Source organism: Erinaceus europaeus, chromosome 3, assembly GCF_950295315.1.
Source record: "Erinaceus europaeus chromosome 3, mEriEur2.1, whole genome shotgun sequence".
In the NCBI taxonomy this organism is placed as follows: domain Eukaryota; kingdom Metazoa; phylum Chordata; class Mammalia; order Eulipotyphla; family Erinaceidae; genus Erinaceus; species Erinaceus europaeus.
In genome coordinates this window covers 55,757,497-55,829,585 of record NC_080164.1, presented here as the reverse complement: position 1 = coordinate 55,829,585, position 72,089 = coordinate 55,757,497, and the positions used below count along the sequence as shown (strand labels likewise).

Genomic DNA, 72,089 nt, shown 5'->3' with positions numbered 1-72,089 from the left:
ATAAATTTTCTATTACAATGTATTAGACTTGAGGGAAATGTCTTTGATAAGAAACCTCTTTGCGAGAGAATCATCAAGGTCTAGTTTGTTTATGCACACACCAGGAAATACAAACTGAAGAAAACCTACAATAGAATGGAATTTGTTTTCCTCAATTCAGACAACAAAATTAGAATTTGGTGTAGAACAATCCCAACTTCTAAAGAATTTACTCCAGTGGCCTAAGGAGGTAGCTCAGCAAATTAAGCTGTTCTTTGAATGTATGAGGGCCTGATTTAGCAACTTGACACCACATGTGATAGAGTAGTGCTCTAGTCTGTCTCTCTCCCATTAAATAAGTCTTTTCTTTCCTTCCTTCTTTCTTTCTTTTCTTCTTTCTTTCTAAAGATTTTTTAATATTTATTTATCTCCTTTTTGTTGCCCTTGTTTTTTATTCTTGTAGCTATTATTGTTGTCATCGTTGTTGGATAGGACAGAGAGAAATGGAGAGAGGAGGGGAAGACAGAGAGGGAGAGAAAAAGATAGACACCTGCAGAACTACTTCACCACCTGTGAAGTGACTCTCCTGCAGGTGGGGAGTCAGGGGTTTGAACCCGGATCCTCACGCTGGTCCTTGCGCTTTGCGCTTAACCCGCTGCTACTGCCTGACTCCCTCTTTCTTTCTTTTTTAAGAAAGAAAGATAGGAGAAGAGAAAGAAAGAAAGAATCAGACATCACTCTGGTATACATGCTGCCGGGGATTGAACTCAGTACCTCATGCTTGAGAGTCAGTGCTTTATCCACTGTGCCAACTCCTGGGCCACATAAGTTTTCCTTTTTTTTTTTTTTAATGTACTTGAAATTCAGAATTTTAGAAAACACTTAGGAATTTTTTTTTTATTTTTTAACCAAGACACTGCTGAGCTTTGCTTTATAGTGGTTAGGGGATTGAACCTGGGACTTTGGAGCCTCAGGCATGGATCTTTTTTCATAATCATTATGCTATCTCTCCCACCCTAAATTCAGAACTTTTAGTATCCCAACAAATACAGGGCTAATTTGATTCCCTAACAATATGTGGGTCTTTGTAGTGCTTTGCAAAAATATACTGGAACTATCTCTGATTTATTTTTTTATTATTTTTTAAATTTTTTATTTATTTTCCCTTTTGTTGCCCTTGTTGACTTTTTATTGTGGTTGTAGTTGTTGTTGCTATTGATGTCGTCGTCGTTGTTGTTAGATAGGACAGAGAGAAATGGAGAGAGGAGGGGAAGACAGAAAGGGGGGAGAAACTCTTAACACCTTTGTGGGACTTAGGAGAATTTTTAAAAATATATTTTATTTAATAAAGTCTTTTTGAATTATCTTTATTTATTGGATAGAAACAGCCAGAAACTGAGCTGGAAGGGGGAGATAGAGAGGGAGAGAGAGACAGAGAAACACCTGCAGACCTGCTTCACCACCTGTGAAAAAACTCCCCTGCAGGTGGGGAGCCAGGAGCTGGAACTGGGATCCTTAAGCCAGTCCTTGCGTTTTGCGCCACATGGGCTTAACCTGCTGCGCTACCGCCCGACTCCCTCTGATTTCTTTTTTTAAAAAAGACAGGAATACAGTCAGCAGCAAAATTCTCCTATGGGGCCGGGGAGTCAGCATAATCGTTATGCAAAAGACTTTCAAGCCTGAGGCTCCAATGTCCCCGGTTCAGTCCCCAGCACCACTATAACCCATAGCTGAGCAGTGCTCTGGTAGCTCTCTGTAGCTCTCTGTAGCTCTTTCATTAAAAAATAAAGGGGCCGGGTGGTGGAGCACCTGGTTGAGTATGCACATTACAGTGCACAGGACCATGGTTGGAGCCCCCAGTCCCCACCTGCAGGGGAAAAGCTTTGTGAGTGGTGAAGCAGTGAGGCAGGTGTTTCTCTGTGTCTCTCTCTCTCTCCCTCTCCCTCTCTATCTTCCCCTTCCCGCTCAATTTCTGGCTGTTTCTATCCAATAAGTAAAGATATTTCAAAAAAACTTCATTAAATAAAATATATTTTTAAAAATTCTCCTATGAAAAGTCCCACCAAGGTGTCCAAGTATTTTCACAATAGCCTTTCATGGAATCCACAGTGGCAACAACAAATCCTGTCTTTTCCTGCACCATAAGCGATCTTGGACAAAGAAACTGTAAACCTGACTGATTCAGGAAATTAAAGCAATAAGACTGCCAGCAACAGTACAGCAATGTGATTAGAAGAAGGCAGGCTGAAAATCTGAACACCCTTTTTACTTATTAATCTCCAACAGCTAAAGACAAACAAAAAGCAAAATTAACATGATTGTAAACTAAGCACTTGTGTCCTATGGCTACCGTGCTGGCCTGCTGAGAGGGAATGAGTTGATCAAAGTCAGTGAGTCTGCTGAGAACTGTGGGATTAGTTCTGCTTGAGGGATGCACAGTCAGGATCCATTACCTACCCTGTTTCAGAACAAGTGACTACCATAATTAATCTTGACTTTGATTTAAAGGATAGGGGGAACACACCTGCTTTGTCCACTGAATCTATACATTAATCCGCCAAGCTCTGGGGAAAGGTTTTTAAATTGACCTAAATATTTTTTCTGCCATTGTGAATGTGTAGAGAAAAAATAGTTGTAAATGGTTGCAGTTTCTCTAACTTGAGGCAGGAAAGCGGTTGATTGCTACTTTTACCTGTTTTGGTGTATCTAAGCACACATAACAAAGGTTCTTCCAATGAAGCTAGCAGCTTTTTTAATGCAAGAAATAGTCGGAGACATAGGGAACCTCACCTCAAAAATACAAATCAGAAAAATTCAGATAATTGGAGGTGTTCCTAGAGGCAAAGTGTTCTAGTCAATGGGGTTCTGAATTGTTCCAGGATTTTACATAAATTATTCCAGATACAGAAAAACAAATAGGCACCTATTTTCCTTGCCCTCTTTTGCACCAAGTGCACACTAAAAAAAAAAAGAAAAAGCAAAGAAAAAGCAGTAAGCTAAACAAAATAAAATATTAGCAACAGCAACGGAAATTTTATACTATAGTGGTCTAGGAAATGGTGCACTAAATGGAGCATTGAACTCTCAAGGTCCTGAGTTCAGTCCCCGACAGTACATATGCCAGAGTGATGTCTGGTTCTCGTTCTCCATCTGTCTATCTATCTATCTATCTATCTATCTCTCCTCCTATCCTCATTAGTAAATAAAATATTTTTAAAAAGAGAAATTTTATACTAGAAACACTGAGAATATATACAAAAAATTAATGTGAATGTGCTGGTAGCAAGATAAAAACTAAACCACAGAAGGCAGTCCTTCAAAGAGTCAAAAAATTCAGGACTTTTTTTTTCCCTTTTTTACTAGATCACTACTAAATTCTGACTTATGGTGGTGCTGTGGAAAGAATCTGGGGCCTTTGGTGCCTCAGATATGAAAGACATTGTGCATAACCACTATGCTATCACATCAGTCTACAAATTGAGTCTTTTTTTTTCTTTTTTATTATCTTTATGTTTTTATTGGATAGAGACAGAAATTGAGAGGGAAGGGGTGTGATAGAGAGACAGAGAGACACCTGCAGCCCTGCTTCACCACTTGCAAAGCTTTTCCCCTGCAGGTGGGGACGGGAGGCTTGAACCTAGGTCCTTGTACATTGTAGCATGTGCGCTCAACCAGGTGCGCCATCACCTGGCCCCCAAATTGAGTATTTAAGCAGGAAATGTTCAAAGATGCTCTGACTCCCCTTAGATGGAGTAGTAGAGGTCACTGTTGCAGAGAACAAAAACAAAAGCAGGTTGGGGTCCAGGTTGCGGGAAATAGTGCAAAACTCATTCTGTCTATGCCTTAAAACAAAGACTGAGACACTGAGAGTCATGAGCAAGGCAAAAGTTTTACATATATATATATATGTTACAGTGTGCAAAGACCTGGATTCAAGTCCCTGGACCCCACCTACAAGGGGAAGATTCATAAGTGGAAGAGCTGTGCTGCAGGTGTCACCCTTTCTCATTCTCTTCCCTCTCACTTTTCTCTGTAAATTTCAGTCTTTATACAATAAATAAATAAATAAATAAATAAATAAATAAACAAAACATTTAAAATTATTAAAAGGAAGAAATAAAAGCAGATTGGGAGGACTCTTAGGAATTGTAACTTTTTTTTTAATTAGTGATTTAATGATTAACAACACTGTAGGATAAAAGGAGTACAATTCCACACACAAGAAATTGTAACTTTTAGATTTTTTTCTCCCCCCAGAAAACTGCTCAGCTCTGGTTTATGGTGGTGTAGGGAGATTGAACCTGGGACTTTGGAGCCTCAGGCACGAGAGTCTGTTTGCACAATCATTATGTTATCTACCCCCTTAACTTTTAGATTAACATTAGAGATACTGGTCTCAGTGAGAGACAAGCAAAGAAACAAACCTACTCCTCTACGTCTTGAGTTATGAGTTCAATCCTTTTCTCTGAGACTCTCACTGATAGAAATGTGAGTTTCTCTATGACCACCTCTGGGTAGTATATTCATTTTAATGATGTTAATTCTTCCAACCCATGAACATAGAATATCTTTCCAATTCTTTGTATCTTTTTCTATTTCCTTGATTATTGACTCATAATTTTCAGTATACAAGACTTCCACTTCTTTGGTTAGGTATATTCCTAGATATTTTATTGTTTTTGTTGCTATAGTAAAAGGAGTTGATTTCTGGATTTCATCTTCTTCTAACTTAGTTTTTGCATAGAGGAATGCCACTGACTTTCACATGTTAATTTTGTAGCCTGACACATTACTGAATTGCCTGATGATTTCCAAAAGCTTCTTGCTGGATTCTTCAGGTTTTTGTATGGATGCTATCATGTCATCTGCAAACAGGGAGACTTTGACTTCTTGTCTTCCAATCTGTATCCCTTTAATTCCTTGCTCCTGCCTGATTGCTATAGCAAGAACTTCCAACACTATGTTGAATAGTAATGGTGATAGTGGGCAGCCCTGTCTAGTACCTGATCTGAGGGGAAATGCTTCCAGTTTTTCACCATTGAGTATGATGATGGGTGTAGGCTTGCTATATATAGACTCCACTATCTTCAGGAATTTTCCATCTATTCCCATTTTTTGTAGTGTTTTGATCATAAAGGGATGTTGTGTTTTGTCAAAGGCTTTCTCTGCTTCTATTGATATGACCATGTATTTTTGGTCTTGCTTTTATTGATGTGGTGGATTATGTTGACTGATTTACTTATATTAAACCAACCTTGCGGGAGCCAGGCAGTAGCGAAGAGGGTTCAGCGCATGTGGTGCAAAGCACAAGGACCAGTGGAAAGATCCAGATTCCAGTCCCCAGCTCCCCACCTGCAGGGGAGTCGCTTCACAAGCGGTGAAGCAGGTCTACAGGTGTCTATCTTTCTCTCCCCCTCTCTGTCTTCCCCTCCTCTCTCCATTTCTCTCTGTCCTGTCCAACAAAAACAACAATAATAACTACAACAATAAAAAACAACAAGGGCAACAAAAGGGAATAAATAAATAAATAAATATTTTTTTAAATTTAAAAAACCAACCTTGCATTCCTGGGATAAACCCCACCTGGTCATGATAAATAATCTTTTTAATATACTGCTATATCCATCCAGTTGGCTAGAATTTTGTTCAATATTTTAGCATCTATGTTCATCAAAGATATTGGTCTGTAGTTTTCTTTTTTGGTTGTGTCCCAGTATGCTTTTGGTATCAAAGTGATGTTAACTTCATAGAAGCTGGAAGGAAGTATTCCTGTGTCTTCAATCTTTTGGAAGACTTTTTTTTTATATACTTATTTATTTTCCCTTTTGTTGCCTTTGTTGTTTTATTGTTGTAGTTATTATTGTTGTTGTTATTGATGTCATTGTTGTTGGATAGGACAGAGAGAAATGGAGAGAGGAGGAGAAGACAGAGAGGGGGAGAGAAAGAGAGACACCTGCAGACCTGCTTCACCACCTGTGAAGCGACTCCTCTGCATGTGGGGACCCGGGGGCTCAACTGGGATCCTTACACCAGTACTTTCACTTTGCACCACCTGCACTTAAGCCACTGCACTACCGCCCAACTCCCTCTGGAAAACTTTTAAAAGTAGAGGTATTAGTTCTTCTGAAGGTTTTATAGAATTCATTTGTAAAACCATCTGGTCCACAACTTTTACTCTTGAGAAGGTTTTTGATAACTATTTCAATTTCGTTGGCTCTGATGGGCCTGTTCATATTATCTAGTTCCTCTTTATTTAATTTTGAAAGTTCATAGGTATCTAGGAAATTGTCCATTTCTTCCAGGTTCTCTAGCTTGGTGGCATATAGTTGTTTATAGAAGCCTCACATGATACAATGTACTTCTGCGGTGTCTGTTGTGATATCTTCTCTTTCATTCACGTTCCAATTTATTTGGGTCTTGTCCCTTTTTTGTTTTGTGAGTCTGGCTAAAAGTTTGTTGATTTTGTTCACTCTTTTGAAGAACCAACATTACTTTCGTTGATCTTTTGTATGGTTTTCTTATTTTCAATGTCATTGATTTCTGCCCTAACTTTAGTGATTTCTGTTCTTCTGGTTGCTTTAGGGTTCCTTTGTTCTTCTTCTTCTAGGTCTTTAAGGTGTGCAGTCAGGTTGTTTATTTGTGCTTTTTCTTATTTCCTAATGTGTGCTTGTATGGCTTTGAACTTCCCTCTCAGTACTGCCTTATCTGTCTCCCAAATATTTTGATAGCTTGTGTCATCATTTTCATTGAACTCTCAAAACATTTTGATTTCTTCCTTTATTTCCTCTTTGATCCAGTATTTATTAAGTAGTGTACTGCTGAGCTTCCACATTTTGGGACTATTAGTAATCTTTTGTTGATTGTTAAGTGTTAGTTTAATTCCACTGTGGTCTGAGAAGATGCTCGGGATGATTTCACTGCTCTTGAATTTGCTGATGCTGTTTTTGTGGCCTAACATATGGTTTATTCTTGAGAATGACCCATGTGAACTTGAGTAGAACTTGTATTCCAGTTTCTTGGGGTGAATTATTCTGAAAATGTTCAATAGTTCTAGTTTATCTATCTCCTCATTTAGCTCCTTCATTTCTTTATTTGCAGGGCTAGCGTCATGGGAGAGAGAGAGACCAGGAACTTGTGATGGAGCAAGAACGAAATGCAATGCCTTTATTGATCAGAAATAATTCCTTTATATCTTTAGAAATGGAAGTGGCAAGTGTGAAAAGGAAATGTCTAGGAGAGGGGGTGGAGAAAAAGAGTGCCATTGGCTTGTATGATAGTTTTCCATCCTTTCACTTTAAGTCTGTGTTTGTCTTGTTGAGTTAGGTGAGTTTCCTGTAGACAGCATATTGTTGGCTTGTATTTTCTGATCCATCTTCCTACTCTGTGTCTTTTAATAGGTGAATTCAGGCCATTGACATTTGTTGATATCAAAGATCCAAGATATTTTAATGCCATTCTTGTAGCGTTTTAGAGTGTTTTGATATATGTCCTATTTATGGTGGTCTGACTCTTTATAGGAGACCTTTCAGAACTTCTTTCAGGGAATGCTTGGTGATAGTTGATTCCTTCAACTGTTGCTTATCTGAGAAGGTTTTGATGCCTCCATCTAGTCTGAATGACAGTCTAGCAGGATATAGTATTCTTGGTTGAAAGCCTTTCTCATTGAGCACTCGATAGATATCTTGTCATTCTCTTCTGGCCTGTAGTGTTTTGTGGAGAAGTCAGCTGCTAATCTTATGGGTTTTCCTCTCTAGGTGACTTTTTGTTTTTCTCTTGAAGCCTTCAGGATCCTTTCTTTATCCTTATTCCTTTCCATTCTAAATAGGATGTGTCTTGGTGTCTTTAAGTCTGGGTTAATTCTGTTTGGGACCTTCTGGGTTTCTTGAATCTTTATGTCTTTGATGTTGTCTAGACTAGAGAAATTTTCAGCTATTATGGCCTGAAGAATGCTTTCTTCCTCTCCTTCTCTTTCTTCCTCTGGTAAGCCAATAATGCGTGCATTGTTTCTTTTGAAGTCATCCCATAGGTCTCTGTTGTTTTTAGTGTCTCTTAATCTCTTTTTGAGGTCTCTTACTTCTTTTTTAGTTGTCTCTAATTTGTCCTTGATCTTGCTAACTCTGTCTTTGGCCTCATTTATTCTATTCTCTCTCCCCTCTACTATTTTCTGTAGTTTGTCTGTTTTGTTACCCTGTTTTGATACTGTTTTAGCTTGTTCAGCTAGTTGTGTTCTTAGCTAAGCTATTTAAGCTTTCAGCTCTCTAATAACCTTGAGATAATTAGTGTTTTCTTCCAGAGTCTCATTTGTTTTTTCTGCATTTCTTTTTTTTAATTGTTTTATTTTTTTTAATTGGGGGATTAATGTTTTACATTCAACAGTAAGTATAATAGTTTGTACATGCGTAACATTCCCCAGTTTCCCATATAACAATACAACCTCCTCTAGGTCCTCTGAATCCTTCCTGAACCTGTATTCTCCCCACCCACCCAACCCAGAGTCTTTTACTTTGGTGTGATATGCCAATTCCACTTCAGGTTCTACTTCTGTTTTCTTTTCTGTTTCTGCATTTCTGATGACAATTCTTTCAAACTCTTTACTCACTCCTATGATTATTTCCTTAACTAGTGTTTGGATGTCGACCTCATTATTTTATGCTTCAACCTCTGGGGGGCTTTTAGCTGGACTCTTGTCCTGGTTCATTTCTCCAATATTTCTTCTTGTTGGTTTAACCATTCTATATAGTATGTTATGAAGTCCCTCTCTCAGCACTTTTCAAATTACTGATCAATCTTACCTGGATTGACTTGTGTGTAAGGTACTTAAAGAGTTCACAGTTGTGGAAATTAACAGTTGTTTCAATATTATTTCAATCCCTGATTTGGAGCACAGAGGCTGTTAAAAACCTCCTTTGTTCTTTTTCTTCCTCATAGGCTATGGGAGCCTCAGGGCTTTTAAACTATAACTAGGCTTCTTAGCTTAATCACTCACTCCTGACCAAGAGATAAAGCAGGGTGAGGGAGAGACATGACAGTGGTTATGCAAAGAGACTCTCACACCCCAAGGATCCAAATCTCCAGGCTCAATTCAGCTTCTCTGCAAAGCTAGGCAGCACTGCTGGGCCCTGTGAGTTTCTAAACAAGTCCCGTTTATAGTCTGTAGCTTCTGAGGCAATTATTCACCGTGTTCTCATCAGGAGAACAATGTGGAAAGGCTCCCACTATACAGCCCCACTGCTAGGCCACCAAGGTGTAGCTCTTCTCCTGAGTTTCTTCGTCAGTTCTCTGTCCCCTATGTCAGCACAGGGCCTCCCCCCTGCTGCACCAGCCTCTGAGGGCAGTAGCAATGGAGACTCACAATTGCATTTTGTGAGTCTTAGGAGAGTCCTCTCCTCCCTTCAGCTGTCTTTTTGTTGATAAAACAGACTGGAGTTGGTGCCTCAACTGGAAAACTGCCAGACAGTTATCAGCTGCTCAATCTCTCCTTAAGCTTCTCTCTGTCCATTCACCGGTGGTTTGGTGGGTTCCTGATGTTGTTCTAGTCCTGCCTTATTGTAGTCCCAGGTGGTCTCCTTTGGTATTCCTAGGACTCCATTCTTGAGAGTCAACTGTTGTTGTTTTTCTTGGCTAGTTCAGAGAGAAATTGAGAGAGGAGAATGAGGCAGAGAAGGAGAAAGATAGATGCTGGCAGACTTGCTTCCTCACTTGTGAAGCATCCCATGTGCAGGTGGGGACGGGGCTTGAACCTGAGTCCTTCTGCATGTTAATGTGCACTTAACCAGGTGCACCACCACCTGGCCCCCAAGAGTCCAGTGCTTCATCCATTGTGTTATTCTCCAGGACACTTTATTTATTTAATCTATTTATTACCATCAGGCTCATTGCTGGGGCTCAGTGCCTGCCCAACATCCACTTCTGGTGGCCACCCACACCCCCCCATTTATTTGATAGACAGAGAGAAATTGAGGTCAGAGGGGCAGGGAGGGAGGGAAGAAGAGGGAAAGAGAAAGAAATCTGCAGTACTGTTACACTGCTCCTGAAGTTACCCCTTTGCAAGTGAGGACTGGGGGCTTGTACTGGCATTGTTGTGCATGGTAATGTGTATGTTCTATTGGATGCACTTTGAGATTGGTTTGTTTGCTTATTTATACCAGAGCACTACTCAGCTCTCATCTATGGTGCTGCAGGGGTTTGAATCTTGGACTTTGGAGCCTCAGGCATGAGAATCTCTTTTCATAATCATTACGGTATCTAGCCCCATTAAGATTGGTTAGTTTATTTATTTATTTATTTTAAATGTCTTTAATCAAGACGGAAGAGAAACAGAGAAGAAAGAGAGACACCTGCAGCATTGCTTTATCACTCGCAAATCCTTCCCCCTGCAGGTAGGAACTGGGGGCTCAAACTCTGGTCCTTGCACATTGTAACGTGTGTGCTCAACCAGGTGTGCCACAACCCAGCCCCAAGACTGGTTAGTTTAAATCACAGAAATGCATTTCTTAGAATTCTTGAGGTTGGGAAAGTCAAGATCAGGGTACTGATCAGACTGACTATCTAGTGAAGTCCTTCTTCCTGATTTGCAAAATGGCAATCTTCTCTTATCCTAACATGTTGTAGATAAAAGAAGAAAGCCTATTCTTAGAAGGACCTAGTCCCATCATAAAGAGTCTATATTTGGGGCTGGGCAGTGACATACCTGGTTGAGGGTACTTATCACCATGTGTAAGGATCCAAGTTCAAACCCCTGGTCTCCAGCTATAGGAGGTAAGCTTCAAGAGCAGTTAAACAGTGTTATAGGTGTCTCTCTTTCTCTCTCTCTCTCTCTTTTTTTTTTTTACCAGAGCACTGATCAGCTCTAGTTTATGGTGGTATGGGGGATTGAACCTGGGACTTTGGAGTCTCAAGTATGAAAGTCTCTTTGTATAACCATTATGTTATCTACCCCTGACCCTTTTCTGTCCTTCTCTATCTTCCCTTTCCCTCTCAACTTCTATCTGTCCTATCAATCAATCAATCAATTAATTTTTGTTTACCAGAGCACTGCTCAGCCCTGGTTTATAGTGCTATGGGGTTGTCAAACCTGAGACTTTGGAGCCTCAGGCATAAGATTCTATGCATAACCGTTATGTTATCTATCCCTGCAATTAGTAATTTTTTAGAGTTCATATTCATAACCCAACTAGTTTTTAAAATATATACATATATTTTGGGCTTTTCAATATGTATTTATTTATTCCCTTTTGTTGTCCTTGTTGTAGTTATTGTTGTTATTGATGTTGTTGTTATTGGATAGGACAGAAAGAAATGGAGAGATGAGGGGAAGACAGAGATGAGGAGAGAAAGATAGACAACTGCAGACCTGCTTCACTGCCTGTGAAACGACTACCCCGCAGGTGGGGAGCCAGGGGCTCAAACCGGGATCCTTACACCGGTCCTTGAGCTTTGTGCCACCTGCGCTTAACCCGCTGCACTACCGCCTGACTCCCTAAAAAATATTTTTTAAAGATTTTATATTTTCATTCATGAGAAAGAGGAATAGATAGAGAAAGAACCAAATACCACTCTGGTACATGTGCTGCTGGGGATTGAACTCGGGACCTCACGCTGAGAGTCCATTGCTTTAGTCACTGCGGCACTCCCAGACTACTTTTTTAAATATTTTATTTTGGATAGAGACAGAGATAGAGCCAAAGAAAAAGTGGGAGGGAAGGGGAAGATAGAGAGGGAGAGAGAAAGAGACACCAGCAGCATTGCTTCACTCTTTTGAACCCCCTAACCCCCACCTTGCAAGTGAGGACTGAGGACTTGAACCCAGCTGGGTCTTTGTAGATGGTAATGCATGTGTGTTCAAATGGATGTGCCACTGTCTGGCCCCTCTAACTCTATTTCATAAACAAACAAAGAAATTCTGCTACATCTTACAAAAATAAATAAAATAAAAATAATAACAATGGTACCAGTCCCTGTACAGGATGCCATTATGCCAGGCTAGCTTCGTGGGCGGGCGAGAGAGCCAACCAGGGACTCATGGCTGAGTGGTACGCAGTTCAGTCTTTATTCATGTGGAACGCAGCACAATCTAAACTATCTCTAATCACAATCCTGTCCTTATATATCCTGAGGCGGAAGAGTCAGGTCCAAAGAGGATGTATGTAGGATAGAAGGAAAAAGCATGCAAAACAGTGAGGATTAAACCAATGCCCTGGAGGCAGGGTAGTGCTTAGTTAACAGTGGTTATGTAAATAGAATACAGTGTTAATCAGGGGGGATTAAACCAATGAAACAGAAGGGGTCTTAGAAGCAGAATTTAGAAGCATACCAAAATAATGGCGTATAAGATTACAAGGATATAGTCATGCACTGAAACCACCACCAAAGTTCAATTAATCTTTTTTTTTTAACTTTTTTAAAAAAATTATTTATTTTAATTTTGAGAGAGATGCACAGAGAGTGAAACACCAGAACACTGCTCAGCTCTGGCTTATGGTGGTGTGGGGGATTGAACCTGGGACTTAGGAGCCTCAGGCATGAGAGTGTGTTTGCATAACCATTATGCTGTCTCTCCTGCCCTTAACTAATCTTTTTAAAATCACATAGAAAATAATGTAGAATACTTATTTTGTTCTAGCCATATTTTTGGAGATCAATACAAAGATCTGTTTGGGAGGAATGTTTAGATTTTACAAATAAGAATCTCTGGGCTAGGTGGTGGTGTACCTGGTTGAGTGTACTTGTTACAATGTGCAAGGACCTGGGTTTGAGCCCTCAGTCCCCCCCTGCAGGGAGAAAGTGGTGAAGCAGGACTGCATATGTCTGTCTCACCCCCTTTCCTCTTGATTTCTGTCTTCTCCATCTAGTAAATAAACAATATTTAAAAAATTATTTTAACCCCACCTGCAAGGGGAAAGCTTTGCCAGTGGTGAAGCTGGACTGAAGGTGTCTCTGTCTCCCTCCTCCCTCTTGATTTCTGGCTGTCTCTATCCAATAAAGATAATTAAAATTTACTTTAATATTTAAAAAAAAAGAAGACCAATGTATGCAGAAGAGTCAAGACTTCTTACTTCACTGGGCAAAGAACCTCACCAATGTGTCCTGAATCTCACCTCCCCAGAGCCCTGCCCAACAAGGGAAAGACAGAAACAAGCTGGGGGTATGGATATACCTGCCAACACCCATGTTCAGTGGAGAAGCAATTACAGAAGCCAGAACTACCATCTTCTGCAACCCATAAAAAATTTTGGTCCATACTCCCAGAGGGATAAAGAATAGGGAAGCTTCCAATGGAGGGAATGGGACACAGAACTCTGGTGGTGGGAACTGTATGGAATTCTACCCCTGTGATCTTACAATCTTGTTCATCATTATTAAGTCACTAATAAAAAAAATTTTTTAAGACAAAAAATAATAATAATTTTTAAAAAAGAATCTTCCCAGTGCCTAAAATTAATCAGGTAAAACAGCATCTATCAAATTTGAAGGAAATGTTACTGTTTAGTAGAAGGGCATTTTCTTCTTTCTTTTAATCTATTTTTGGTAAAGCTCCTATTATTCTTATATGAATTAATTAATTAATTGGATAGAGACAGCCAGAAATTGAGAGAAAAGGGAGTGTCAGAGAGGAAGACAGAGAGAGACACCTGCAGGCCTGCTTCACCACTCATGAAGTTTTTCCCTGCAGGTGGGGACCGGGGGCTTGACCTGTATCTTTGAGCATGGTAACATGTGCTCAACAAAGTGTGCCATCACCTGGTCCCCAGAAGTGCATTTTCAAACATGCCAGAACTATGAAAATATACACTCCACCCCCTGAGTAAGTTCTTTCAAGATACATCCTAAGCGAGAAATGAGCAAAAGAAGAAAAAAAAAATTGAAGCATAGGAAGTAGTAGTTGAAAGGGATTGGCAGAAAGCACTGTAAACAGTTCATTTATAGGGAAAAGTCTTGATAATTGGTGTAAGTACAGTTATATCAATAGAGAAATAAAATGTCAATAGGCAATCTACAGATATGAATGCTTGGCAAATTATGAAAGATGCTCACTTTTATAACTCATCAGGGATAAGCAAGTGAAAGTCACAAATAAATGCCATTTCCAACCTACAATATAATGATTTCAAAAACATTTTAAGTAGTCAGGGAGGGGACTCAATGGTAAAGCATAGGACTTGGGGACCTTAGTTTCTGCTCTGGTTTCTGTCTTTGTCTCATAAAACAAAACAAGTAATTCTTGAAAATTTTAAGCGCTAACAGAATACCATATTGTCAGAAGGAACTCATTGACTGAAGCTGAAACATTGCAGTATCAAAGGATCAGTGCCTTTAATTGATTTAGAATATATGGATCATGGGGGGCGGGTGGTAGCGCAGCAGGTTAAGCGCAAGTGGCACAAAGCACAAGGACCAGCATAAGGATCCCTAGCTTCCCACCTGTGGGGGGGGGGGTCACTTCACAGGTGGTGAAGCAGGTCTGTAGGTGTCTTTCTTTCCCTCTCTCAATCTTCCCCTACTCCCTCAATTTTTCTCTATCCTATCTAACAATGATAAACAACAAGGACAACAAAAGGGGGAAAAAATAGCCTCCAGGAGCAGTGGATTTATAATGCAGGCACTGAACCCCAGCAATAACCCTGGAGGCAAAATATATATAACCATATAAAAATACTTTGAGGGAGTCCAGCGGTAGCACAGCAGGTTAAGTGCAGGTGGCGCAAAGCACAAGGACCAGTGTAAGGATCCCGGTTCAAGCCCCTGGCTCCCCACCTCCAGGGGAGTTGCTTCACAAGTGGTGAAGCAGGTCTGCAGGTGTCTATCTTTCTCTTCCTCTCTGTCTTCCCCTTCTCTCTCCATTTCTCTCTGTCCTATCCAACAATGACGACAACAATAATAACTACAACAATAAAAAACAAGGGCAATAAAAGGGAATAAATATAAAAGAAATACTTTGAGTAGTCTGGGAGGTGGCACAGTGGATAAAGCATTGGACTTTCAAGCATGAGGTCCTGAGTTCAATCCCCAGTAGCACATGTACCAGAGTGATGTCTGGTTCCTTTTCTCCTCTTATTTTTCTCATTAATGAATAAATAAAATATTTTTTAAATGTTTTATTTTGAGCCAAGTGGATCAAGGACTTGGATGTTAGACCAGAAACTATCAGATACTTAGAGGAAAATATTGGCAGAACTTTTTTCCGCATAAATTTTAAAGACATTTTCAATGAAACGAATCCAATTACAAAGAAGACTAAGGCAAGTATAAACCTATGGGACTACATCAAATTAAAAAGCTTCTTCACAGCAAAAGAAACCATTACCCAAATCAAGAGACCCCTCACAGAATGGGAGAAGATCTACATGCCATACATCAGATAAGAGTTTAATAACCAACATATATAAAGAGCTTGCCAGACTCAACAACAAGACAACAAATAACCCCATCCAAAAATGGGGGGAGGACTTGGACAGAATATTCACCACAGAAGAGATCCAAAAGGCCGAGAAACACATGAAAAAATGCTCCAAGTCTCTGATTGTCAGAGAAATGCAAATCAAGACAACAATGAGATATCACTTCACTCCTGTGAGAATGTCATACATCAGAAAAGGTAACAGCAGCAAATGCTGGAGAAGCTGTGGGGTCAAAGGAACCCTCCTGCACTGCTGGTGGGAATGTCAATTGGTCCAACCTCTGTGGAGAACAGTCTGGAGAACTCTCAGAAGGCTAGAAATGGACCTACCCTATGACCCTGCAATTCCCCTCCTGGGGATATATCCTAAGGAACCCAATACATCCATCCAAAAAGATCTGTGTACACAAATGTTCTTGGAAGCACAATTTGTAATAGCCAAAACTTGGAAGCAGCCCAGGTGTCCAACAACAGATGAGTGGCTGAGCAAGTTGTGGTATATATACACAATGGAATACTACTCAGCTATAAAAAATGGTGACTTCACTGTTTTCAGCCTATCTTGGATGGACCTTGAAAAAATCATGTTGAGTGAAATAAGTCAGAAACTGAAGGATGAATATGGGATGATCTCACTCTCAGGCCGACGTTGAAAAACAAGATTAGAAAAGAAAACACAAGTCGAACCTGAAATGGAATTGGAGTATTACACCAAAGTAAAAGACTCTGGGGTGGGTTGGTGGGTGGGGAGAATACAGGTCCATGAAAAATGATGAATGAAATAGTGGGGGTTGTATTGTTAAATGGGAATCTGGGGAATGTTATGCATGTACAAACTATTGTATTTACTGTTGAATGTAAAGCATTAATTCCCCAATAAAGAAAAAAAATGTTTTATTTTTAGCCTTCAGACTTGAAGTTAAGTTTTCTTATTTAAGAGCCACTTAAGATGAGGCTGTATGATATATATAAATATATATTAGTCTTCTTAATTTTTGATTATTTTTTATTTATTTATTGGATAGAGACAGCGAGAAATCGAAAGGGAAGGGGGAGATAGAAAGGGAGAGAGAACAGGGATAGAAAGCATAATGGTTATGCAAAGAGACTTTCATGCCTGAGGCTCCAAAGTACCAAGTTCAATCCCCTGCACCACCATAAACCAGAGCTGAACAGTGCCCTGGTTAAAAAAAAAAAAAGGAAAGGAAAGGAGGGAGACAGACATCTGCACACTGCTTTATCACTCGCAAAGCTTTTCTTTCTTTTTTTTTTTTAATTTCTTTATTGGGGAATTAATGTTTTACATTCAACAGTAAATACAATAGTTTGTACATGCATAACATTCCCCAGTTTTTCCATTTAACAATACAACCCCCACTATGTCATTTATCATCCTTCATGGACCTGTATTCTCCCCACCCACCCACCCCAGTCTCAAAGCTTTTCATCTACAGGTGGGGACCAAGGGCTCAAGGACCTGGATCTTTAAGCACTGTAACGTGTGCTCTACCAGGTGTGCCACCACCAGGCTCCAAATAAATAAAATCTTTAAAAAATTTTAAAAATAGTGGTCCAGGAGGTGGCACAGTGGATAAAGCATTGGACTCTCTAGCATGAGGTCCTAAGTTCGATCCCCAGCAGCACATGCACCAGAGTGGATATCTGGTTCTTTCTCTCCTCCCACCTGTCTTATGAATAAATAAATAGATAAAAAATAAGTAAAAATAAAAAAGGAACAGAATTGTTTAAAAAATTAAAAAATAAAAATAAATACTTTGAGTTCATAGAATACAGAGAGAGAGAGAGATCAGGCAAAACTGCTCATCTGCATGTTGTACCTGATTTGCCATGCCTGTGATCCAGGTTCAAGTCTCTTTCTATCTGAAAAAGTCAGCCTTGAGCAGTGAAGCCCTAGAGATTATTTTAAAAATTAAAAAATAAAATAAAATAAGAGGAGTAAGGCAAGCAGGGGAAATTGTTGTTAATGTTCGGGGCTCCAGCAGGCCGGGCTAGCTTCGCGGTGGTAGACAGAGATGACGAGAGACACATGGCTGGGCAGAGAAGCTTTATTCACGAGCAGGCAAACATGTGCTCTCCTGTCTTTCTGCTCTGGCGGCAGAGAGAGACCCTTAAACTAATCACCACACAGATCTGTCCTGCATCCCCTCACGCGGCCGCGCCAAGAACTCTAGAACTATATAGCATAGGGGGCAGGGAGAAAGTGAGGCACGAAACTAGCAAGAGCCAAACCAATTTTCCCAGAGGTGGGGGGAAGGAGACCAAACCAATATGAAACATACAACAATTCTCCCTTTTCTTTTAAACTAAATAACCATAGTATCAGGGGTGTGGGGTGAACTTCTTATATCGTACAGGCATTTCCAAAAAAGAAACTGGCACAAACATGGAGGAACATGTAAGACAAGAACCAGTGTGCTGCCAAGGGAAGGCCTGAGGGGGACCTTTTTTTTGCCTCTGGGGGGCGTTACTTGCCTCGACGGGCATTATCTAGCATGGGGGCATGGATATGGCCTAGAGTCCCAAGGCAGCTGGCTGCAGTCAGTCTTTGAGAAACCCAGCAGCAAAGTGTCCAAGAGGTGTACCAGTTGAGTCTGATAGAAATGCCAGTCCAAAGCAGATGTCCACCAAAGAATTGCCAGGGGGTGAATTTTGTTGTACATCTGTCTCGATGGGGAATGTCAGCTATCAGAATTTTGCTTTTTTGTAGAGAACTTGACAGCTGCAATTACTTACTTATGAAACAAAACTTGTAGCAGGTTAGAAGTTTACCACAATTGATAACTCTATTACAATTGAAAGTCATTTTTAGTATGATTTTAAGGTTGTTTAAAGTTTAAACAATAGAATGTGGAAAGGTAAAAAAAAGCCTCAGGCATGAGAATCAATAGCATAACCATAGTGCAATCTAATGTTTCTAATTGAGAAGGAATTTGAGAGTTTTACATATCAACAAGGCTATTTAACCTTTTGTTACACCCATTCAAGATGGAGACACACCCTAGGTGTGCACAGGATTTTTTTTTTTTGACCAACTTAGTTAAAATATATTGATTTTGAACTAATTTTTACCTCAGACTTTAAATGTAAGTTAATTTTGTCTTTATGAGAACTATGTTGAAAAACCTTTTTCATTTAACTCTGTCTGGTAAGAATATAGCCTTAAAGTTACATTTTTAACCTTAAAGTTAATGTTTACCAAACTTTAAACACACGTAAACATGGTCTATAATACACAAGGAGAGAAACGTTTGTTCCAAAGACATGTCATTTTAAACACGAATTTAGATCTGTACTGTCTTAGTTGTTGGGGGGGGTCACCATCCGGAGGTGGCCTCCCGCACAGCTCTACTTCTAGGAATTGTAGGTTGCGATCTCTAGACGAATCTCTGCATATTCTAGCTCTTCTGCCTTCAGACCCAAGCTGGAGATCTCTGCCAGGTGGCCTAGTTTCGGCAGGGAGCCCACGGTCTCCAGGTGGTCCAGGATCTTCCCAGACTTCATAGCAGGAGGACGGACGGGCCAGCCGTGCAGAAGGCGCATGCCTAGGTCCCCCGGGGTGGCGGCCATGATGGGCCTTGCCTGCCATGTCTGCTGCCCTGCTCCTGGCAGCTGAGCAGCGTGGAGGGAGCCCGCGCCCAATGTCCCGCGCCAAGCGGCGGAAAGCTGGCTCATGGGGGCTGGCGTTGGGCAGAAACCACAGAGTGGTCCAGAGATAAATGTTCCAGAAACAGCGAAACAGTCTTGTGAAGAAAGGGCAGAGACCTTTGGAGATCTCTTCACAAGCAGAAGAGAAGGCCATAGTGCATAGGTAGCCAAATTAGTTTGGGTTAGTTTATGAATCGTTGTTCATGAATAAAGAAATACAGCTTCCCTGCCCAGCCGTGTGTCTCTGGTCATCTCTGTCTACCGCCACAAAGCTAGCCCGACCTGCTGGAGCCCCCAAATTTTAACGACAAATGGCACCCACGTGGACCTGACCTGAGCATCTCTTAGATAAGTGAAGACAATTTCCCCAGTTTCCTATTTAACAATACAACTCCCACTATGTCATTTATCATCATTTCATGGACCTGTATTCTCCCCACCCACCCCAGAGGCTTTTACTTTGGTGCGATATGCCAATTTCAGGTTCTAATTGTGTTTTCTTTTCTGATCTTGTTTTTCAACTTCTGCCTGAGAGTGAGATCATCCCATATTCATCCTTCTGTTTCTGACTTATTTCACATAACATGAATTTCGAGCATGAGGTTTTGAGTTCAATTCTCAGCAGCTCAGGTACCAGAGTGATGTTCTTTCTCTCTCTCCTCCTATCTTTCTCACTAATAAATAAATAAAATCTTTTTAAAAGAGAGAGAGAGAGAGCTGAATATTCACTTGATTTGTCATCCCAAACACTACTTAGAAAGTTCTAAGTTGGGAGTTGAGCATAGTGCAGCGGGTTAAGTACAGGTGGCGCGAAGTGCAGGACCGGCTCAAGGATCCCGGTTCGAGCCCCGGCTCCCCCCCCTGCAGGGAGTCGCCTCACAGGTAATGAAGCAGGTCTGCAGGTGTCTCTCTCTCTCTCTCTCCCCCCCATCCTCCCCACCTCTCTCTGTCTTACCTAACAGTAATGACATCATCAACAGCAACAACAATAACTACAATGATAAAAAAGGGCAACAAAAGGGAAATATATATATATATATTTATTTAAAAAAAAACCATCTGGAGTAGGGCACCAAAGTAAAAACTCTGGGGTGAGGGTAAGGGTGAGGGTGGATATTCAGCTTCCTGGGGAGGCGGTGGGGTGGGGAGGGGATGGGACGCAGTCTTTTGGTGGTGGGAATGGTGTTTATGTATACTCCTATGAATTTGTAGTCATATACATCTCTATTTAATTAATATGAGAGGAGAAAATTTATTGTATGTCTCAAATTTTTTAAAGCACAGACTGAATCTTTTTAATACATAGGCTGAGTCTTTGATATGTCGACTCTCTCAAAAGCCTAGACCAGGGAGAGCAGAAGCAACTGGTGGCATAGCTATATACAAATAATGTCAAAGGACATAAATTCTGGTGATGTTGGGCATTATACAAGGGATTTTTCAAAGTTAACCCGATTACCAAACAATGTTAATATAACAATAACTATCTAACTATCTTCTTGAACCCTAAGACAGCAGGAACCTCACATTTCCACTATAGAGCCTATATTTCCCCCAGTCCTGGAACCTTAGGGTGGGGCCCACTTTCCTGCATGCTTCTTTTAATTCATACCAAATAATATTGCATCTGCCGATCCCAACCTAATCAAAGCAACGAGTACCACCTCAGCATCACTTCACTTCAGACTGTGTCCAGAGACTTCATGTGTGAAATGACAACCCTTCAGCTTCATTACTTGGGTGAGACCTTTCCTTTCATAGTATTCTCTAATTCCATTCCAGGCTGTTCAATTCCTAACATGTCCCAAAAGCTAGATATAGACCAGTCCTGTGAGATAGAGTATATGTTCACACATATCCATAAACTAGGACAAAATATATACTTGAAAGCAAAAGTATACAATAGTCTGCACTGAGTGCCCCTCAACACTTCATCGCACTATTCCAGCCTTTTAGGTCCATGATTGTTCAACAATTTGTTTGGCTTTGTATTTTAACCCTCTTTTCAGCCACCAGGTTCCAGATGCCAGCATGATGCCAACCAGACTTCCCTGAACAGAAGATCTCACCAATGTGTCCTGGAGCTCCACTTCCCCAGAGCCCCACCCTACTAGGGAAAGAGAGAGGCAGACTGGGAATATGGATCGACCAGTCAAGCCCATGTTCAGCGGGGAAGCAATTACAGAAGCCAGACCTTCTACCTTCTGCATCACACAATGACCTTGGGTCCATAATCTCAGAGGGATAAAGAATAGGAAAGCAATTAAGGGAAGGGATGGGATATGGAGATCTGGTGGTGAGAACTGTGTGGAGTTGTACCCCCCTTGTCCTATGGTTTTGTTAATGTCTCCTTTTTAAAATAAATAAATAAATAAATAAATAAGAAATAAAAAAAGAAAGTTCTAAGTTGAATGTTATCATTTATACCCAATGGTCTTTTTTTTTTTCTAACACGTATCAATCTTAATATCACCAATAATAAGATAACCAGAGTTTCATTATATGTTTCCTGGTATGATGTTGTGTTTAATTTAGTTTGAATCTAATCAAGCCCTTTATAATTATTTATTATTTGTTATATGTAGTGGCACACCTGGTTGAACACACCTGTTACCATCCACAAAAACACTGGTTCAAGCCCCTGGTTCCTACCTGCAGGAGGGGAGCTTCACATGCAATGAAGCAGCGCTACAGGTATCTCTCCTTTACTCCTCCTCTCTTTCTTCCCCTTTCCTCTCAATTTCTCTGTCTTCATTCAGATAAATACATAAAAATAAAATTATTGAGGGTGGTAAGGCAGTGGCGCACCAGGTTAAGCATACATAGTACAAAGCATAAGGACCCTCGCAGGGATCCTGTTTAAGACCCAGCTTCCCATCTGCAGGGGAGTTGCTTCACAAGTGGTAAAGCAGGTCTGCAGGTCTCTATCTTTCTCCCTCTTTATCTTCCCCTCCCCTATCTATTTCTCTCTGTCCTATCTAAAAAATAAAAAAATGACCACAGGAGCAGTGGATTCTTAGTGCAGGCACTGAGCCCGAGTGATAACCTCGGAGGCAAAAAATAATAATTAATTAAAAAATGAAAAAAATAAATTAAAAGAATTGGGGTAGGAGTAGATAGCATAATGATTATGCAAAAAAAAAAAAAGAAAAGAAAAGAAAACCTGTCATGCCTGAGGCTACAAGGGCCCAGGTTCAATCCCCTACACCACCATAAGCCAAAGCTGATCAGTGCTCTGGTAAAAAATAATAATAATAAGGGGCTGGGCGGTGGTGCACCTGGTTAAGCACACACATTACAGTGCGCAAAGACCCAAGTTCAAGCCCCTGGCCCCCACTTGGAGGGGGAAAGCTTCACAAGTGGTGGAGCAGGGCTGAAGGTGTCTCTCTGTCTCTCTCCCTCTCTATTTCTCCCTCCCCTCTCAATTTCTCTCTGTCTCTTTGCAATAATAAATAAAATATTCAAAAAAAAATAAAATTATTTAAATATTTCTTATTTATTTATGATAGAGAGTGGGAGAGAACCAGCAAAATCACTCTGGTATATGACATGCCAAGAATCAAACTTGGGACCTTATTGTTGAGGGCCCAATGCTTTATTCACTGCACCACTTCCCAGGCCACTCTATTTAAGTCTTTAGATTCAACTACCAGTAGGGGGGGAACATATACATATATATTTGGGTGTTATTATTAAATGATACAATAAGGAGGCAATTAGAAAAATCCAGAAATTGCAACATTCTGGAAATACATACACTGGTTTCTCTAAGTAAATATCATAAGAGATATAAAAAGTTTTGGGGGAGGGTAGGATATCAGAGATGGGAGGGAACAAAGAAAGTACAGGAGAGACTAAAAATATACTTCCTGAAACCAAACAGTTAAATGTAATAATGATTCTTGATTAGATTCTAATATGATCAATACAGAAGATGTCTGTAGAACAAGTGAGAACAAAACTTGGGTGTATTCATGTAATTATGTAAAAAAGAGGTGGGGTTTTGTTCATTTTGTTTTTTGCCACCTGGCTTATTACTGGGGTTATGATTTTATGAGTCCTGAAGGACTTTGTGCTTTTTTTTTTTTTTTGAGGAGTCACAAACCCAGAATCAAACCCTGAAACTCCAAAGTCCCAGGTTCAAACCAGAAACCAGATTTGAACAGTGCTCTGGTTAAAAGGAGGAGGAAGGGGGTGGGGGGACGAGGAGAAGGAGAAGGAGAAGGAGAAGAAGACACAAACCTAAACCTATACACACAGTGACACCCAGACAAAACTAGGAGGCAGTGGGGAGTCTCCAGGTTCAGATTCCAAGAGGACAGAAAAGCAGACTTAACAGAGCCAAGGATCAGATTTGCTCTGCCACCCCCAATACCATAGCACCATCTCAAATACTGGAAAAGGAAAAAATTGAAGACAGCCAAGACTATTTTTGCCAGCTCAGAAGAATGAGGGACTTAGTATCATATGTTAAGTTTTAGAAAACAAAGTACTGGGCCCAGGAATTTACCTTGATTTTGAATCCCTAGTTCCCTCCTATGGGGGTGGATGGGGGACCTTCGCAAGCTGTGAAGCAGTGCTACAACTTTCTCCAGCTCTGCAACCACTCCCTTCAATTTCTCTCTGTCCTATCAGATAAAAGAAAGAAAAAAAATGGGGGGAGAATGGACACCCAGAGAGATGGCCTCATCATGCAGACACTAAGTCTCAAAGATAACTCTGGCACAATAATAAACAAATAAATTTTTTTTTAATTTCTTTATTGTGGAATTAATGTTTTATATTTAACAGTAAATACAATAGTTTGTACATGTATAATATTCCCCAGTTTCCCATATAACAATACAACCCCCACTAGGTCCTCTGTCATCCTTCTTGGACCTGTATTCTCCTCACCCACCCACCCCAGAGTCTTTTACTTTGTTGCCAAATAAATTATTTTTAATCATCTTTCTTTACTTATTGGATTGAGACAGCCAGAAATTGAGAGGAGGGGAGAGAGAGAGGGAGAGAGACACAGAGACACCTGCAGACTTGCTTTACCACTTGCAAAGCTTTCCCCCTGCAGTTGGGGAGCCGGGGGTCCTTGTGCACAGTAAATGTGCGCTCAACTAGGTGCACTACCACCCAGCCCCAGGTATTATATCTTTTATCTCTGAATTTTTGAGCTGAAATTCATATTCACTATACATAATCTTATTTCATTACAATCCTGTTATCTTCATTTTACAAATGAGGCTTTAAAACAGAACGGAGACCCCCCCACACACACACACACACACCACTCTTCATCTGCACTACTCCAGCCTTTAGGTTCATGATTAGTGAACAATTTGTTTGGCTTTATATGTTAACTCTCTTTTCAGCCACCAGGTTCCAGATGCTAGCATGATGCCATCCAGACTTTCCTGGACAGAAGACCCCACCAATGTGTCCTGGAGCTCCGATTCCCCAGAACCCTGCCCCACTAGGGAAAGAGAGAGACAAGATGAGAGTATGGATCGACCTGTCAATGCCCATGTTTACCAGGAAAGCAATTACAGAAGCCAGACCTTCTACCTTCTACACCCCACAATGACCTTGGGTCCATACTCCCAGAAGGATAAAGAATAGAAAAGCTATTCAGGGAGGGGATGGGATATGGAGTTCTGGTGGTGGGAATTGTACCCATCTTATCCTATGGTTTTGTCAATGTTTCCTTTTTATAAATAAAAAATTTATTAAAAAGTTATTTTTAGGGCAAGGGTAGATAGCATAATGGTTATGCAAAGTGACACTCATGCCTGAGGCTCCAAAGCCCCAGGTTCAATCCTCTGCACCACCATAAACCAGAGCTGAGCAGTGCTTTGGTTTTAAAAAATTTTTTTTTTTATTTATATTTTTTTGCACGTTATCCCAGGGGTTTCACCGCTCTAGGTCAACTTTTTCAGAAAGTCTTAATTCTTTTTTTTAATTATTATTCCCTTTTGTTGCCCTTGTTGCTTTATTATTGTAATTATTATTGTTGTCTTTGTTGTTGGCTAGGACAGAGAGAAATGGAGAGAGGAGGGGAAGACTGAGAGGAGAAGAGAAAGATAGACACCTGCAGACCTACTTCACTGCTTGTGAAGGGACTCCCTGCAGGTGGGGAGTCCGGGGCTCAAACTGGATCCTGATGCCAGTCCTTGTGCTTCGCGCCACTTGCATTTAACCCGCTGCGCTACCGCCCTACTCCCTGTCTTAATTCTTTTTGCCAAAATAAATGTGTTTTCTAAGGTTATTTTTGCTACAGTCACAAAACTCAGAACTAGAACTACAATTTGAGTCTCCATTGCATGGAAGCCTACACAGATACTTTATGTTTACTGGAATAAGTTTTGTTTTCTCCTAACCACCTACACCCAACAACTGCTCTCAAATCTTGTTATGTAGACAGCATTCCTTTTTCTAGAAAGTCATTATTGGCTTGTCCTCCAAGTTTAGGTTATCCTTTCTAAGACTTCTAAATCTCCTGACCCAAGGTGTATCACAGATCATGCGAAATATATACATATGTAATCTTTCTTTCTTTCTTTCTTTCTTTCTTTCTTTCGCCTTCAGGGTTACCACTGGGGCTTGATGTCTGCACCATGAATCTACTGCTCCTAGAGGCCATTTTTTCCAATTTGTTACCCTTTTGTTATTGTTGTTACTATTGTTGCTGCTGCTGGATAGGACAGAGAGAAATCGAGAGAGGAGGGGAAGACAGAGGGGGGAGAGCAAGACACCTGCAGACCTGCTTCACCGCTTGTGAAGCAACCCCCACCACCACCCCACATGCAGGTGAGGAGCCTCAGGCTCCAACTGGGATCCTTATGCTGGTTGGTCCTTGCGTTTTTTGTGCTATGTGCACCCTTAACCCGCCATGCTACCGCGCCCCCCCATACCATATTTTTAACGATCTCTGACTAGATTTATTCTCCATAAGATTGGTAACTATTGGGAGTCAGCCGGTAGCGCAGAGGGTTAAGCTCAGGTGGAGCAAAGGTCAAGGACTGGATTAAGGATCCCAGTTCGAGCCCCTGGCTCTGCAGGGGAGTCACTTCACAAGCGGTGAAGCAGGTCTGCAAGTGTCTATATTTCTCTCCCCTTCTCTGTCTTCCCCTCCTCTCTCCATTTCTCTCTGTCCTATCCAACAATGACGACATCAATAACATCAATAACAGCAACAATAATAACTACAACAATAAAACAACAAGGGCAACAAAAAGGAATAAATAAATATTTTTAAAAAGATTGGTAACTATTGAGGACAGACATTAGTGTTTGACACACAGTAGGTACTTTAGTTCTACAGCAAACTATGACTTGCATTTCTTAATATTTTTATTTATTATTGGATAGAGACAGGGAGAAATTGAGAGGGAAGGGGCGATAAAGAAAGAGACAGAGACATACCTGCAGCGCTGCTTCACTTCACCACCACCACCTCCAGGTGGGGACCAGGGGCTTGTACTTCAGTCCTTGTGCATTGTAATGCACCACCACCTGGCCCCCTATGACTTGTATTTGATTGCTTCCTCACTAACCTCTGAAATTTATATGTTGAAAAATGCATCTGGGGCAGGCAAAATAGCTCAATTTGACAGAGTGCTGCTTTGGCATGTAGACAGGAAGTTCTAGCAAATAAAAAGAAAAAAAGTGACTTTAAAAAAGCCTGTTTTTTTTTTGGGGGGGGCGGGTGGTGGAGCACCTGGTCCAGCACACTTTACAATGTACAAGGACCTAGGTTTGAGCTCCCAGTCTCCACCTGCAGTAGGAAAGCTTCACGAGTGGTGAAGCAGTGCTGCAGGTGTCTCTCTGTCTCTCTCCTTCTCTGTCACTCGCTTCCCTCTCGATTTCTGGCAGTCTCTATTCAATAAATAAATAAATAAATAAATAAAATCCTTTAGAAAGTACTTTAAAAATAAATATTTCTGAATATATTAAAATCAATGTTTTTATTTATTTATTTAATTTATTTATTTATTAATGAGAAATGTAGGAGAGAGAAAAAGAACCAGACATCACTCTGGTACCTGTACTGATGGGGATTGAACTCTGGACCTCACGTTTGAAGAATCCAATGCTTTACCTGTTGAACCACCTCCCAGACCACTTAATTAATTTTTAATATATTTTTAAAATATTTATTTATTTATTCCCTTTTGTTACACTTATTGTTTTATTGTTGTAGTTACTGATGTCCTTATTGTTGGGTAAGACAGAGAGAAATGGAGAGAGGAGGGGACGACAGAGAAGAGGAGAGAAAGATAGACACCTGCAGACCTGCTTCACCGCTTGTAAAGTGACTCCTCTTCAGGTGGGGAGCCTGGGGCTTGAACCAGGATTCTTATGCAGGTCCTTGCGCTTCATGCCACATGCGCTTAGCCCTCTGCGCTACCGCCCGACTCCCTAATTAATTTATTTTTAATGACAGAAGACAGAAAAACTTACACAGAGAGAGCAACCAGAGCACTACTTAGCTCTGGCTTATGGCAGAATTAGGGATTGAACCTGGGACTTTGGAGCCTCAGGCATGAATATTGAAAATATATTTTTTATTTATTAATGAAAGAGATAGACATTAGAAGACTGCTCAGCTCTGGCTTACAGTATTGCTGGGGATTGAGTCTGGGACCTCAGTGCCTCAGGCCTGAAAGTCTTTTGCATAACTATTATGCTATTTCCCCAGCCACTGAATATGTCTATAATGTTTGTTGTTGTTGTTTTCCATCAGGGTTATTACTGGGGCTTTGTGCCCCCAGCACTCTTGATGGCTGTATAGAGAGACAGTCACAGAAAGAAGGAGAGATCCCACAGCATAGATCCACTACTCAATAAGCTTCCCCTGGTGCCATGTATGGTAATCCCATGTGGTACCGGGGCTCAAAACAGGGTCCTTTACCATGATAAAGTGTTCTCTCTGTTAACTGAACTAGCTCCCAGGTCCTATAATGAATCATTAATGAGGAGAATGAATCTTTTCTAATTACTATGACTCAGTCACATTCCAAGAAAAGTAGTTTCTTGACATCCTCATTTCCCCAGACAATAACTTGGATCCACTTGTATATCCGATGTCAGGCTCAGAAAACAACAACAAATTAGTATAGTCATGGGCCCTTTGGAATATAACTAAAATAGGCCTACTAGCTATCTACAAAACAGAGACTCCCAAATCTTCATCTGCACTATTCCAGCCTTTAGGTCCATGATTAGTCAGCAATTTGTATAGCTTTATATGTTAACTCTTTTTCAGCTACCAGGTTCCAGTTGCTACCATGATGCCAACTGGACTTCCCTGGACAGATGACCCCACCAATATGTCCTGGAGCTCTGCTTCCTCAGAGCCCTGTACCACTAGGAAAAGAGAGAGAGAGAGGCTGGGAGTATAGATCGACCTGTCAATGCCCATGTTCAGCGGGGAAGCAATTACAGAAGCCAGACCTTCCACTTTCTGCACCCCACAATGACCTTGGCTCCATACTCCCAGAGGGATAAAGAATAGGGAAGCTATCAGGGTAGGGGATGGGATACAGAGCTCTGGTGGTGGGAATTGCACCCCTCTTATCCTATGGTCTTGTCAGTGTTTCCATTTTGTAAATAAATAAATAAATAACTTAGTATTTGAAATTTCTTCTAGACTTTAACATTTTAAAATTTGTTTTCTTATTTTCATTGTCATGCTCACCTGGAACGTGATTTCTATTATTTGAAAGTGTGAGATTTTCTTTTTCTTTTTTCTTTTATCTTTCTTTCTTTCTTTCCACTAGAGCACCACTCAGCTCTAGATTACAATGGCACAGGGAATTAATTAAACCTGAGAGAGACTTCAGAGCCTCAGGCATGAAAGTCTTTAGCATAACCACTATGCTATGTATTCACCAATACTAGAGAAAAGATTAGCATCACTCTGGCACATGCTACACCAGTGATCAAACTCAGAGCCTCATGATTATTCTACCTGATGCACCACCTCCAGGGCCACAAGTGTGAAATTTTCATTAGACCTTGAATTTACCTTCCTCTTGCAAACTGTTTATTAATTTTATCAAACCTCTTTATCTAGAGTATCATGAATCAGAGAGTGAATCAATTAACCTTCAATTTACAATTTCAATTTACAACTTTGCTTTTCCTTGGAATAACTGTAAAGTTATAAATTCCAGGGAATGATGGTGAGTAGGTGGCACAGAGAATAAAGTGTTAGGCTCTCAAGCATGGGGCCCTGACTTCCTACAATGACATTGCACTGTCCAGAGTGATGCTCTGGTTATCTCTCGTTTTTTCATACATAGTTCAATAAATAAATCTTCTTAACATTTTTTTCTGGGTGTGACGTTGGAAGCCTAAGGTAATCTCACTTGGGATTACCTGAGAGGATTTACTACGTTACATAAATCTGAGTCTAATCCAATTGGGATAGTGAGATAGTTAAATTACTATTTGTTAGTAAAAAAAAAAAAGTATATTACAATATTTGTCAGGCAAAGTTTATTGAAATAAAAACATGATATAGGCTCTTTGTTGTTGTTAACAGAGCTCTGGCGTATGGTAGTGCAGGGGGGATTGAACCTGGACTTTGGAGCCTCAACATGAGTCTGTATGCATAACCTTTATGCTATCTGCCCTCCGCCTTATAGGCTCTTATTAGATAAACAAGGATAAAATGTTTCCAAGTTGCCTTCCAAGCCCAGAGACAAAGAGCCCAGAGACAAAAGAGGCCAAACCCTCTGACCAGCTCCAGCAGCCCAAGCCAGAGCCCCCTGGGGCGGGGCCGCGGGAAACTCCCCACCCTCCAGGGAGGAGGCGGGGCCAGGGGCGGAGCCAGGACGGGCGAGGGGCAGGCTGGGAAGTGCCGCCATATTGGCGTCGGCCGCACTGTATTGTCATAAATAGAGCCGGTTTTGTGGTGTATTCACTACTTAGTTGGATGCCCCAGCGGCAGCGAGTGAGAAAGTAAGCGAGTCAGGGAGCTACGAGCGACTGGAGGAAAAGCGGATAGGGAGTGAAAGGGAGAGCACGGACAGACTTCAGAGCGAGAGACACTCGCCTGAGGGAGACGCCGGGCGCGATGAAAGAGATGTCTGGGTAAGTGATGGGGGGGCGGCGGTTGGGCTCCCAGGGCAGAGTCGAGGGCTGGGGCTGCGGGGCCGGGACCCTGCCTCGGTTCCCTGCCCTTCGCTCCCGGGGCCGGAGCTGCTCCCGGGTGTTCTCGCTCCCCATCGCGCCGGGGCTGCAAGGGCATCTCCCCTCCCTTCAGCCGGAGGCTCACCTGGCCGCCCCTGTAGCCGAGCGTCCGGCTGCCCCGCGTCTGAGGGGCCCGCCGCCTCCCTCGGACGGCGATGTGCTGGCGGGGGCGGGGCGGGGGGGGGACGGACGCGTGTGCGGCTGAGGAGAAATTGTCGGTCACTCTCCAGCTGGCCGCCCGCACTCTCCGGAGCTTGTCTGCATTGGCGCAGACAGCCTCCCCTCCCTCACCGTCCGCCCTCCCCTGTCCTCTCTCCCCGGCCGGCTGTCTGCAGGTCGGGTGGGGGTGTGGGTGTGGGTGTGTGTGTGGGTCCCCGAACCCACCACCCCCCGGGCTCCCCGCGGACGCAGAGTGAGGAGGTCTCGAACCCACGGGCTCCCCAGACCGGACCTTCTGCTCACTCTCCCTCCTCCAAGTCAGGAAACGGTTTCTTCTGTACGTGGCAAGATTTGTAGTTACCGTGATTTGGGGGGCGTCTGTTAATGGAGTAATTTAAACAAACCGGGAAAAAAAAAACCCAGCTGAGAATTAGCAAAACATCGGTTGCGTAGTCGCTGACCATCTACCCCAAAGCACAGCCGGCGGTGTGAACACAGCTCCACTTGCAAGGAATTCAGCCTTTCAGATACCTTTCTCTAATCTCTCCTCAGGTCCCTTTCAGCACACACACACAAACACACACACACCCCCGGGCTTCCCACTTTTTCCTGAGTTTGATGTTTATCACTGCAGCATTTTTAAATGTCAACTACTACATATGGAGTGTTATTACTACATGACGTTATTACTACACATGTTGTATGGCGAGGTGACATTATTGCTACGCACGGACTGTTATTACTACAGAGGTATCCGTGCTAACTGGCATTGTTTTGTTTTTTAAGCATCATGCGACTGGTATCACTTTTGCCATTTTACGCCGCTTTCTTTTTAAGGCAACATAGTTAACTCTGAGCTTTGCCCTTGTTAATGTTTCCAAACTTACTACGTCCACTTTAACGACTGTATTGTATTTCATTGTAAGGATGCAACTCAGGTTAGTGACGTTGGTTGTTACTATTGTAATGAGCGAGGTAGAGGCAGATAGACACACACACCAGAGCACTGCTCAGCTCTGGCTTCTTGAGGTGCAGGGGATAGAACTGGTTTCAAAGGTTTTTTTTATATTTTTTTAAATTTTATTGAGGAGTTAAAAGGTTTACATCACAGCTGTTTGCACATGAACACAGTTTCCCAGCTCCGTCTTGCTTGCCCACCTAGATGAAGGTGATTCAGATCCATAAATTTGGAATTTTAGTGTTCATAGAATTCTTGATAGCTATTCCCTCCTAGGCATGCAGATAATAAACATGGAACCAGCGACCTTCGTTATTGTACGTTTACACAGTGATGGAAGGGGAAATCGGTGTTGGAATGCTCTGGAGTTTGGGAGTTTAGAAATGTTGCTTAGTCAGTTCCAGTTGGGTGGTTATACATAATCAGTTTGTTCCATCCTTTACCATACACACACATAAACAATAAATAACAAAACATCACTCTCTTAGAGGTAAAAAATTAAAGAAACTGTATCTTAAACAATTTTTATTTTTTATTTATGTGTTTATTTTTTAAATTTTTACCAGAGCACTGATTAGCTCTGGTTTATGGTGGTGCAGGGATTGAACCTGGGACTTTGGAGCCTCAGGCATGAGTTTCTTTGCCTGACCATTATGCTGTTTACCCCCACCCTTAAATACGTTTTCTACAAAGAAAAAAATAGGAAAGATGTTAGGAGTCACTGGTATTAATGTTTCTTTTGTTTGCTTGAGTCATTCTGGAAGGTACTGTATAGGCCTTTTTTTTTTTTTTCCTTCTATAAGATTTATTTCATGAGAAAGAGAAACCAGAGCATTACCCAGCACAGTGTCAGTCATCTGACCCTGATACTCAGTCGTGTAAGACCTGTATTTGTTGAGCTCTTTCCCCAGTCACCATGTAGACTATTTTGTCTTCTATTTGATCGTCCTTCCTTACTTAATGGTATTGTTAATAACGAAAGAATATCCCTTACTACATGAACTTAGTGATAAGTCAATATTTTGAATAGTTAAAATTCAGAAATACTACCATGTTTTTGTGTTATCATTTGCAGGGCTAGTTTACTCATTTAAAAATACTCTTTGCGATTCTGACTCATGATCTTTCATGAAAGAATGGTGATGACAGATAATAGCACTAGTTATTGTATGTTCTTACTTTACATTTTTTTTAAATATATATATATATATTATATTTATTCCCTTTTTGCTGCCCTTGTTTTATTGTTGTAGTTATTGTTGTTATTGATATTGTTGTTGTTGGATAGGACAGAGAGAAATGGAGAGAAGAGGGGAAGACAGAGGGGAGAGAAAGAGAGACACCTGTAGACCTGCTTCACCACTTGTGAAGCGACTCCCTGCAGTTGGAGAGTTGGGGGCTCAAACAGGGATCCTGATGCATCTTTTTTTTTTTTTTTAATCAGAGCACTGCTTAGCTCTGGCTTATGGTAGTGCAGAGGATTGGACCTTGGAGCCTCAAGTATGAGTTTCTTTGAAGTCTCCTCTGCCCTAAACTTCATTTTTGATCCAGTAATAATTTCCTGATGGGGGGTGGTTAGCATAATGGTTATGCAAAGAGACTCTTATGCCTGAGGCTCCAAAGCTCCAGCTTGAATCTTCCTTCTTCCCCCCCCCCCCCCCACCACCACCACAAACCAGAGCTGAGCAGTGCTCTGGTAAAAAAATAAATAAATAAGAAGTAATTTCCTGTTTATTAGGGTCTTTGGAAGCTGGCTTACATTGTAGTCCATAAAAGGCTGCCATTTAGTGTAAAGAATTGGATTTTAGAGGGTGGGCGATGGCACACCTGGTTGAGTACACATGTTCCAATGCACAAGGACCCAGGTTTGAGTCCCTGGACCCACCTGCAGGGGAAAGCTTTGCAGTGGTGAAGCAGTGCTGCAGGTGCCTCTCTGTCTATCTCCCCTTTCCCTCTTGATTTCTGTCTCTGTCCAACAAGTAAATAAATTGGTTTTTTTTTTTTTTTTTTTTTTTTTAGCTAGAGCACTGCTGAGCTCTGGCTTATGGGGGATGGAGAGGGGAATTGAATCTGGGACCTTGGAGCCTCAGGCATGAGTGTCTTTTTGCATAACCATTATGCTATCTCCCCAGCCCAAGAGCTGAATCATTTTTCAGTGTGAAAATGGTCTGGGTAGCAGCCTAAATGAAAATAATGTCTAGATTCACACACAGAATGTTAGGGCTGTAAAACTCTTACTCAGGTATTTCAACATGGTTTTATTTATTTATTATTTATTTTAATGAGACAAATACCAGAGCTCAACTCTGGCTTATGGTGGTGCAGGGATTGAACCTGATACCTCAGAGCTTCAGGCATGAGAGTCTTTTACATAACCATTATGCCATCTCCCCAACCCTCAACATGGATTCTGTAAGGACAACCCCAGTTGTGATTTGTGTGTGTGTCCAGGGTTATCACGGGCTTATAGTGCAGGCACTATAAATCCACTGCTCTTGGTGGCCATTTTTTCCATTTTATTGGATGGGACAGAGAGAAATCAGGGGGGTGGGGGGAGGGAGAAAGACAGACACCTGCAGACCTGCTTCACTGCCTGTGAAGTTACCCTCCTTGCAGGTGGGGAGCCGGGGGCTTGAACTGGGATACTTACACCAGTCCTTAATCTTTGCACCTTGTGCGCTTAACCCGCTGTGCTACTGTCTGATCCCCAATTTTTTTTAAAAAGAACATTCTTTTCTTTTTTAAAATACTTATTTATTCTTTTTTGTTGCCCTTGTTTCTTATTATTGTAGTTATTCTTGTTATCATTGTTGGATAGGACAGAGAAATGGGGAGAGGAGGGGAAGACAGAGAGAGGGGGAGAGAAAGACACCTGCAGACCTTCTTCACCACTTGTGGGGAGCCAGAGGCTTGAACCGGGATCTTTTAAAAAGAACATTCTAGTGGGTTATTTTTGCTTTCCTGAGGGAAGAAAGTCATTGTTTTAACCTAACACTTTCTTTCAATTTGTTGACTGCTTTTCAAAGATTCAAATGCAGATGATGCTTGACTTGAGTCTGCAAGGTATAGTGGAGGTGGCCTTTGCCTAGCTCTCATTTAAACTCTTTACATTTGAGCTAAGTGGTACTGGCATAGTGGTCCTGATGTCAGCGTATGCTGGTTTAGGCTTTAAAAGACAATCTAGTCATGAAAACTGGGAGGCAATAAGAATAATATTTCATCAAAATAAACATACTACTGTCTTTTTATTCCTAATAAACAAAGTCCTTCCTTGACTCCTGTTACTAACCTTTTATAGTAGCTGGCTTAATATGACTGAATAAAGACTAAATGTATCCTATGAGACTTTTCATATTTTTTCTTTTTAATAGAAACACTGTGCTGGACAGCCAGAATCCACAAAAACATTATGGAATTACCTCTCCGATTAGCTTGGCATGTCCTAAGGAAATTGATCATATTTATACACAAAAGTTAATTGATGCCATGAAACCATTTGGAGTGTTTGAAGATGAGGAAGAATTGAACCACAGGTATGTTCTTTAAAATTGAAAAAACATTTTATAGTACATTATTTAGTTGTTCTACAAATGTATAGTACCTACAGAATTAATGCCTAGGAATATAAAAATGACAAAAAGAAAAATCTTAGACTTTCTAAAGCCTACATTTTAGGTGGACTTTAGGGGGAAGAGATTAACACAATGCTATGTATAACAACTGCTGAGAAAAACAGCTGGGAAGAGTAGAAATTTTAAGTAAAGGCCTCATTGAGAAGGACTTTAGGGAAATTATTAAAGTGATGGAGAGAGTTACATGTATACTTGAGTGAGGGAAGAACATTTTAGGTAGAAGACCTGAGGTAGGAGAGTGTACCTGCTATGTACACAAATATTTTTAAGATTTGTTATTTTTTAGTTACATTGAGTACACACAGTACAATGTAGTGATTTAACCACCCCAGTCCCCACCTGCAGGTTAGGATTGGTTAAGCAGAGCTGCAAGTGCTTCTCTTTCTCGGCCTTTCTCTGTCTCTCTCCCTTCTCAATTTCTCTCTGTCTCTATCCAAAATAAATAAAAGTACTTAAAAAATAAAAATCTTTTATTTTTATTTATTATTGGATAAAGATAGAGAAATTGAGGGGAGAGAGATAGACAGAGACATACTTGCAGCCCTGTTTCACCATTTGTGAAGCTTTCCCCCTGTAGGTGGGGACCAGGGGCTTGAACCTGGGTCCTTGTACACTGTAGTGTGTGCACTTAACTAAGTGTGCCACCGCATGCCCATCCTCCCCACAAAAAGACCATTTTGAAAAATATGGGATGCTTCACAAATATGTCATCTTTGCACAGGGGCCATGCTAATCTTTGCTTTCTTCCTATTTTAGAAGACTTACATGATCTACTCTTTTTTTTTTTAATTTAATTTAAATTTAGTATATGTGCTGCTGAAGTGAGCACCATTTATTTTTAAATTTATTTATAAGAGCGCTAGGAGAAGAGAAAACTAGAGCCACTCTGGAATATGTTATGCTGGAGATAGAACTGTGGACTTCATACCTGAGTCTAATGCTTTATTCACAGTGCCACCTCCTAGCCACAAAACTTTAATATTATTTATTTTTATTTATTCCCTTTTGTTGCCCTTGTTGTTTTATTGTTGTAGTTATTATTGTTGTCATCATTGTTGAATAGGACAGAGAGAAATGGAGAGAGGAGGAGAAGACAGAGAGGAGAAAGACGCCTGCAGACCTGTTTCACTGCCTGTGAAGCGACTCCCCTGCAGGTGGGGAGCCGGGGGCTCGAACCGGAATCCTTCGCTGGTCCTTGTGCTTTGCGCCACGAGCACTTAACCCGCTACACTACCACCCGACTCACAATTTTATTTTTATATGATAGAACAGAGAAATTGTCAGAAGAGGGAGGGAAGAGAGAGAAACACCTGAAGCACTGCTTTCTCTGCTTATGAAGCTTCCCTCCTGTCAGTGGAGATCAGTGGCTTGAACCTGGCTGAGCTCAGTTCTGTTGTTTATTAATGAGAGCAAGAGAGAGAATCAGAGCATCACTCTAGCACTTTGATGCCAGGGATTAAACTTGTAACTTCATGCTTGTAGGTCTGTTCCTCTAGTCACTGTGCTACTTCCTGCGCCACTTAAATGATGTATTTAAATAATAATAACATTACAGGTAACCTGAATTTCTATTTTTTTCTTTTCTTTTTTTTTTTTTTTTCTTCTTCTTTACCAGAGCATTGCTCAGCTCTGGTTTATGTAGTGTTGAGGAGGATTGAACCTGGGACTTTGGAGCCTCAGACATGAGAGTCTGTTTGCATAACCATAATGCTGTCTACTCCTCCCCCCCCAACCACCTGCCCATATCCAGAATTTCTAAAGCAATGAATATACAGAATATTGCCTTGGAGGATAAAGTTACTTAGAGCCTTATAAGGTTTTTGAATATCATGATTTTTACTTTAAAACGGGAAGCAGTTAGGGATTTGAGCAGAAGACTTACATGATCTACTCTTTTTTAAAAAAATTTAATTATGAACAAGTCCATTGGATAAGAGGGGTATAGTTCCACACAATTCTCACCACCAGAGTTCTCCTTCCCACCCCCTTCATTGGAAGCTTTCCTATTTTTTTTTTAAATTTTATTTATTTGTTGGATACAGATAGAAATCGAAAGGGAAGGGGAGGGGTAGAGAGGGTGAGAGACAGAGAGACACCTGCAGCACTGCTTCACCACTTGTGAAGCTTTCCCCCTGCAGCTGGGGACTGGGGGCTTGAAGCTGGGTTCTTGCACACTGTAACATGTGTGCTCAACCAGGTGCACCACCACTCAGCCCAGAGTTTTCCTATTTTTTACTCATGTTTTAATGCTGGCTACTTTATTAATAGTTGAGGATCAAGGGCAGAAGTTAAGAAAGTAGTTAGGAGGTTGCTACAGTAACTTAGGGAGGAAATGATGATGACTGGAACTGGTGGATGGAATGGCAGTAGAAGTGATAAGTGAAAGAATTCTAGATAAGAGAGAAGTTAAGGATGATGCCATACATAGTTTTTATCCTCAGCACCTTGAAGAATGGAATTCTATTACCTGTGGGAGGCTGAGGAAGAAGTGAGTTTGAACAGATGGGAATGTCAGCTTTTCATGTGTTATCTTTGAGATGCTTAAAATTTACTTATTTATTTTTTTTACCAGAGCATTACTTAGCTCTGGCTTATGGTGTTGCAGGGAACTGAACCTGGATCTTCAGATTGGAGCCTCAGGCTTAAGCATCTCTTTCTCTGTCTCTTTCTTTTTTCCTGTCTCTCTTTTCTCTCTCTCTCTCAACCAGAGCACTGATCAGCCCTGGCTTCTGGTGCAACAAGGGATTGAACCTGGGACATTGGAGCCTCAGACTTTTTTTTTCCTTTTATTTATAAAAAGGAAACACTGACAAAACCATAGGATAAGAGGGGTACAACTCCACACAATTCCCACCACCAGAACTCCGTATCCCATCCCCTAGGAGCTTCAGACTTGAGAATCTCTTTGCATAACTATTATGCTGTCTACCCTTGCTCCTTCTTTTTTTAATGTTTATTTATTCCCTTTTGTTGCCCTTGTTTTATTGTAGTTGTTGTTATTGATGTCATCGTTGTTGGATAGGTCAGAGAGAAATGGAGAGAGGAGAGGAAGACAGAGGGGGAGAGAAAGAGAGACACCTGCAGACCTGCTTCACTGCCTGTGGAGTGACTCCCCTGTAGGTGGGGAGCCAGGGCTCAAACCGGGGTCCTTACACTGGTCCTTGTGCTTGGAGCCATGTGTGCTTAATCCGCTGGGCTACCACCCAACCCCTACCCCCTTTTAAGTAGGATGTAGGTATGCCATTGGTTGCAAATCTTTTTTTAATGTCAAATTGATTATATTAAGTAATAGTTCAAAAAATTAGCTAATAGTGACCTGTAAGTTGGTGCAGCAAATAAAGTGTTAGATTCTCAAGCCCAAGGTCCCAAATTTGATCCCTGGCATCATATATGCCAGAGTGAAAAAAATGTTGTAATTATCTAAAGATCTACCATTATTGGCAGTGAAAATGTTAATGGCTATTATTACCACACTGAAATAATGTTCCATCCTAAAATCAAGAAAGCTGGCAATTCAGTTGGTCTACTGAAGCCTTATTGAAGGTGATTTTTATTTTATTAGGCTTTTTGAATTTTGAAACTATGTAGATCAAAAGTCAAAATATTACTACATTTATGTGTTTACCCTAGCACCAATGCAAAGGTACTGCTTATATGTTTAATTGTTTTTTAAAATACCATTTTTAATTTTTATTTGTTTTTTGTAATTTCTTTATTGGGGGAATTGATGTTTTACATTTGTCAGTAAATACAATAGTTTGTACATGCATAACATTTCTCAGTTTTCCACATAATAATATAATGCCACTACATCCTCTGTCACCCTTTTTGGACCTGTACATTTTGGACTGTACCTTTTTTTTTTTTTTTTTAATTTACTGCATTTTTTTTATAGGCTGGTTGTTCTTGGCAAATTGAACACTTTAGTAAAAGAATGGATTTCTGATGTCAGTGAGAGTAAGGTAAGACTAAACTCCTTTGAATTCATACTTTAATTATGTCATGGTCATTAATCTTGGTAATATGCAAGGATTGAGAATAATGTGAAATACACTGAAATTTGGATTGGTAGTAAACAGGTTTAACACCTGAGTCTCAAAATAGATAAACTTCTCCACAAAGATGGCCATTGTCTGCCTATAATTACACATAATGTCTTGGCTTGGTCATTTTTAATGGAACAAAATTTAAATATCAGGAGATTTTATCTAAAAAGATAGATTTCAGACTTAGTGAAATATCCCATCTGACAAATGGGCCTGCCTTTGTGCAAGGCAGGAAGAGGTTTGAATGGCAAAACAGCACACTTATCAGAGCAAGTTATTTTGTTGGCACTGTGGGACTTGAATAGAATTGAGTCTTCTGCCATCCAGTTTCTTTTAACTTACTATCATTTCTTGACTTTTGCATCATAATACTGTCACTTATTGATCAGGCTGTATAGCTTCTTTATTTTTAAACAAATTTGCTTCCTTTCCCTAGAAAAGATTAGCATAATTCAACTCTGGCTTTGTATTGGTGCTGGGGATTGAACTTAGAACCTCTGGGCATTAGGCATGAAAGTCTGATACAATGCAACTACTGCTATCTTCCCAGCCCAGTTTCTTTTAAAAATATGTGTAATTTATTTACATCAGAGCACTGCTCAGTTCTTATTATGATGGTTGTGAAGCCTCAGGCATGAAAGTATTCCCAGCCCAATTTCCCTTTTTTTTTTTTGCCTTCAAGTATATCACTGAGGCTCGGTGCTGCTCCTGGTGATCATTTTTTTTCTATTTTATAGGACAGAGAGAAATTGAGAGGGGAAAATAGGAAGGGAGATAGAAACCTGCATACAGACCTACTTCACTTGTAAAGTGGAACCCCTGTGGGTGGGGAGTGGGGGCTTGAACCCAAATCCTTCCCTGGGTCTTTGTGTGTACTTAATCAGGTACACATACCTCCCACCCCGATTCTTGTTATGTAATATTTTGTTACTTGCATGACTATCAGCTCCTAAAACATAGATGTTTACAAGCCCTCAATATAAAAAAGTTTTTCATTAGACTTTATTATTTTATTTTTATAGAGACAGAAAAATTGAGAGGGAATGGGAATAGGGAGAAAGGGAGACTCCTGCAGTACTGCTTCACTTCTTGTGAAATTTTCTACCCCTATAGGTGGGGATCCAGGGCTCAAACATGGATCCTTGCATATTATAATGTGCACTCTACCAGTTAATGCCACCACCTGCTCCTGCGCCCGCCCCTGCCCCTGCCCCTCCGCCTCTCCCCCCTTTTGCCACTAGGATTCTTATTGGGGCTTTGTTCCAGCACTACAAATCCACTGCTTAGGGCAGCTGTTTTTTCCTCAACTCTCTATCCCTTTCTATTATACTTGATAGGACAGAGAGGTATTTATGTTTGGGGGTGGGGAATAGAGAGGAAGAAACACCTGCAGACCTGCTTCACTACTCAAGAAGCTCCTACTGCAGGTGGAGGTGGAGGCTCAAACCTGGGTCTTTGCATATATTAACATGTGCTCCTAACCTGACAAAAAGGAGGTGGGGTTGGTTAAGAGGTGACACAGTACTTTATCCAATTGGATATATATGTTTGTTTTTTATTTTAGAACCTCCCACCTTCTGTTGTGGCTACTGTTGGTGGTAAAATTTTCACATTTGGATCCTATAGACTTGGTGTGCACACAAAAGGTAACTATTTTTCTATGATAAGAACTTTGAGTAACTCCTATTTGTTGTTTACTGTTAGAAAATACAGAAGGAAAAAGAATCCTATTATTTCACTATTTAGCTAATCGTTGTCAACAGTATTTGCACTCATACATGCCTGCATATATTTCAACTAATATACATATTTAGTATATTGTAGTTAATACATACTTTATTTGTAGGGGCTGACATTGATGCACTTTGTGTGGCTCCAAGACATGTGGAAAGATCTGATTTCTTTCAGTCGTTTTTTGAAAAATTAAAACATCAAGATGGAATTAGAAATTTAAGGGTAAGTATGCTGTAATATTTTATTTTTTTGAGGGTGGAGGTAGATAGCATAATGGTTATGCAAAGAGACTTTCATGTCTGAGGCTTTGAAGTGCCAAGTTCATTCCCCCACACCACCATAAACCTGAGCTGAGCAGTGCTTTGGTTAAAAAAAGATTCATATTTGATATTTTGAATGTGTCCTATTCAACAATGATGACATCAGCAACAACAGTAATAATTATAACAATAAAACAAGGGCAACAAAAGGGAAAATTTAAAAAAATTTAAAAAGCTGTATAATATTTTGATGTCTGGGAATGGAGACAATCGAGAATTTGATGGGATTGGCGTATTAGAGGAAGTTCATAAAGCCATTTCTACTAAATTAATCTAAACCATATTGACAGATTTTGTCTTTTGACAGGTTAGCCATCAGTTTATTTACATGTTTATTTAAATTATTATTTTTACCAGAGCATTGCTCAGCCCTGGCAAATGGTGTTTGTTTTTGTTGTTGTTGTTGTTTCATTTTCTTCCTAGAGCACTACTTACCTCTGGCTTATGGTGGTGTGGGGGGGTTTGAACCTGGCACATTGGAGCCTTAGACATGAGAGTCTCTTTGCATAACCATTACACTATCTTCTCTACCCTAGCCATCAATTTATATTTTAACATCTGACACTAAATTAGAACTACTCAGTTTTCATTTGAAGCCCAAGCAATAATAGGTACACAGGTATTAGCAGTTCTTCCTGCTAGATGACTATCATCACTAGATATTTTGTGTATATATTACAAAGTATAGTCCTTATCTATAATATAAAACATTTTATTTTTCACCTTGGGTTGAAATATAGTTCTCAAACAATTTACATTATTGACAGAAAGGGTAGATTAAGAATAAGATCTTATGTAATTATTGTTTTCCTCTTTTGTAGGCTGTAGAAGATGCCTTTGTACCTGTTATAAAATTTGAATTTGATGGTATTGAGGTAAGTCTTTAGTATTTTTCCTACTTCACAATTGAACTGCTTTTCTTTCAGTTTTAAAAATATTAGACTTACATAGACATGTATTTCAAATTAAATGATTTTTTTTTTCTTGTGGAGCAGAGGTCTTTCACATGCATGATAATTACTGATCCCAACCAGTAACAGCAACAACCACTATAATTACTATTGTTCAACTATTATTCAGAAAGAGAGAGAGATATTATGCACTGGTGCTTCCTCATACCATGGTACTTTCACCTGGTGCTGAGTCTCAAGTCTAGGCTATGTGCTTGGCAAGATATATACCGTAGTGGGTGAACTATCTCTTCAGGACTTAGTCTTTCACTTTATTCACTTCTGTGTCTTTATTTATTTTAGTGAAAGAGAGATACAGAAAGGAAGACACAGAGAAAGACCAAAGCACTGCTCAGGTGTGGCTTGTGGTGGTACTGGCGATTGAACCAGGAGCCTAGTGCTTTAGGCATGAGGGTCTTTTGCATAACCATTATGCTGTCTACCTATCCTTCTCTTGACTTTCTTACCAGAAAAAAATGACCCAAGCTCCATACTTTTGAGGGTTTGACACATGGATGCAGTTTCATTATGCACCAGAACCCCCAAAGTTCTCTTTCACTCCTCCCTCTCCCACCATCCCAGAGTCTTTTTAATGCAGTACACCTTGTCTACACATTTTACTTTTCATTCTCCCTCCCTGTGCGTGTATATTAAGTCCATTTATAAGTGAGATCATTAATTATTTGTTCTCCCTTTGACTTAATTTGCTTAAGATGATATTTTCAAGTTCTATCTAAGATGATGCAAAGGAAATGACTTCAGTTTTTAACAACTGAGTAGTATTTCATCAGGTATATATACCATAGTTGTTTTTTTTTTTTTAATAATTTATTTATTTATTCATGAGTAAGATAGGAGAGAAAGAACCAGACATCACTCTGTTACATGTGCTGCCGGGGATTGAACTCAGGACCTCATGGTTGACAATACAATACGCCACCTCTTGGACCATCATAGTTTTTTTTAGATACTCATTTGACATATGACATTTGGCCAGTCTCCAAATCTTAGTCCCCTGATTTTTATACATAATTTGCTTTTTTAGTATTTTATTTAATTACTCATTTATTGGATAGAGACAGAAACTGAGATGGAAGGAGGAGATAGAGAGGGGGAGAGAAAGACACCAGCACTGCTTCATCACTGATGAAGCTTCCCCCTTGCAGGTAGGAAATGAGGTCTTGAACCTGGGTAACATATACATGGTAACATGTACACTTGACCAAGTGCACCACCACCCAGCCCCTGTACACACTTTTCTTATTCCCATAATCTCTTTATAACTTTGGATAGAATTATTCAAGTATTTTACATTATTATCATAGTATAAATAGTGTTTAGAACTAAATGCAAAATGTATACCATTCTTTGTTATGTGACATTTTGTTTCTTGGGAGTTAATAATTGTTTTGTGTGCTTGAGTTTTACATTTACTCAGACCTATTCTCTTCCATTTTCCTAAATCTTTGGGTTTAGATGCTTCAGATATTCTGTCCCTATTAATTTCTCTGTGGGGGAGGGGGGTATCACACTGAATCTTCATACTTGCTCTATTTACCATTGAATTCTGTTTTGGACTATATATATATATATATATATATATATATATATATATATATATATATATATGAGCCTACCTATCTCATCTTGAGGATGAAAGAGAGAATCTAATTTTATTTATTTATTTACTCATTTCCAGACCACTGCTCAGTTGGTTTCTGATGGTTCAGGGAGTTGAACCTGGGACTTTGGAGCCTCGGGCATGAGAGTCTTTTTACATTATGCTATCTACCCCACCCAACTTTTCCTTACTATAATTATATTTCTTTGCTTCCCACCTTTCAAGATTCCACCACTCCTAGTGGACTCCTTTTCCTCCCCCCCCCCCCCCCTTCGGAGAAGGAGAGGGAGAAAGGTAGAGAGGAGTCACCCATAGCACCATTCCACTGCTCATGAAGCTCTTCCCCTTTGTATGCTGATATATTGAACCCTCTGCCTAGAGAGCTATCTTTCAACTCCTAAGTTTCTTTTCATTTACTACTTTCATTTTAATGAAACTTCAGTAGCTTCCTGAGAGAAAGCATAAATTTTGTGATCTTGTATATCTAGAACTGTATTCTGTCCTGACACTAAGTCACTAAGAATAGAGCTCTAAGTGGAAAATAATGACTTTCAGAATTTTGAAGGCTTTGCTTCATTATGTTCTAGTGTCTTATGCTGTATTGAGAAATGTGTGATCCTGGGGGCCAGGCTGTGGTGCAACGAGTTAAGCACATATGAAGCACAAGGATCCCTGTTCAAGCCCCCCAGAATCCCCACCTGCAGGGGTGTCACTTCACAAGCGGTGAAGTAGGTCTGCAAGTGTCTGTCTTTCTCCCCCCCTTTTAAAAAAATAGTCTTTTTTTAAATATTTATTTAGTCTCTTGTTGCCCTTGTTTTATTGTTATAGTTATTATTGTTGTTCTTGATGTCTTCATTATTGGGAGAACAGAGAAATGGAGAGAGTAGGGGAAGACAGGGTGGAGAAAAAGACAGACATCTGCAGACCTGTTTCACCGCCTGTGAAGCAACCCCCCTGCAGGTGGGGAGCCAGGGGCTCGAACCAGGATCCTTCCGCTGGTCATTGTGCTTTGCGCCACGTGTGCTTCCCCCCCCTCTTTTTTTTTTAACCAGAGCACTGCTCAGCTCAAGTTTATGGTGGTGTGGGGGATTGAACCTGGGTATGTTGGAGACTCAGGCATGAGAGTCTCTTTGCATAACCATTGCTTTTTTTACCCACTTCTCCCATCTCTATCTTTCACTCTTCTCTTTCAATTTCTCTCTGTCCTATTCAATAATATTTTTTTAATTCACTTTTTATTTAAGAAAGGATAAATTAACAAAACCATAGGGTAGGAGGGGTACAACTCCACACAATGCCCACCACCCAATCTCCATATCCCATCCCCTCCCCTGATAGCTTTCCCATTCTCTATCCCTCTGGGAGCATGGACCCAGGGTCATTGTGGGTTGTAGAAGGTGGAAGGTCTGGCTTCTTTAATTGCTTCCCCGCTGAACATGGACGTTGACTGGTCCATGTTTAAAGTTAAAAATTAAAAGAAAAAAAAAAAACCAGGAAAAAAATGACTTCTAGGAGCAGTGTATTCATAGTATAGGCACTGAGCCCCAGTGATAACCCTGGAGGCAAAAAAAAAAAAAAAAAAAGAATGCGTGATGCTGTTTTGATTGTACGAGGACCTGGTTTGTCTCAGTAGAAACTTGAGTGTTTTTTTTCCCCCAAGTCTTTATAGTTGTAAGCTTTATGATACTGTATTTTGATACGCCTTTTTGCTCACCAAAGATGGTGTGTTTATTAGTGAGAGAGACAGGGAGAAGAAACACGAGAGTATCACTCTGACACATGCAATATCAGAGATCAAACTTGGGACTCTAGCCACTACACTACCTCCCAGAGGCCTCTTATGTAGGGGGCAAGGGGAGAGGGTGAGGGAGAGAGAGACCAGAATTGCTCAGTTTTGGCAGATTTTAGTGTCAGGGATTGAGGACTTCTGGGGCCTCAGACACAAATATCTGGTGCATTATCTATGCACTATCTCCCTGCTCCTGTGTCTGTTCCTTTTACAAGTAAATAACCTATGCTATCTACTCTTGACAGTTTGGAAGGTGGTAAAAGGATAAAGTATCAGAGTCTCAAGTGTGTGGTCCAGGAAGCACATAACCTGAGTGGTGCTCTAGTTCTCGGGGGCAGGGGGTGACTCTTCTGGTAGAGCTCACACTTTACTATGCACAAGGACCTGGGTTTGAGCTTTCTGTCACCACATGGGAGCACCACACCAAAGAGGAAGGGAAGCTTTATGAGTGGTTAAACAGTAATATGGTATCTCTCCCCCTTCCCCTTTTCCTCTCTCCTCCTCCCCCTCCCCTTTCCTTTCTATCTGAAAAAGGGGGAAAACTCACCATCTTGGGAATGGTAGAATTGTGCAGGCACAAAACACCAGTGAGCTTTGGCGGCAAAGAAATGATAAATTGCATTTAAGCTTGGAAACACCTGTTCTTCAGTTCTGCAAATTGAATTTTTTTTAATTTTAGCATTTTCCCCCTTTATTATTTTTATTGGTTAGAGACAGCCAGAAATTAGAGAGTAGGGGAAGATCGAGAGGGAGAGAGACAACTGCAGCCTTGCTTCCCCACTTGCAATACTTTTCCCCTGCAGGTGGGGGCTGTGGGTTTGAACCCTGTCCCTTGCACATTGTAACATGTACACTCAACCAGGTGTGCCATTGCCTGGCCCCTTGTTTTCTTTTCTCTGTACCCTAACATTTGTATACTAGATCTCTTTAATTGCCTTTACTTTGTCCTATTGGCATATGCCTTTTTAAGCAAAAATTTTACTATCATTTTAATGGGGTTCAGGAGGGAATGAATGTAAATGTAAGTTGGATCTGCCATCTTTATCTAAAAGTGCACTGACAGTTTTGTCTTTTTTGAAGTGGAGATGGGGAAATGGATTAGAAGAAAAAGTAACGTTTTTGCTTTGTTCTCCCCCCCCCTTTTTGGATCCTTCTTAAAGATTGATTTGGTCTTTGCAAGACTGGCAATACAAACTGTATCAGATAATTTAGATCTAAGAGATGACTCTCGACTGAGAAGCCTTGATATAAGATGTATTCGCAGCCTAAATGGTAAGCTAAAATGAAGTCCCTGATAACAAACTTGAAAACAATTACACAGAGATCTTGAAGAACATTTAATAATGAACTTTTGTTTTTTAAGGGATTTAACTAAATTCGCTTTTAAGTGATGTATTTTTGTTTGTATAAAAATAATTGACCATATTTTAGTGTCTTACAAAACACAGATTGTTACATTTTTAATAGTGGTTCTTAAATGGTCTCGGGACCCCCTTACCCTCGAGAAATTGAGGACCCCAAACAGCTTCTGTATATGTGTCCTATATCTTTCAATAGTTATAGTAGAAATGTAATAGAAGACAGTAGATTCTCATTTCTCAATCTCATACTATGTTATGTTGATTGAAATAAAGTCTTCTGTGGGGGGTGGCTTTCCTGGTAGAGCTCACACTTTACTATGCACAAGGACCTGGGTTTGCACATTCAATCACCACATCGGAGTACCACAAAAGGAAGAAAATTTAGCCTTTTAAAAATATGTAATTGGAAATGGGTTTTACTGTTCTGAATCAGTAATTTTTGGTTTTCCTTTCTCTGTCTCACTGTCTTCTCCCTCCCTTCATTCATTCCTCTTTCCTTATTTCCTTCCAGGTAGGGGGTTGGGGGAAGGGGAAGAAATACCACAGAATGAGGATGCTTCTACTAGTGCAGTGAGAACAAAGGCTTGAACCTGGGTTGTTTGCATGGCAAAACAGGTGCACCTGCAACACTGCTTCACTTGTGAAGCTTTCCCCCTTTGCAGGTGGGGACCAGAGAGGCCTGAACCTGCATCTTTGGCATATAGTAATGTGTATGTCCAACCCAGTGACGTTTTCTTTTCTTCTTTTTAGCAGCTCTGTTATAACTATGTACTATAAAATGAGATAACTATGTACTATAAAATGCATTCTTTTTAGTTGTACAATTAAGTAGTATTTAGTATTCACTGAGCTAGACATCACCATCCAATTTCAGAACATTATCACCTTCAATGATTCCTCATAGCCATTTGCAGCCATTCTCCTTGTTTTTTTGTTTGTTTGTTTGTTTATTTTTGTGCCAGAGCACAGCTCACCTCTGACTATAGTGGAGGATTAAATCTGGGACCTTAGGATTTTAGGCATGAAAGTCATTATGTTCTCTCCCCAGCCCTCTTTAGGGATTTTTTCTTTTTTTTCTTTCTTTCTTTCTTTTTTTTTTTTTTTTTTTAAGAAAGGTTAACTAGAATATGGAATTTTAAAAAACCGTGTCAGTTAATTTTTGTACTCTTATTATGTTAAGTCCTACTGATCTGATACATCTTGAACTTTGAATGCTTGGATTATTTGGAAGATACTGATTCATGAAGTTATTTCGATCTTCAGAATATTAACTCAAATTTCATTATAAAATATCAAAATCAAATCATAGTTGTTCAACCTCTTCAGAAAAGTCAAATATTTTAAAAGCTCACTTTAATATATCCTAGTTGTCAAAAATTCTGATTTTTTAAATTGTCTTTTAAAACTTTTTTATTTTCATTTATTGGACCTTGAGAGCTTGTTTGGAGGTTCTAGCAGGGGAGCGCAGCTACTCGTATACCCTCGACCGAAGACCGGTCCGTCTCTATTCGGGGAAAGCCGTCCTCTTCGACCGAGCGCGCAGCTTCGGGAGGGACGCACATGGAGCGGTGAGGGAGGAAGGGGACACCCGCCTAGCCAGCCAGATCAGCCGAATCAACCCTGGCGATCAGTGGGGTGACAGATGTCGCAGCCAGATCGCCCTCACACCCTATTTTCATTTATTGTATAGCAGACAGAAATTGAGAGGGTAGGTGGAGAGAGAGAGGGAGGGAAGACGGACATATCTGCGACCACTCTCAAAGCTTTCCCCCTGCAGGTGGGGAATGGGACTGGAGGCTCAAACCCATGTTCTTGGCCTTGTACATTGTAACATGTGCACTCAACCAGGTGTGCCACCACCCAGCCCCTAAAATTCTGATTTTTAAATTTGGGATTTGGCAACAAATTCTGTCATGTTTTCCTTTTTTTTTTTTTTTTAAACCAGAGTGCTGCTCAGCTCTGGCTGATTGTGGTACGGAGAATTGAACCTGGGACTTGGAGCCTCAGGCATAAGAGTCTCTTTGCATAACCATTATGCTGTCTACCCATTGCCCTCATATGTTTTCCTTAATGTGAAGAACTTGCTTGTTTTATTTATTTATTTTTAAATTTTTTAATATTTATTATTCCCTTTTATTGCCCTTGTTTTATCGTTGTAGTTATTATTATTGATGTCATCGTCATTGTTGGATAGGACAGAGAGAAATGGAGAGAGAAGACAGGGAGAGAAAGACACCTGCAGACCTGCTTCACCGCCTGCAAAGCGACTCCTCTGCAGGTGGGGAGCCGGGGGCTCGAACCCCAGGTCCTTGAGCACTGTAACCTGAGCTCAACAAGGTGCGCCACCATCCGGTCCCGCTATTTTTTTTCCATTTTTTTTTAAAGATTTTATTTATTTATTAATGAGAAACACAGGAGGAGAGAGAAAGAACCAGACATCACCCTGGTACATGTGCTGCCAGAGATTGAACTCAGGACCTCATGCTTGAGAATCCGATGCTTTATCCACTGTACCACCTCCCGAACCACTTTTTTTCCCATTTCCTTTTTTTTTTCCATTTCCTTTTTTTTTTTTTTTCCTACCACCCTACTGCTGGTGCTTGGTGCCTGCGGCAGCACTCCACTGCTCCTGGCAGCCAGCCAGCCAGCCAGCCAGCCAAGCCTGCCTGCCTGCCTGCCTGCCTGCCTGCCTGCCTTCCTTCCTGTAAAGTTTCAAGAGGGGGACAGGAGAGCTTGGGAGAACATTGTGAAGCTTCCTCCCTGAAGGCATACCCATATAATGAAAGACCTGGGTCTTGAATCCAGGTCTTCACACATAGTACCACTTCTGATCTCTTCTTTCAAAGATTTATTAACATGCATATGGAAAGAGAATAAAATGGAGCTTCACACAGGTACAGTCAGTGCTAGGGACTGAACACAGCCCCTGTGTTACCTCCCAGGCCTCTCTTATTTCCATGCAGTTCTGCAGACTAAACTCAAGTTCTGTGCTGTATGGCTAAGACTCTTTCCTGACCCCTGTCAAACAGTCTTTCAAATAAAACAAATTATTTGAAAAAAAAATTAGTTTACCTAAAACATATTCAAATATGCATACATCCCTCTTTTTAAAATGGATATGTGTGGTCAAGCTATATGTCTACTACTATGATTTATTGCCAGAGTCTTGATTCATTGCTAAGCTACCAGTAATTTGGTTTGCCAGTGCTTATAGTACCATCAGTGCAAATATCAACACAGTGAACAGCAAGAAAAACCTTAGTATTATAAAAATGGATTCCCAGGAATCCATAGACCAAACTTTTGGGAACCACTGATTTATATCTTTTTTTTTTTTAACCAGAGCAATGCTCAGTGCTAGCTTATGGTGGTGCGGGGGTTTGAACCTGGGACTTTGGAGTCTCAGATACAATAGTCTCTGCATAACCATTATGCTGTCTACCTTGTTTATGATTATCTTTTAAACAAAACTATCATTGTATTTTACTCTGCTTTTCAGAATGCAACAGTGAGTCTTCGTATTTGGGGATAAGGTTTACATTAAAGTAGTAGCAGTTTTGTAACTTTGAGGCAGTTGATTAATAGTAAAGGTAAATATAGAAGAAAGCTAAACAGATATTCAGTAACTAAATGCACTTCAGGCTCATTTGCATCTTAACTCCATAAAAGCAAAATTTCCTATATAAGTAATAAGTTTCAAATACAGAGAAAATAAATGCTAATTTAATATTTTTAGCATTTGAAAGTTAGAAGGGCATTGTTGCATAATAAAAACTTTCTCTTTTTAATATTTTTCAGGATGTAGAGTTACTGATGAAATTTTGCACTTAGTGCCAAATAAAGAAACTTTTAGACTCACCCTAAGAGCAGTCAAATTATGGGCAAAACGTAAGTATTCTATTTTCTCCTCCTTTATCTATAGAGACAGAATTAGAGGTGGAAGTGGGGAATAGGGAGAGAGGCACATATAGCACTGCTTCATAGCTCCCCCCCCCCTGCACTAGAGACTAGGGACTTGAACTTGTGCACCACTACTAGCCTCTATATCCCATGTCTTTGACGTTTATTTTTAAAGATTATTTTCTAATGCTAGTGATAGAAACAGGGAAAATTGTGACCTGATTGATATTGTTGCAAATTGAGGTCCAGTGAGTGTTCAGGTGCAGTTACAATGGTGCTTTGATATGTGACACTATCTCCTAATTTGGATGAGAACAAAAAGCTCCTGACTTCCTATTTTAGGGTTCAACTAACTGGTTAGAATGAGTTAGAACTTGAGTAAAACTCTTACTGGTCTTCGAACTCTATGAACAGGACCATCTTACTCATCTTTATCTTTTGCATTACCTGCAGAACCTAGTTTGTAGTTGGTGTTTAATGATTTTTAAACAAAGAGCCTGTAGTGACAAACCTTTTCTATTTTTGTTTTTACTTTAAAACACTCTCCTAATGAAACCTAGAATACATTATTTTATATAAATGATATGGTTTATAAATGGCCCTGTCCTGAGCTGGCACAGCACATTTTGTTTACTTTTAGCTACATTTAAGTACTTAGTCTGGTATCAAGTTTTTCATAGTCTAAAATAGTGGTCTTCCGGCAGATGTAGTGTCTTGACTGGAGGAGCATTGAATGTTTCATGTCTGAGGCTTCCAGTTTTATTCCCATGGCCTCATTTATCTTCTCCCTCCCACCCACTTTCTTACCCATCGTCTTTCTTTGTTTTTCAATTTTTATTTATAAAAAGGAAACACTGACAAAACCATAGGATAAGAGGGGTACAACTCCACCCAATTCCCATCACCAGAACTCCCTATCTCCTCCCCTCCCCTGAGAGCTTTCCTATTCTTTAGCCTTCTAGGAGTATGGACCCAGAGTTATTATGGGGTGCAGAAGGTGGAAGGTCTGGCCTCTGTAACTGCTTTCCTGGTAAACATGGGTGTTGGCAGGTGTATCCATATTCCCAGCCTGCCTTTCTCTTTCCCTAGTGGAGCAGGGCTCTGAGGAAGCGGGGCTCCAGGACACATTGGTGGGGTTGTCTGTCCAGGGAAGTCCGGTTGGTATCATGGTAGCATCTGGAAGCTGGTGGCTGAAAAAAATTAACATATAAAGCCAAACACATTGTTGACTAATCATGAAAACCTAGAGGCTGAAATATTGCAGATGAAGATTTGGGGTCTCCATTTTGGAAATAACTAGTAGGTCTATTTTAGGCATATTCCAAAGGGCCCATGAATATACTTTTTTTTTTTTTTCCCTTTCCCTGAGCCTGACATCTGATATGCAGGTGGACCCAACTTATTGTCTGGGGAGATGATGTCATGACTGGAAAAAGGACTAGAAAGCTGAATTTAGGGAAGAGAGTAGCTCCCAAATATGGGAAAGATGTATAAATGTTGTTGACTGTAACCCACCCTCTTTCTGTCTCTCATTAGTTCATGTGAAATTCTCATATGTAATAAAGTAAATTAGATTTGTGGTTGACTGGATTTAGGAGAATTAGAGATAAGTAGGAGGGTTTTTATTTATTAAAATAAATGAAATCCCAGAATTTATCACAGTGATACTTGTATGGCTTTGTGAACATACTGAAAGTCATTTATATTACAGTGAATGAATCTTATATCTGAATGACATCTCAAATAAAGTTAAATTTCTGACTTCTGGTTACCACATTGGATGTCTAAAAGGATCATAAGCAAATAGAATCTTTCCTTGGAATCAGATTCCTTATACAGACAGGATAATGTAATTTGTAGGGGCCGGGTGGTGGTGCACCTAGTTGAGCACTCCTGTTACAATGCTCTAGCGCCTGGGTTCAGAGCCCCCAGTCCTCACCTGAAGGGGGAAAGCTTCACAAGTAGTCAAGTAGGGCTTTTCAGGTATCTTATGTCTCTCTCCCTCTCCAGCTCCCCCATCTCAGTTTTTGACTATCTCTATACAATAAATAAATGACTATTAAAAAATTTAAAAACGATAATTTTTTATAAAGGGATAACAGAACATGTCTTTCCGTACAAATTAATTAAATATCAGGCTTTTTGGATTCTTTAGAAGCTTTTTTTTTCACGTTCAACATAACTAAAGTTGAGATTTTTCTTTTTTTTTTTTTTTTAAAAAAACATCTCTCTTGTGAGACAAAATGATATATGTAATAATGAAGGCATCTTAGGTTTGATGCTAATATGATTATAGTGTTTTTAGGATTCTTTGAAAAGTCATAAAAGTAATTAGAGTTAGTGAGATAGCTCAGTTCGAAGGGTGCCTAGCCACATGGCTCAGATTCTAGAAGCTTCAATGCTATAATGTCTCTCCCTCTCTTAAACTCTAATCTTAAAAAGTCAATCAGAGATGTTAAATAGCTCAGACACAGGGCCCCACGTAACACTGAAACAAACAAAAAAAACCTGTAAATACCAATGTTACAATGGAGAGGTATCCAGATTTTGAAATAACCCACTTGAATTTTGAATGCCCATGAATATGATTAATGGAAGGTTTATTTTTCCATACTTAATAGATACTGTTAATGTCTTTGCACCTTGCGCAGCTATCAAAAGATGGGAAATTCCAGTGTATCACCCAGTTAGGTAGTCAGAATGTAGGAACTGTGGTGGTAATATTAGAGGGCAAAGTAATAAGATAAGCAATTTATAGTTTATTGATTAGGCTAGACCTAGCATGTAGTTTTGACTGTTGATTTTAATGTTTTCACAAGGGGAAGAGTTCTAGGAGTAAGTTATTCTTTTATTTAGTTTTGAATGTCATGGATAAAGGGTTCTAACAATAACTAAGAAATATATATTGATTTTTCTAGGACGTGGTATTTATTCAAACATGTTAGGATTTCTTGGTGGTGTCTCCTGGGCAATGTTGGTTGCAAGAACTTGCCAGTTATATCCAAATGCAGCAGCTTCCACACTAGTTCATAAGTTCTTCTTAGTTTTTTCCAAGTGGTAAGTACTTATGCATGTTTTCACCATTTATCAACCTTTGCCTGTATTGTAAATTTGCTTAGAAGTTAAGAGTTTTGCGTAGAATTGTATTGGTATGTTGCATTCCTTTTAAGTTTAAAAATACCATGTTTGAGGCAATAAGGTGACACCAGATGGCACTTTATTCTAGAAGTCTAAATGTAAACCTTTAGTTAGCGGGAGTGATTATCATAAATTGGGCTCTATTAGTTAATAGCTTGTTACATTATTTTAAGATTTCATCATGTGAAATAGAAGTATAGCTACTGCCTGGATTTGTTATTATATTCAGTAACTGTTAACTGATGCTATTAATGTCTTTGAAATTAAATCCATAAAAGCAAATGAAATGAAAATTTCAAATATAAATGTGTTATAGCTAATTGGAAAAAATAGTATTTGCTCTTAAATAAGCAGCTGTTTTCCTTTACATATTTCCTCCCTGTCCATTTTTTTAAAATATCATATATCCAAAACATACACCACAAGTGTAATCTAATGATTTTAACTTACTCCATCTATTCCTTTCCTCCTCTGTATCCCCTGCCACCCAGGATTAGCCCTTGTGTTCACTGCCTGCATAAATCTACTGCTCCTGGTGGCCATTTTTCCATTCATTCATTCATTCATTCATTCATTCATTCATTCATTTGATAGAACAGAAAGAAATTGGGAGGAGACTGGAAAATAGAGAAAGAGACATCTGCTGCACCACTCACTGATTTATGAGGTTTCCCTCTGCATTTGGGGGTCAAAGGTTTAAACAAGTGTCCTTGAGCATCATAGTATATGTGCTCTCCCATTATATGCTCACTACTGCCCAGCCCCATAATTTTATGATTTTAATATTTCATATAGCTTCTCAAGTAACTTCTAGTGAGTTTATTTGTGCTATTCATGTTAGGGAATGGCCAAATCCTGTTTTGCTGAAACAACCAGAAGAAAGCAATTTGAATTTACCAGTTTGGGATCCTCGAGTAAGTGATTTACAAAATTTTCATTAAACCTTTTAGGAAAAGGATATCTTTCTAAATTATTTCTTCTGTTTCTACTTATCATCCTTCTGTGTAAATATAGTTCTCTACTTCCTTCTACTGTTTGTAAAGATATTCTCTCCTTTTTGTTTCAGAAATATATGTTTCCAGTATTAATAACGATATTAAGAATAACCCATATAAGATCAGATGAGTGGCAATATTAATTAAAATGTCTTAATTTATTATTTAAAACTGTCTTATTATAAGCAGTTACTAATAATAAAGTGCTGAAGTATATAAAAGTTTTACATAAAGTACAATTTAAAGCAAATACCTTTTTTAAGTGAGTGATTATTCTGAGTTATCACAGGGGAAGTCACCTTTTGAGACCCATTGGACTAGATGATGCGTTTTGCAACTCTGATAGTGTTTCTTCATTTCTAAAAGACCATTATATATGATGCACCCTAAATTTAACAGTTTTTCAGGAGAAAAGTAATTCTACAGAATTTTCCTTGCCATTACTGTTCACATATTAAACTTGAAACAGATAGTTAGGGAAGGGAAATAAGTGTACTTTTTAGAAGTCAGAAAATGGGAATTTTTAAACTTATGTTTTATATTCTTCAGCATTTTGGGGAAATGAAATGAGGACTACTAAAATAGAGTGGATCTATTATTCTACTTCTAATTTCACAGGTGAATCCATCAGATAGATACCATCTCATGCCTATAATCACCCCTGCCTACCCACAACAGAATTCTACATATAATGTATCCACATCAACTCGGACAGTAATGGTAGAAGAATTTAAACAAGGTAAACCTGTTGGACCTGTTCCACTTAAAATATTCTCATGAACTTTTGTTTGAAAGTAGTTTTATTCTATATTGAATACTGGATTGATAATAAGTGCCTTTTCTGAAAAAATTTTCAAATATGTATTTATTTTTTTAGTCTTTAAAAAAATATTTGATTTATTTTATTTTGGATAAAGACAGAAGTTGAGAGGGAAGGGGGAGGTAGAAGAAGAAAGAGACAACCTGCAGCACTGCTTCACCACTAATGAAGCTTTCCCCTACAGGTGGGAACTGGGGATTTGAACCTGGCTTCTTATGCATAGTAACATGTGCACTTTAACCAGGTGATAACATTTATTTTTTCAGGTTTGTTTTTAAGGCCAAAATGGAGCCAATCCAAATATTTGAAATTAATATAGTGTGTTCCAAGAAAGAACATGAAAATACTTTAAATTTTTAAAAAATATTCCCTTTTGTTGCTCGTTTTATTGTTGTAGTTATTCTTATTGTTGTTATTGATGTCGTCACTGTTGGACAGGACAGAGAGAAATGGAGAGAGGAGGGGAAGACAGAGAGGGAGAGAAAGATAGACACCTGCAGACCTGCTTCACTGCCTGTGAAGTGACTCCCCTGCAGGTGGGGAGCTGGGAGCTTGAACCAGAATCCTTAAGCTGGTCCTTGTGCTTTGCACTTAACCCGCCGCGCTACTGCCTGACTCGCAATTAAAAAAAAATTTTTTTTAATTTTTAAATAATTATTTATTCCCTTTTGTTGCCCTTGTTTTATTGTTGTAGTTATTGTTGTTGTCATCGTTGTTGGATAGGACACAGAGAAATGGAGAGAGATGGGGGAAGACAGAGAAGGGGAGAGAAACATAGACACCTGCAGACCTGCTTCACCGCTTGTGAAGCAACTCCCCTGCTGGTGGGGATCCAGAGCTCAAACTGGGATCCTTACGCCGGTCCTTGCGCTTTGCGCCATCTGCACTTAACCTGCTGCTCTATAGCCCGACTCCCCCCAATTTTTTTTTTTAACTCTAGAAGGGAGGCGCTGGGGTGGGGTCAATGAGGTGATAGAGCAGATGGTAGTATGCTCACTAATCAAATAATCACTTTCTTTTTATTTAGGCCTTGCAGTCACAGATGAAATTCTTCAAGGGAAATCAGATTGGTCCAAACTACTTGAGCCACCAAATTTTTTCCAAAAATACAGGTATTTGAAAATTTGCATTTCTTATATGTTTGAAAAAGAAAGAATAGTTAAACTTAATGCATGATAAGTAACATTTTTTAAATATTTTAATGAGAAAGAGTAGACGTGGAGAGAAAGAGACCAGAACACTGCTCAGTTCTGGCTTATGGTGATGCTGGGGATTGAACCTGGGACCTAAGTGCCTCAGGGCTTCAAAGGCTTTTGCATAACCTTTATGTTGTTTCCCCCACCCAGTAACATTTTTCACTTATATTTCAAGTGTGATAGAGAACAAGTTAGCAGGAATTCTTAGTAATAAGAGTGTCTGTTCTGATATTATGTAGATAGTGACTATAATAGTGGGGTTTTGTTCATTGTAGGGTCTAAAATTTTGTGAAAATCATAATTTCGATAAACTGTACCTATATTATATAGCCTTTTTGTTTGTTGCTAGAAGGAAATAGTAATAATGGAAAAGCAGACTCAAATAATGTTTTTCCCCCCCCCATTGCTACTGAAAATACTTCAGGCATTATATAGTATTGACTGCCAGTGCATCAACAGAAGAAAACCATCTAGAATGGTAAGATTTATATTACAGATTTTCTATGTACTATTTGATAATGGCATATGTAACTTTTGCATATACCTTTCTCTTTTTTAAATATCAGAGCGCACTGATCCGCTTTTGGTGATGCAGGGATTGTACCTGGGACTTAGGAGCCTCAGGCATGAGAGTCTCTTTGCGTAACTATAATGTTATCTACCCATGCCCTAAGTTTTACCATTTACAAAACTCTTTTGAGGTTTTTTTTTTTTTTTTTACTATGTATGGAGTATCAGAGAATAATTTTTCTGGATCTAGTGATACAACGTAAATCTTAGGTAAATATGAGGCTCATTATTATTATTATCTTTACTTATTTATTGGATAGAGACAGCCAGAAATCAAGTGGGAAAGGGGAGAGGGAGAGAGGAGGTGGCACAGTGGATGAAGCATTGGACTCTCAAGCATGAATTCCCAAGTTCAATCCCCTGCAGCACATGTGATGTCTGGTTCTTTCCATCTCCTATCTTTCTCATAAATAAATAAACTTAAAATCTTAAAAGAGGTGTGGGGGAGTGACATTCGATTAAGCATACATGGTACTAAGCCCAAGGATTTGAGCCCCTGTTCCCCACCTGAAAGGGGGAGCCTTCGCAACAGTGAAGCAGGTCTGGCGGTATCTCTGTCTCTCTTCCTCTCTCTCTCTCTCTCTCTTCCCCTCCTCTGTCAATTTCTCTCTGTCCAATAACAGCAACAATAACAACAATGGAAATAACAGCAACAACAACAATGGAAAAAATTAGCACCAGAACCAGTGGATTTGTAGTGCCTACACTGAACCCCAGTTATAACCTTAGAGGCAAAAAAAAAAAAAAAAAAAGGAAGAGAGAAAAAGTCACTTGCAGACTTAATTCACCACTCTTAAAGCTTTCCCCCCTGCTAGGGGCTCTATAACCTGGGTTCTTGCACATTATAACAAGTTTACGCAACAAGGTGTGCCACCACCTGGCCCCCTGAGACTTTTTGCCTTTTTTTGATTCAAACAGAGTTAGGTGTAAGCATAATTGTGAGATTTGGAATGATTCTAATATCTAGCCCCTTTCTGAGTTTTCCACCAATGGTATTATATTTCCTCATGAAAACTACAGGCTTAATGGTATTATGAAAGGTTTCAGAATTTCCAGCTTCTGTCAATAGGTGGACATTTTTGTTCAAGGGAGCAGTATGTACTGTTATTCCATCAGGCAGCACCCCGAGATCACATAACTGACTTCTGGATATGTGTGTGCATTAAATAGATCACTTAATCTGATAGAACTTAACCATTTAATGATATTAAATTAGCACTGGTTTATAGCAATTTGCATGCCATTTTTTTTAAAAAAATTTAAAGCTTTTCCCCTTTTGTTGCGTTTATTGTTTTCTTATTATTGTAGTTATTGTTGTTATTGATGTCAGATAGAACAGAGAGAAATGGAGAGAGATGGGGAAGACAGAAAGGGGGAGAGAAAGACACCTGCTTTTACCACTTGTGAAGACTTCCCTGCAGGTGGGGAGCCGGGGGCTCGAACCGGGATCTTTATGCCCCTCCTTGTGCTTTGCGCCACGTGCACTTAACCTACTGTGCTACGCCTGACCTCCTTACACGACATTTTTAAATGGAATCCCTAAAATAGTATACTGAATCACTTATTTTTTAAAATGTGCTTATAAAGAAACCCATGTCCTTGTACTTCTACTATAGTTCTGAGTAGTATACTCAGTCAGATCTCCCTTTTCCTCCTCCTGTTCCTCCTCCTGTTCCTCTCTTTTAAGAGAGAAGATTAGGGGCCAGGTGGTAGTACCTGGTTGAGTGCATACTTTACAGTGCTAAAGGATATGGGTTTGAGCCCCCAGTCCCCACCTTCAGGGGGAAATCTTCACAAGTGATGAAGCGTGCTGCAGGTTTCTTTATCTCTCCTTTCCCTCTTGATTTCTGGTCTCTATTCAATAAATAAAGATAATTAGAAATATATGTAATGAGAAGATATACCATAGCATTGGCCCACTGTTTATGGAACTCTTTGCTGCTATCCACTATGTATTCGTGTGACACCAGGGACTCCTACATAAAGGATACTGGTTGAGCTATCCCCTGGTTCCTTTAATGGATATATATAAAATTACTATTTATAAAAATCATCTGGGTTTTATTGTTCTGCTCTAACATTCTTTCAGAGAAAGGGGAAAGAAACCATAGCACCAAAGCTTCCTCCAATATAACTGGGGACCAGTCTCAACCCTAAGTCACACATGGCAAAGAAGGTACACTACCCAAAAGAGCTACTTTGCCAACCCCATTAACTGAACATTTTTAATAAACATTTAAAGAAACATTAACTAATGTACTAGTCAGAGATTTGCCATGTGCTTACCCTCTCTGTAATGAAGAAGTGGTCTGGGAGGAGTGAAATTAAACACGCATGTAATTAATAATAGCTTTCTTCTGCTGCCCCCCCACACACGTTATCCTTTGTTTTTGTAGTACTAGGGCATCAAACTTGCATGATTCAGTGCTCCTGGTCAACTTTTCAGACAAGGAAAGAGACATAATATTATTGCTTCACTGTCTGTAGAGCTTCCCTAGGGGTCCTGGTGCTGGTTATCATACCTGTAGTGAAGCTTATGCAATCTCCTGGACCCAGCTTCTCTCCAGGTATGCAATCTCCTGGACCCAGCTTCCAGATTTAATGAAGAAAAATCTGTTTTATTTTAGGGTTGGATTAGTAGAATCTAAAATACGTGTACTTGTTGGAAACTTGGAACGGAATGAATTTATTACACTAGCCCATGTAAATCCCCAGTCATTTCCAGGAAATAAGGAACATCATAAAGAGTAAGTTCATTATTTTTCACATTGTTTCTTAAAAAATGTTACTTGTCAGGGGCTGGGAGGTGGATTAGCAGGTAGAATGCATGCCTTTCATACCTGAGAGTCTAGGTTCTATCCTGGAATTAAAAAAATCTTGTGGTATGGTCTGGGAGGTGACACAGTGGCTAAGGTAGTAGACTCTTCAAACATGAGGTCCTGAGTTCCATCCCCGGCAGCCCATGTACCAGTGCGATGTCAGGTTCTTTCTCTCTCTTCCTATCTTTCTCATTAATAAATAAATAAATAAAATCTTTTTTAAAAAAAAAAACCTTGTGAACAGCATTTTATTAGTAAAGTATATCTGTTAAAAAAAATACTTAGGCCAAACCTTTGAAATTTAGATATGCACCAACATAGACCAATTTTTAATTATTAAGCCATTATCTGTAAAATTATACAAATTAATGCAAGTTCCTATATTTTATATTCCAGCAACAATTATGTATCAATGTGGTTCCTTGGAATAATTTTTCGAAGAGTAGAAAATGCAGAAAGTGTTAACATTGACTTAACATATGATATACAGTCATTTACTGACACAGGTAAGACCAAAGTCATTATAGAGCTGTATTTCTCAGCCTTAGTTGTAATATTTGTCTGCCAATATCTGATTAAAAATACAAAGTAATTTTTTTACTGTCCCACAACTGGTTAGATGTTCTATTCATATAGTTCTATTCATATTTCAAAAATGTCATAGTTTGAGAATTGATGAAATAATTTATAAAAAATACCAAGTTGTGTATGTGAGAATTACAGAATAGTATATCATACATTACCATTTATGTAAAATAAAAGAAAATATGTATATTTGCTTACAAAGGCATAGATAGCTCTGTAGAGATTAACATAAACACGGAGATATAAGTATCTTTATATTTGGAAAAACAGGAACTAGGATTATAACTCAGTGGGTGAGCACATTCATATGTCTGAGGCCCTGCCTTGAACCATATTAAAAAACAGTAAAATTGGGTGGGGGTAGATAGCATAATGGTTATGCAAAGAGACTCATGCCTGAGGCTCGAAAGTACCAGGTTCAATCCCCCACACCACCATAAGCCAGAGCTGATCAGTGCTCTGGTAATAATAATAATAATGATAATTTAAAAATGAGGGTCCAGGTATTGGTGCATCTGGTTGGGCAAAAAATACATTACAGTGCATAGGGACCGACGTTCAAGCCCCCAGTCCCTACCTGCTGGGGGAAAGCTTTGTGAATGATAAAGCGGTGCTGCAGGTATCTTGTTTTCTCTCTCTCTTCCTTCCCTCTAGATTTCTGCCTGTCTCTATCCAATAAATAAAGATTTAAAAAACCTCAAAAACAGATTAAAAAATAATAATAAAATGAAAATTGCAAAAGAATGGGTATGGGTAGGGATAGATAGCATAATGGCTATGAAAAAAGACTTTCATGCTCAAGGCTCTGAGTTCCCACATTCATTCCCCACTATCAACAGCCAGAGTTGAACAGTCTTCTGGTTTAAAAAAGAGGGGGAGAGGGAAGACTAATGAAAACTGGTTGCTACTTGGTTGGTGAAGGAACCAGATGTATCTCAGGGGCAGGAGTGGGGCGAGAAGACTGCTCTGAATGTACTCTTGATCTCTGATTTTTTTTTAATTTTAATTATTTATTTTTTTATGTCAGAGCACACCTCAGGCTTATGGTGGCTTGGGGAGTGAACCTGGGACTTTGGAGTCTCAGGTATAAGAGTCTCTTTGCATTAATCATTATTCTATCAACTCCCACCATTCTCCCCCTCTTCCTTTTCTTTTTTCTACCTTCTGTGTAAAAAGCTCTAGAATGGGGAATCTAGTGCTTTGTGTTTTTTTTTTTTTTGTTCCTAGGATCTTCAGGGCTTTCAGATCTCTGCCCCACCTATAAAATAGGGATATAATTTTCCTTTTCTTTTTCTTTTTCTTCTTCTTCTTCTTCTTTTTTTTTTTTTTAAGTAGATCACTGCTCAACTATTGCTTATGGTAGTCCTGGGAATTAAACCTGTGACCTATGATGCCTCAGGGATAAGGCCTTTTGCATAACCATTATGCTATCTCTTCAGCCCAGGAATGTATTTTCTAGATAGTTTCTGGCATCTGAATTTTTATGCTTGGTGAGGTTAAAAAAAAAAAATTCCATATGCATCACAGATATTTGGTATAAGGATTAGCATATATATTTTTTTAGCAAGTATTAATGATAGATTGATTTGGGGGGAAATAGAGGATTTGCATCAGCAAATCGGAGTTTACTGATGGGGAAAGGACTAAATCAGAGGAAGTTGGGGGCATTATATCCTGCCAGCGAAATGGCACTTTGGCTGTGGGTATTTTGGGGAGATCTGAAATTAAGACAACAGCTATCATATTAAATAACATTTCCTAGATAAAATTCAATTTAAATAAAATGGGAGGGTAGGGGGCTGGGCTTCCCCCATGCATTTACTTTGTTTTTTTATTATAATAAAGGCCTAGAAGTTGGACATTAGTCAGTACTTGAATAAGATTGTAAGGTGTAGGGAGTCGGGCAGTAGCATAGTGGGTTAAGCACACGTGGCACAATGCGTAAGGATCGGCTTGAGGATCCCAGTTTGAGCCCCCGGCTCTCCACCTGCAGGGGAGTCACTTCACAGGCGGTGAAACAGGTCTTCAGGTGTCTATCATTCTCTCCCCCTCTCTGTCTTCCCCTCCTCTCTCCATTTCTCTCTGTCCTATCCAACAGTGACGACATCAATAACAACAATAAGGGCAACAAAAGGGAATAAATAAATATTAAAAAAAAAAGATTGTGAGGTGTGAAAATGTTTTAGAAATATACACTATAAAGGGGCAGTATGAGTAATGATGGAGAGATAATTGAAGGTATATGCATTTCAGAAAATGAAAGTAGTCTGACTTAGATAAAAGTTTCCTGTTTTAACATAGTAACATTGTTACAGTGTACAGACAGGCAAACAATATAAACATGCTGAAGGAGGGGATGAAAATAGAAGCAACCCACGTTAAAAAAAAGCAGCTTCATCACTACCTTCCAGCAGAAATGCTTCAAAAGAAGAAAAAGGTAAGTTCTGCATGCTTTTGGGACTAAATTTGCATTTTTAAAGATACTTATTCACCTAATTATGAGAGAGAAATATAATCAGTATCACTCTGGCACATGCATTTCTGGGGATCAAACTCAAGGTTTCATGCATTCAAGTCCAGTGTTTTACAAACCAGAGCATCCATCAACACCTGAGCTGCCAAATTAGTATTCTTTTTTTTTTTTTTTAATTTCATTACAGATGAAAGAGTTTCTCACACACACACACACACACACACAAAAAAAAAAAAAAAAAAAAAAAAAACCAGAGCAGCACATGCCATCCTGGGAATCAAACCAGGAACCTGACATACAAGTTTAACAGTTGCACCATTTCCTCACATGCCAATATACGCTCTTACAGTTCCCAAAGTCATTGAGAAGAGGGAAAAATCAGTCTAGAACTAAAATGTTACCTTCCTTACTCATGAAAGGTCATTTGTTGAAGCCTGAAAAGATTTGTTAGATTTTTTTGAAATCCTAAAAGCTCTCTCCTTCCAGCTTTCTGATGTCAATCGAATTTCAAGTGGACCTCCATCCAAAAGATCATCTCTGGATAGTAACTGTTTGGATAGTTCCAGGGACACTGATAATGGAACACCTTTTAACTCTCCATTGTCTACAAACAAACCTACCAAACATGAAGCTCCTTCTGCAGGAGAAATGGAAAGGTCTGTATATCAAAATTTTCCTCTCAATTTTCACCTTATTGAACTTTGTGTATTTTTGTTAAATACCTCGTTTAAGGATTTTATTTTGTCAGCTTTTGTCTTGTTTATAAATAGTTTATAGGGAAAAAGAAATACTTTACAATATGTGATGATGGTATAATAGACTTAGGGATAACTATACTGAAATGCACAGGTTTTCTGTTTTAATTTTTTTTCTCTTAATCCTCACTGGATTCTCTTCTTTCTTTCCATTACTCTTCAGTGAGATCTTAAAGTGTTTGGAAGAAATACCCCTACTTTTTTGTTTGTTTGTTTGTTTTGTTTTTTGTTTTTTTACCAGAGCACTGGTCTCACCTCTGGCTTATGGTGGTACGGGGGATTGAACCTGGGACTTTGTAGCCTCAGGCATGAGAGTCTCTTTGCATAACCATTACACTATCTACTCTCCGCCCCCCCAAATGTTTTTTTAAAAAGTGCTTTAAGTAAATTACTTAACAATTATATATTTTTAATAGGAATAGTGCTGAGTCAACTGCTGTAATAGTGGAAAAGTCAACTAGTGTCCTGCCAACTCAAGGCCTATCTATTCCAGTCATTGGTGCAAGTAAGTATCAACTTATGTGTCAGCTTTTTCATTGGTAACACTTCTACTACATACATATATATTTACTCATTAAAATTTTTATTTTTTTCCTTTTCAGAAGTTGATTCTGTAGTAAAAGCTGTATCACCCTCAGCTGTGTGCACCATCCCTACTGTAGTAGGGCGAAATGTCATTCCTAGAATTACAACACCCCACAACTCTGCCCAAGGACAACCACATGTAAACGGAATGTCAAATATAACTAAAAATGTTATACCCAAGAGATCCCATTCACCATCCATAGATGGGTCTTCTAAGAGATTAAAAGAAAAGGATAAGGTAAAACTTCAGCCTTGTGGGAGACGGGCAGTAGTGCAGTGGGTTAAGCACAGGTAGCACAAAGTGCAAGGACTGGCTTAAGGATCCCGGTTCAAGCCCCCGGCTCCCCACCTGCAGGGGAGTCATTTCACAGTCAGTGAAGGAGGTCTGCAGGTGTCTTATCTTTCTCTCCCCCTCTCTGTCTTCCCCTCCTCTCTCTGTTTCTCTCTGTCCTATCCAACAACATCAACAACAACAATAATAACTACAATAAAAATCAAGGGCAACAAAAGAGAAAATAAATAAATAAATATTAAAAAGTTATAAAAAAAATCAACCATGTATGTATCAGTAGTTACATCTATAAAAATTAAAAGAATGTTTAAGGGGGCCAGATGGTGGCACACTTATTATAATGCTCAAGAATTCAAGTTCACACCCCGGCCCCCACCTGCAGCATGAAAGTTTAACAAGCATGATGCAGTACTACAGGTGTCTCTCTCTTCCTCTCTCCTCTCAATTTTTCTGTCTCTGTCCAATAGGTAAATAAATTACTGATGGAGCTCACAATTCTTCCTGGCTATTTTAGCATTCCATTAGGATTTGACTGTGATTATTAACCCAAATCATAAAGGAATAATATTAATTGTTCATTTTAAATTCAGATTAGGAAAGTGTCTTAAAGTGTGAAAGACTGAGTTTCTCCTTAATATCACAGAGACACAAGATCATTAGTGATAGCTGAGAAATCAGTTTATTATGTGTTGTAATGTTGCCTCCAGTAGGTTGTGGTAAAATTGTCAAAACCTAAATTGAACTACAACACCACAAATTTATAGTGTCAGTTTAACTCAATCTTTTTTTTTTTTTTTCCTTCTCACCAAATCATGTTTGCAGTTTTTGGTGACATTATTCATTAGTTTATATACTTTATACGGTTTTTGTAGGTTCAAAATAGTAACTCATTTTAATGTTTATATTTTAGTTTGTTAGACTTGAATCAGCCTTTAAAGAATCACATTCTGAAGACAGAAAAAGAAAATCTGTAGTAAGTACATAGTATAATTCAAAATATATTTACTTTTGAAATTTTACTTTTAAAGATAGGCAGGTTTTGACTGTGTTAATTAATGTAGAAATAAATATTTACATAGAGGGAAGAAAATTTTCACTTGTACATAAGTATTCTCCTTTTTATAGGATGCCATTGGAGGAGAATGTATGCCTATCCCAACTATTGATACTTCTCGAAAAAAGGTAATTCCTGTTCAAAAGTAATCTATAGGTACAGAACCTTTAGTAAAAGCATAGGACCGCTACCCAGGAGGTAGCACAGTGGAAAAGCTTTGGATCTGGAAGCATGAGATCCCCTGGTACTACATATGCCAAACTGCTGCTCTGGTGTCTCTCTTCCCTCTCTGTCTCTGTCTAATGAAATACATAAAATGAATTAAGATCTTGCTCTCTCTTATTAGAGACTAGCAGTAGAGTTTGGGATGAAAATAGCAAATAAGTGGGGCCAGGCGGTGGTGCACCTGGTTATAAGAGCACACATTACAGTACTCAAGGACGCAGGTTCAAGCCCTGGTCCCCACCTGCAGGGGGATAGCTTCACAAGTGGTGAAGTAGGGCTGCAGGTGACTGTCTCTCTTCCATTCTCCCTTCCCCCTCTTAATTTCTCTTTGTCTCTACTCAGTAATAAATAAATAATAAACAAATTAAATAATAAACAAAAGAAAAGAAAATAGCAAATATATAACCCAAAATACTACCCAAAAAAAAGTAATTTAAAACTTTGTAATGTAAATGTCAGGGAAGTAGGGCAGAGGTAGCTCATCAGATTTGAGTGCCTAAGGCTCACAAGTTGCAAGTTTAACCCCTAGCACCACAATACACCAGTGTTGAGCAGCTCAATCTCATAAAAATAAATTTTAGAGGCAAGGCAGTGGCATACCTGTAAGAGAGCACACATTACCAAGTGTGAAGCCCCCAGTTCAAGTCCTCAGTCCCCACCTGCAAGGGGGAAGATTTACAAATAGTGGAGCAGTACAACTTGTCTTTCTCTCTATTTCTGACAAAAGAAATTGACCACTAGAAAAAGTAGAGTTTGTCATGCAGACACTGAGTCCTAGTGATAGCCCTGGTAGCCAAAGAAGGAAGTCAGGAAAATATCAATATTTATTTATTTGTTAAATATCGATTTAGACTGAGAGAAATTGAGATGTGTGAGAGGCAGATAGAGATCCCTACAGAACTACTTCACTTCTTATATAGTTTACTCCTCTGAAAGAGGAGACCAGGGCTTGAACCCAGGTCTATGCACACGGTAATGTGAGCACTACCACTTAGTCCCCAACTTTAAAAAATGTGATTAATATTATTAAGTTTTTGATTTTTAGAGAGAGGAAAACTTGAGAGAGATGCAGAGGAAGAGATGCACAGTAAATGCCCCACTTTCCATGGTGCTGTCCACACTGTCATCCATTGAACCTATGGCCTAAGTAATTTAATTTTAATTTTTTGCACCAGAGTTATCACTGGGACTTGGTGCCTGCATGAGGAATTCACCATTCTCAGTGACCATTCTTTTATTTGATAAGACAGAGAAATTGAGAGGAAAGAGGGAAATACAGGGGGAGAAAATGATAGCTCTGCACCACTACCTTACCTCCTATGAGTGGGGTCCAGGAATTTGAACCTAGGTCCTTAGGCATGGTGATATGTGCATTCAACCAGGTGTACCACTGCTTTACTCCTGTCTTTCATAATTTAAAGAAGTTCAATGCTCAGCATAGTAATTTCTTAGCAATACTTGATAGTGCATCTTTTGTTATTTGCTACTGCTGGGATTAGGGAGATGACTCAGTGGGTAAGAACCCAATACTGTATATAACAAAGCAGTTTTGAGTCCTCTTTCTCTTACACACACACACACACACATCTTTTTATCAATATTAGGCAGAAAAAAAATCAAATACAGTAGTATTTGTTACTACATAGCAGTGTATGTAGTAATAAATGCCTTTAAAAACATGATCTATAGTTCCTGTAAATGTAATTTAAAATATTTCCATTAAAAATAATAATATGGCATTATTAAAAATAGTAAGCTATTGTGAAGGTGCTCAAAAATCAGCCTGTGTATAGTGGGGAAAGAAGGGAGAGGACATGCACTTTTATTCAGCCCTGTTAGATGATTAACTCCTTAAACTAGCACATGGCTCAGATCTGGCTTATGGTGGCCAGGAGGATTGAACTTGATACCTTGGGGCTTGAGCCAGGAAAATCTTTTTTGTTGCCCTTGTTTTATTATTATTGCTGTCATTATTAATGTCATCATTGTTGAATAGGACAGGGAGAAATGGAGAGAGATGGGGAAGACAGGAGAGAGAGAAAGATAGATACCTACAGACGTGCTTCACCGCTTATGAAGCGACTCCCCTGCAGGTGGGGAGCTGGGGACTCGAACTGGGATCCTCACGCCGGTCCTTGCACTTTGTGCCACTTGCGCCTAAGCCACCTCGCCACCGCTGGACTCCCAAGCCAGGAAAATCTTTTCTTCTTATTATTATTTCTTTATTGGGGAATTAATGTTTTACATTCAACAGTAAATACAGTAGTTTGTACATGCCAGGAAAATCTTAATAGCAACCTTTGACAAGAAGTTGACATTGTTTCTATGACATATCTCATTTCTCAATTTCTTAGATTTTTCCTCATTGTATAGTAATTTTTAGTATCCTCAAATGTCCTTACAGATGTTCTTGACTTTGACTGTCATTGAAGTTGCCAAACTACAGTTTTCATGTAAAAAGTATCTCATAAGTTTATTTTTCACCCCCAACCCCAAAAATTTTCCTATTTCTCTTTACCATTGAGGATTTTGTTCTTTATATGCATTTATCAGTCCAGAAGTGGCAAATTATTTATCGTAGTTCTTTCAAATACTTTAAATTCTACCCTTACTCTACCCCACTCTTTTTTTAGCTCACTATTTTATTTATTTATTTATAGAATTTGCTTATTTATTAATGAGAGAGGTAGTAGGAGAAAGAACCAGACATCATTCTGGTACATGTGCTGCCGGTAGTTGAACTTGGGACCTCATGCTTGAAAATCCAATGCTTTATCCACTGCATCATCTCCCGGACCACTATTTATTTTTATTTATTTATTACCAGAGCACTGCTCAGCTCTGGCTTCTGGTGGTGTGAGGGGATTGAATTTGGGACTTGAAGCCTCAGGCATGAAGAGTCTCTTTGCATAACCATTATGCTGTCTACCCCACCCACTGTTTTTTTTTTTTTTTTTCTTTTTTTCTTACCTGTTTGGAGGAGGAAAAGTCTCCCAAATAAGAAATACCTGTAAACATTAGGATGAAATATTCAAATCATACTCATGGTTAGAAGCTTAATGGATGGGACCGGGTGGTGGCACACCTGGTTGAGCGCATATGTTACAGTGCTCAAGGACCTGGGTTTGAGCCCCCAGTCCCCATCTGCAGGGAGGGAAGCTTTGCAAGTGGTGAAGCAGTACTGCAGGTGTCTCTCTCCTCTACTGTCTCAATTTCTGGCTATGTCTATCCAATAAATAAAGATAATAAAAAATAAATAATTTTTTTAAAAAAGAAGCTTAATGGATTTGAAGAAAAATTCATATGATTTACTGGTTGGGCCCTTGTTAAATTTTTTTTTTCTTTCCCTTCTTTGTTTCTCTTTCTTTTCCTTCTTCTATTAGAGACTACTCAGTAAAGAACTGCCAGATTCATCATCTCCAGTTCCAGCAAACAACATCCGTGTCATCAAAAATTCCATCAGACTGACCCTTAACCGGTAAAAATAGTGCCTACTCCCTTAAGTGAATATGCAGTCACCTAGTGGCATAGGTGCAGCCACTCTTAAAATGGAAGTGACTGGCATAGATAAGTAATGTGAAAGTTACTGATATCTTTCTAATAACTTTAAAATGGTTTAAAGTGGTTTTTGCACCCTTGTTCCTTGACCTGCACATGCTGTAGCATTCTCTCCTTGATTGCTACATGCACTTTTGAGGATCATCTGCTATCAAATTGTCCCATACAATATTATGTTTTTGCATTGGAGGTTTTACCGCCTTACCTTTCAATGCTTGTTTCTCTTTTAAGGGAATCAGTTTTTGGCTTCTTGGGCACTGATAGAAGAAAGTCCTAGACATTTTTTTTTTTTAAGTCTTAATGTTATAATCACTGTATTAAAAAAAAAAAAAAAAAAAACACCCCCCCCAAAAAAAAAAAAAATGTCTTGGAATTTTCCAAATGTTAATACAATTACTTTAGCCACTTTGTGAAACATGAGAAAAATGAATGTGTAATATCTTTTCTGTTTTTCTCATTTGTGTAAATGTACTTATTGTCTATTCTGTTGATTTAAATTATTTTTACAGATAGGCACTTGGAATATTTAAATTTTTATATTTTTGTGCCTTTCTGTCCTAATGTTGAGTTGCCAGGAGGGATTAGTCCAGTGATCACATAAAGTCTCTACATTTTGCCTCCTATGGAGGCCTTCAGAATGCATCTTTATATTAAGAATCAAAATGTAACCAGGATACTGAAAGTCAGTATATGAATGGTGAAATTGTTCCATATCCTATCTCATGCCATTCTTGCTAGTTGACCTGGTTTATTTTACTGAGGAGCAACTCCTCCCAGCATCTACAAGAAGATACCTTGAAGTATGGCAAACTTGTATTTTTGAGGTGTAAAATTAACTTGGCATGATAATTCCTGACCCTTACCTACCCTACAACTTCAGAAACAGTTTTTTCATGAACTAGGCATGTGAAAAGAAGCAGTGGATTTTATTGAAATCTAAAGGCATTTTTGAATGACATTGTTACCAATCAATCATTAATTGGCTCAGGACCTTTGTAATTTTTATTTAACTACATGAGTTGTCTTTTTTTATACTGCTTTTTTTTTCAGTGCATTTCTTAATATTTTTTTAAGTTTCATGAAAAGCATGCTCAGTTTATTGAAATCCATAACCATGTAATTCTTGTAATATGTTGATTCAGTGTTTTGTAAATGAAGTCGTATGTATTTTCAGAGTATTTTTGTATGTACTGTAAGATACCTTTTCAAAGAGAAAACTTTAAACCTTTACTGTCTCAGTACTGTTTATTTATGTTTTAAAAACATATGGGTATGCTTGAATTATTCTTCAAATTCTTCAAGTGTATATAGACTGCAGGCTAGCAAAATAACTTACTTGGGTACTGTACCTCCTTGGCCATACACATGGCCCACTTTTGAGCCCACCCACTGTACCTCCACTGCCATATTGGAAGAAGCGTTAGTGCTATGGTGTTTTTCTCTCTGTATTTGAAAAAGTCAGCTTGGACCAGTAAATGGCTGCTGGGAGCAGTGGATTTATAGTACCGGCAGTAAAAAAAAAAAAAAAAAAAAAAAGAGTTCTAGTTGGTAGAGTCCAGGACTTGATTCCCAGTACCACATGCACTGGAGTACTGCTGCTACTATTTCTTTTTTTTAATTTAATAATGATCGACAAGACCATAGGATAAGAAGGATATAATTCCACACAATTCCTACCACCAGAGTTCCATATCCCATCCCCTCCTCTGCGAGCATGGACCCAGCATCATCATGGGGTGCAAGGTCTGGCTTCTGTAATTGCTCTCTGCTGGACATGGGCATTGGCAGGTCAGTCCATACTCCCAGCCTGTTTCTCTTTCCCTAGGGGCACAGCTTCTCCTTGTTTCTCTATTTCATATGAAATAAAGATAAACCATTAAAAAAAAAACTGCTTAGAAGTAAAGAAGAACAATGAAAAAATTATTGTTCTCTTGAAAAGTTGTAACTTATTTAGAAGCTTTTCTCTTAGGGCCAGGCAGTGGTACACTTGGTAGATAGAGTACACCATGCGTGAAGACCCTGGTTCAGTTCCATCATCAATCCTCCCCGCAGCCCCCTACCCACAGAGATGAAGCTTCATGGGGGCAAGGTGGTGGCACACCCAATTAAGCACACATATAATCAAGTTCAAGGACCTGGGTTCCAGCCCCTGCTCACCCACCACCTTCAGGGGCTCTGCTTGTTTCTTTGCTTGACATGGGTGTTAGCAAGTTGATTTATACCCTTAGCCTGATTCCATCTTTCCCTAGTGGGGCAGAGCTTTGGAGAGGAGAGGTTCCAGGACACACTATCTAGGGAATCAGGATTGATGGAATAACATCC

At 39.5% G+C, this 72,089-nt stretch overlaps 1 protein-coding gene and 1 non-coding gene across 3 annotated transcripts; one reads left to right on the top strand and one right to left on the bottom strand.

Moving 5' to 3' along the window:
• The first annotated feature begins 29,896 nt into the window (after positions 1-29,896).
• Positions 29,897-70,995, top strand: PAPOLG (poly(A) polymerase gamma). Of its 2 annotated transcripts, XM_007539641.3 has the most exons (22): positions 29,897-30,133; positions 34,721-34,882; positions 38,877-38,943; positions 40,592-40,673; positions 40,874-40,983; positions 41,903-41,956; positions 46,602-46,713; positions 50,601-50,690; positions 53,621-53,759; positions 54,682-54,754; positions 55,454-55,574; positions 56,683-56,767; positions 57,276-57,329; positions 60,049-60,168; positions 60,637-60,746; positions 63,141-63,262; positions 63,785-63,954; positions 64,470-64,558; positions 64,656-64,876; positions 65,841-65,903; positions 66,056-66,112; positions 69,593-70,995. In XM_007539641.3, the coding sequence occupies exons 1-22, from the start codon at positions 30,117-30,119 to the stop codon at positions 69,689-69,691; spliced, it is 2,217 nt and encodes a 738-aa protein (XP_007539703.1). In that variant the 5' UTR covers positions 29,897-30,116; the 3' UTR covers positions 69,692-70,995. The 2 variants fall into 2 exon arrangements, with proteins under 2 accessions (XP_007539703.1, XP_060043209.1); XM_060187226.1 differs by lacking the exon at positions 57,276-57,329.
• On the bottom strand, positions 35,662-35,770 carry LOC132537895 (U6 spliceosomal RNA). The gene has a single exon (XR_009549310.1). It is a non-coding gene; the product is annotated as a U6 spliceosomal RNA (small nuclear RNA).
• Positions 70,996-72,089: the final 1,094 nt, after the last annotated feature.

Coding starts and splice junctions, on each gene's coding strand:
- PAPOLG (XM_007539641.3), top strand. Junction 57,330..60,048: donor GAAGAAAACCATCTAGAATG/GTAAGATTTATA, acceptor GTTTTATTTTAG/GGTTGGATTAGTAGAATCTA. Junction 63,955..64,469: donor TCTGCAGGAGAAATGGAAAG/GTCTGTATATCA, acceptor TATTTTTAATAG/GAATAGTGCTGAGTCAACTG.